Genomic DNA, 71,252 nt, shown 5'->3' with positions numbered 1-71,252 from the left:
ACTGTCAACAGAAGAAATAAAGACAGCTCAGTTAGGCATGATGTTATTGGCTTCTAATTACAGCTCTCAGGGGACTGAGGTAGGAGGATTGTGAGTTTGAGGACAACCTGAGGATATATAATCAGACTCTTTTTTAAAAAAAGGAAAAAGGGAGTGAAGAAAGGAAGGGAATATCATGGCTACTCACAGAACAAAATATTTGCAAATAATGTGTCTGAAAGAGGAATAATACCTAGAACACATTAAAAAAAATTCTAGCCAAACATAGTGGCACACACCTTTAATCCCAGCACTTGGTAGGCAGAGGCAGGTGGATCTCTGAATTCAAGGCTAGCCTTTTCTAAAGAATGAGTTTCAGGAGAGTCGGGGCTACAGGAAGAAATCCCATTTTGAAAAATAAAGCAAAATGGCTATGTGTCAGGACAACCTGATTTTAAAGCAAGCAAAAGATTGAAACAAGAATGTCCATCATGGATATGAGCAATGCGTTCAGCTTTGGAATACTATTAAGTCTGAAAAGGAAGTGAAATAAAAATATATGAACTCTGATGGGATTAGATTACAAAATGAACAAAAGAACAAATACGTTGTGATTTCTCTTATATGAGATCTCCATAGTCCTTAAGTTTACAGACACAAAAAGTAGAATTGAGGCAGCAAGTATAAGGCTAGTTTAGTAATCAGAGACTCCACTTAGCTTGAGCTATGTACACACCCTTCTTCTAACAATGCACCTAGAAAGGGCTGGAGAGATGTCTCAGAAGTTAAGAGCATTGACTGTTCTTCCAAATCCTGAGTTCAATTCCCAGCAACCACATAATAGCTCACAACTATCTGTAATGAGATCTGTTGCCCTCTTCTGGCCTGTAGGCATACATGCAAACAGAAAACTGTATCTATAGTAAACAGAGTCTTTTAAAAACAAAACAAAAAAAATACACCTATAATTTGTAGGTGATGTCCTCTTTTAGCTTCTGTAGGCATCATACCCATGTACACATACACATACACATACACATATACACATAAGAGTGCATTTCAGGACAGCTGGGGCTACAGAGAAATCCTTTCTCAAAACAAAACAAAACAAAACAAAACAAAAAAAACCTAGATAGGTAGGTAGACAGGCAGACTGACAGATCTTTTCAAAAGGAGTTGAGGTAATAGATTCATGTACCCATGAAAACAGAGGGCCAACCTAAGGGACCTGTTCTAGCTTGTTCCTGTTGCTATGATAAAATACCTTGACCAAAAGCAGCTTAGAGAAGGAAAGGGTTTATTTGACTCACACTTACAGATCAAAGTTCATCACTGAGGGAAGTTGGGGGCAGGAAATCAAGCAAGAATGTAAGCATGAATGGGAGGAATAAATACTGCTTTCCATTTCACCGGCAGCTTCCCGCACAGCTAGCTCTCTACACAGCCCAGGACCACTTGCCCAGGGAATGGTGTCGTCCACAGTAAACTGAGTCCTCCTATGTCAGTTAACAATCGAGACAATCCACCACAGATATACCCACAAGTCTGTTTGATTTTGGCAATGTCCCTCAATATCCCTTCTCAGGTGACTTTAGGCCATGTTAAGTTGATAGTTAAAGCTAACTGGACAGGACCTGAGTGTGCATGAATTTTGTGCATGGATCTACAATTAGGGATCACAGGACCATCTAAAGAAGCCTTCAACTTGAATAGGCAATCTTCAATGGATTTCATATCTTTCTAACCATACAACTTCATAACGAAAGAAGCACATAGGAGATGTGCATCTTAGTGGCTCTTCCCAAGTTTTCACTTCGTCACTTAATCTGTGTCTCTGTGTTCAATGATGTCTTCACAGGGCTCTTAAACTAACCATTTGATTTAAAATAGCCATTTCCCTGGTCACCCAGGAGCTCCACCTTTTCTTTGTTAGCACTCATGGCACTTGAATAATCTTGGGTTACTTCTTTGCTGCCAGACAGAGCCTCTGCACACAATCCACATACTTTCATTCTTTCAGCCACACCATTTGTGCACAGCCTAGAATGTCGTAGAAGCTCAGTAATATTTGCTCAATCAACGAATTTACTTAAGTGTGTATTTATTATCATTTATTATTATAGCATTTAACTTATAAATTAAGTATATATCTGGTGCATTCATTTAGAGTTTTATTTTGGGGTTTTGGTATTTTTCCAAATTTCTTTTATTTTTATAAGTGTTGACTGTACATATGGATGTATACCAGATGATGCCTGGTACCTAAGGTCAGAAGAGGACATCAGATCTCCTGGAACTGGAGATACAGAAAGTTGTGAATCACCATGAGGGAACCAAACCCGAATCCTGTGCAAGAGCAACAAGTGCTCTTAATCTCTGGCCTCTCTCCAGCTCCTGCAGGCATATTTTTGTACAGTGGTACAATTCATGTAGACAGAAAATCCTGGTTGAGGCATAGGAGCAAGACTTTAGGGTCAGATCATTTTCTTTGTTTTGTCTCCCAGACTACCAAGTTAGAATTTCTACTAGATGGTTGTAAATATAATTCTAGATGAACATAAAATGGAGGTAGCTCCTAGGGGCTGGAGAGATGGCTCAGTCGTTCAGAAAATATACCGTTTCTGCAGAAGATCCAAGTTTAGTCCTCAGCACATTGGGCAACTCACAGTTGCCTATAATGTCAGCTCCAGGAGAATCCAATGCCTTTGACCTCTGTGGGCACCCTCACTCATTTAGACAGAAATTAAAAATAAATAATTTTTTTTAAAAAAACTATCAGATTCTGGACCATCAGTAAGCTCAGAGGGTAAAGGTGCCTGCCACATGTGAAAGAACAGAAATGATTTCTGCAAGTTGTCCTCTGTTCTCTGAAGCATTAATCTAATTAATCAATTCTTTATCAATAAAAAATAAGGAATCAAATATTGGGGTAAGAACTTGAAAGATCAGAGAACAGGGAGTAGCACCAGTTGCTTCCTACCTCTTCTGTTCCTCTGTCCAAAAGTGCTAAAATCCTCTGAGACCACCTTACTACTTCCCACCTCTTCTCTGTCTACAATCCTCCAAACCTCTATGGAGTGGCTGGCTCTGTCTCCTGACTCCAAGCAAGCTTTATTTGTCAGAACACAATCAAATATCACACACCACTTTCTCCTTTTGTCTAAACAAAAAGAGAAGGTTTTAACTAACATAGTAAAATTATATACAGTAAGTACAATAACTAGATACAAATATATACAGGCAAGAATTACATTAACAATGTCTAATTAATTTGCATTTAACAAATCAGAGAAAATACTCTATTATCTATCCTATCTTGGAGAGTCCAAAGTGTTGTACCTAATTCTCTTTCTATTCTAACTTGTATTACCAACCAAACTATCTTTTTATGTCTCTCAACCCTACACACTTTACACCTCTTTTGTGAGTTTCTTTTCTGAATTGGTAACAAGGAAAACTAGAACTAGAACTACCCAATTTCCAACTCCATCAGAGACCCAAGAAGGATAAAATACTACCTGAGTAAACAGAAAGTGCAGAGCCAAGAACTTTCAAAACTAAGAAAAGACAGAAGGAGCTGGCTATCTGAACCGTCACCCAAGGTTCTTCTGTAAGGTTGGGGCATCCATCTTTGGCCTACAGAGCTAGAATATCTGACAGACTTTTTTGTGAAGCAGGATTTTTGAAGGACTGTCTGCCTTGTCATGGCAAAAGTTGGCAGTCACTTTCTTTTGTGTCCTGCCTGTCCAGCTTGGACAGCATGCTGTCAGCAGTCAAAGCAAGGGCAGTTTCTTGCCCAGTGCTTAACTTTTGTTAATAAGAAAGTAAACCCCATATGAAGTTTCTTTGATGCCCATCATCTTCTCTGAAGTAGATTGGTGATGCCAGAAGACATGTCTCATTGTCATGAAAAAAGAACCTTATGCTATTAAAACATAATATTGCAAATGCCACATTCTGTAGATTCCATAAGTGTTTGAATAACACCTGTCTATCTAAAATAGATCTCTACTTGACCTTAAAAACATACCTAACATGACTACAAGTTTGATTGTAATCAGTGACTAACTACTAATCTTCATTTCTTCATTATTCTAAGTAGTTTGTAATAATAACTTTCAAGGACTAGAAATTTACATTACATTGTTAAATGAGCCATAAAGGCACAATACTTTGAACAAGAGTAGAAATGTGTGTAAAATATGTTCTAACAAAAATAACCTCAAATTTGTATCAATATACAAAAATATCTTAAACAAGAGTAGAAACATATATACAATATAACAGAAATAACCTCAAATTTGTATCACTATACATAAATCCACACCAATGTAAACTACTTGAGACTAACAGTTGCTTTTCTGGCTTAAAATCAAATTTAATAATCTACCTTTTTATCCTATCATTGCTATATTCCTCCTATTTCTTTTCAGAACAAGATCCCTGAATGTAGTCTCCTTTGTTCAGCTTTTTTTCCTGACCATTACCAATGACAACTCGTAACCAACCTCCCTAAATGATGACAAATATTCATAACCCACTGAACTACCAAAAAAGTACCCACTCCACCTCTTGGGAATGTGGATGTCATGTTCTTAAAATTATGTCTTGCTGTCTGGGGGTGATGGCATCTTTAAAAAGATCCTGAAAAAAATTGAGATAATTGTCAAGTCCTGGGAGAGCTAGCTATATTATTTGTTGTCCAGTCTCTGTGTAATGGGAAACTGCAGGACTAATCTCAAGTCCTGGCTAGAGTAGGCTGTGATGCTGGACCATCTCAGCTAGCCACATTGAAAATTTCTGAGCAGCTTGCAGTCCAAAGCTGATCTTTCTGTGGTATTTGTTGACTTAGTGGCATTACCATAGTTCTGGTGGAATTGTTGTTGTGGGGCCCCATCCTCCTTATGGAGACGTCAAAGTTGCTATTAGGCATGGTCATAGTTCACTGCAGAAAACTTAAAACATTTTAAATGTCATATGCAGCAGATCTCAAAGAAGTTAAAGGCCCACAGCTTTCCTTAGTTATGATAAAAGGTAAATTAGTTATAAAACTTTGGACTCACAAAGATAAGATAGAAGATAGAATATTTTCTTTAATTTTTCCAGATACAAATAAACTAGGTATTATAACTGCAATTCTTACTTAATAACTGATTTGTTACATATAGTTTTATTATCTTAAAGTTAAAACCTTCAGCCAAGAACCCCTACCCTCCCCTCTCCCTTTTTCGGAGCTTAAATTCCTCCATCTCAGCCGGGGTGGGTAACGCAGGCCGGGACAGGCGGTGAGTGCAAAGGGACAGGAGTCCCTTTGTTCTAATAGCCGGCCTGCAGCAAGCTAAGACTGCAGGCAGGGAGACTTCTGACCAGCGAGGGGCTCTGATCCTGTACCAGAAGATACAATGGAGGGGTAAGTGTGTTGTTCCTGACCGCCACACAAGTCCGGTTAGGGAACACACAATATTCCCACCATCCTTATCTCCCTGGCTACTCCAAAGGGGCAGCTTCCCCCAGCTAAACCCTCTCTCCTGCTACGCCATCCCAGCTTTCTGCCTGGAACCTCTACCCTTCCCCTCTCCCTTTTTCGGGGCTTAAATTCCTCCATCTCAGACGGGGTGGGCAGCGCGGGCCGGACAGGCGGTGAGTGCAAAGGGACTGAAGTCCCTTTGTTCTAATAGCCTGCCTGCAGCAAGCTAAGGCTGCAGGCAAAGTGATTCCTGGATAGCAAGGGGCACTAATCCAGTAGAAGAAGACCCAGCAGAGGGAAGAGCCATTGGAGAGCATCTGAAGGAAGAGATGGGCAGGCGCCAAGGCAAGAATTCCTCCAATAATCTGAAAAACAACATGAAAATACCAGATCCCAGCGATCTTACGACAGAAGGACTTGAGCACCCTATACTGGAAGAAGTGGAAAACAGTGTCATTATGAAAGCAATAGAGTCTCTTAAACAGGATATGAATAACTCACTTAAAGAAATAGAAGAGAAATATAACAAAAAATTGGAAGAAATGAGTAAAGAAATGGAAGACAAATATAACAAAAAGTTTGAAGAAATGAGTAAATTCGTAAATGATACCCTGGGAAACCAAGAAAAAACAATCAAACAGGTAATGGAATCAGTTCAAGAATTGAAAACTGAAATGGAGGCAGTGAAGAAAACACAAACCGAGGGCCGGCTGGATATGGAAAATCTAGGTAAACAAACAGAGACTTCAGGAACAAGCATAACCAATAGAATACAAGAGATAGAAGAACGAATCTCAGATTATGAAGACACCATAGAGAAAATAAACGCCCTGACCAAAGAAAACAGCAAATCCAACAAATTCTCATCACAAAACATTCAGGAAATATGGGACATAATAAAAAAAACCAAATTTAAGAATAGTAGGAGTAGAAGAAGGAGAAGAATTGCAGATCAAAGGTCCAGAAAATATATTCAACAAAATTATAGAAGAAAACTTTCCCATCCTAAAGAGTGATATTCCTATGAAGGTACAAGAAGCATACAGAACACCGAATAGACTGGATCAGAAAAAACATCCGCTCGCCATATAATAATCAAAACACAAAGCATTCAGATTAAAGAAAGGCTATTAAGAGCTGCAAAGGAAAAAGGTCAAGTAACCTATAAAGGTAAACCTATCAGACTTACACCAGACTTCTCTATGGAAACCATGAAAGCCAGAAGGTCCTGGATAGAGGTACTGCAGAAACTAAGGGACCATGGATGCAAGCCCAGACTACTATACCCAGCCAAGCTTTCATTCACTATCAATGGAGAAAACAAAATATTCCAGGATAAAAACAAATTTAAACAATACGTAACTACTAATCCAGCCTTACAGAGAATATTAGAAGGAAAATTACATCCCAAGGAATCCAACATTGCCAACACTGCCTACAATAACTCAGACATCTAGTGACCCTTCACTAGCACAACCCAAAGAAGGAAAACACATACACTCTACTACCCCCCCCCCCCAAAAAAAATGACCGGAGTCAACAACCACTGGTCATTAATATCTCTTAATATCAATGGACTCAATTCACCTATAAAGAGGCACAGTCTTAGAGATTGGATACGAAAACAGGATCCAACATTCTTCTGTTTACAAGAAACACACCTCAACCACAAAGACAGACACCTACTCAGAGTAAAGGGTTGGGAAAAGGTTTTCCAAGCAAACGGACCTAAGAAACAAGCGGGTGTGGCCATTCTAATATCTAACAAAATCGACTTCAAACTAAAATCAATCAGAAGAGATGGAGATGGACATTTCATACTCATGACAGGAACAACTCATCAGGAAGAAGTCTCAATCCTGAATATCTATGCCCCTAATATAAAGGCACCCACATATGTAAAAGAAACTCTTCTAGAACTCAAGGCAGTCATCAAACCACACACGCTAATAGTAGGAGACTTCAACACTCCTCTCTCACCAATGGACAGGTCAATCAGACAGAAACCAAACAGAGAATTAAGAGATTTATTGGAGGTATTGAATCAAATGGACTTAACAGACATCTATAGAACACTCCACCCAAATAGGAAAGAATATACCTTCTTCTCTGCAGTTCATGGAACCTTCTCGAAGATTGACCACATACTTGGTAACAAAGCAAACTTCCACAGATACAAAAAAATATTAGTTACCACTTGTGTCTTGTCAGATCATCATGGATTAAAATTAGAATTCAACAACAATGCTACCCCCAGGAAGTCAACAAACTCATGGAAGTTGAACAGTCAACTACTAAATCACCCCTGGGTCAAGGAAGAAATTAAGAAAGAAATTAAAGTCTTCCTTGAATTTAATGAAAACAAAGACACAACATACTCAAACCTATGGGACACTATGAAAGCAGTGCTAAGAGGAAAGTTCATAGCAATAGGTGCCCAAATAAAGAAAACGGAGAAAGCACACATGGGAGACTTAACAGCATACTTGAAAGCTCTAGAAAAAAAAGAAGCTGATTCACCCAGGAGGAGTAGAAGACTGGAAATAATCAAACTGAGAGCTGAAATCAACAAAATAGAAACACAGAAAACAATCCAAAGAATCAATGAATCAAAAAGCTGGTTCTTGGAGAAAATCAATAAGATTGACAAACCCCTGTCCAAACTAATCAAATGGCAGAGAGAGAACATCCAAATTAATAAGATCAGAAATGAAAAGGGGGACATAACCACAGACACAGAGGAAATTCAGAGAATCATTAGATCTTACTAGGAAAGTTTATATGCCACAAAGTTGGAAAATGTAAAAGAAATGGACATTTTTTTAGATAAGTACCATATACCAAAGTTGAACCAAGAACAGGTGAACAATCTAAATAGACCTGTTAGTCGTGAAGAATTAGAAGCTGTTATCAGAAATCTCCCTACCAAAAAAAGTCCAGGACCAGATGGTTTCAATGCAGAATTCTACCAGAACTTCCAGGAAGAACTAATACCTATACTCCTTAATGTATTCCACAATATAGAAACAGAAGAGTCATTGCCAAACTCCTTTTATGAAGCTACAGTTACCCTAATACCAAAACCACACAAAGACACAACCAAGAAAGAGAATTACAGGCCAATCTCACTCATGAACATCGACGCGAAAATTCTCAATAAAATCCTGGCAAACCGAATCCAGGAACACATTAGAAAAATTATCCATTATGATCAAGTAGGCTTCATCCCAGAGATGCAGGACTGGTTCAACATACGCAAATCTATCAATGTAATCCATCATATAAATAAGCTGAAAGAAAAAAACCATATGATCATTTCATTGGATGCTGAAAAAGCATTTGACAAAATTCAACACCCAATTTTGATAAAGGTGTTGGAGAGACTGGGGATACAAGGATCATACCTAAATATAATAAAAGCAATATACAGCAAGCCGACAGCTAACATCAAATTGAATGGAGAGAAACTCAAAGCCTTTCCACTAAAATCAGGAACACGACAAGGCTGTCCACTCTCTCCATACCTCTTCAATATAGTGCTTGAAGTTCTAGCAATAGCAATAAGACAACATAAGGAGATCAAGGGGATTCAAATTGGAAAGGATGAAGTTAAACTTTCGTTATTTGCTGACGATATGATAGTTTACATAAGTGACCCCAAAAACTCTACCAAAGAACTCCTACAGCTGATAAACACCTTTAGTAACGTGGCAGGATACAAGGTCAACTCCAAAAAATCAGTTGCCCTCCCATACACAAAGGATAAAGAAGCAGAGAGGGAAATCAGAGAAACATCACCTTTCACGATAGCCACAAATAGCATAAAATATCTTGGGGTTACTCTAACCAAGGAAGTGAAAGACCTATTTGACAAGAACTTTAAGTCTTTGAAGAAAGAAACTGAGGAGGATACCAGAAAATGGAAAGACCTCCCCTGCTCTTGGATTGGGAGAATCAACATAGTAAAAATGGCAATTCTACCAAAAGCAATCTATAGATTCAAAGCAATCCCCATCAAAATCCCATCAAACTTCTTCACAGACCTTGAGAGAACAATAATCAAGTTTATATGGCAAAACAAAAAACCCAGGATAGCCAAAACAATCTTATACAATAAAGAAACTTCAGGAGGCATTACCATCCCTGACTTCAAACTCTATTGCAAAGCTACAGTATTGAAAACAGCTTGGTATTGGCATAAGAACAGAGAAATCGACCTTTGGAATCGAATAGAAGACCCGGATATTAACCCACAAACCTGTGAGCACCTAATTTTTGACAAGGGAGCTAAAGGTATACAATGGAAGAAGGAAAGCATCTTTAACAAATGGTGCTGGCATAACTGGATGTCAACCTGTAGAAGAATGAAAGTAGATCCATATCTATCACCATGCACAAAACTCAGGTCCAAATGGATTAAAGACATCGACATTAATCCATCGACTTTGAACCTGATAGAAGAGAAAGTGGGAAGTAATCTACAAGATATAGGCACAGGAGGCCTCTTCCTAAGTAGGACCCCAGTAGCACAGACAATAAGAGAAACAATGAATAAATGGGATCTACTGAAACTGAGAAGCTTCTGTAAAGCAAAGGACACTGTCAGTAAGACAAAAAGGCTGCCTTCGGACTGGGAGAAGATCTTCACCAACCCCTCATCAGACAAAGGTCTGATCTCCAAAATATACAAAGAACTCAAGAAACTAGACACTAAAACTCTAATTAACCCAATTAAAAAATGGGGTACTGAACTGAACAGAGAATTCACAACAGATGAACTTCGAATGGCCAGAAGACACTTAAGGTCATGCTCAACCTCCTTAGCGATCAGGGAAATGCAAATCAAAACCACTTTGAGATACCATCTTTCACCTGTCAGAATAGCTAAAGTCAAAAACACCAACGATAGCCTATGCTGGAGAGGATGTGGAGAGAGGGGGACTCTCATCCATTGTTGGTGGGAATGCAAACTTGTGCAGCCACTGTGGAAATCAGTGTGGCGGTTTCTCAGGAAACTGGGAGTCAACCTCCCTCAGGACCCAGCAATTCCACTCTTGGGAATATACCCTAGAGATTCCCTAACATACTACAAAAGCATTTGTTCAACTATGTTCATAGCAGCACTATTTGTAATAGCCAGAACCTGGAAACAGCCTAGGTGCCCCTCAATAGAAGAATAGTTAAAAAAGGTGTGGAACACATTAGAGTTTTACTCAGCGGTAAAAAACAATGACATCTTGAATTTTGCATGCAAATGGATGGAAGTAGAAAACACTTTACTGAGTGAGGTAAGCCAGACCCAAAAAGAGGAACACGGTATGTATTCACTCATAAGTGGATTCTAACCATAATTAAAGGTCTTTGAGCCTATTATTCGTGATCCTAGAGAAGCTAAATAAGAAGATGAACCTGATGAAGACTATTTAGCTATCCGTCAGGAGGTAGGAAATTGTCAAGAGTCCCAGGTAACCTCGGGTGCATGGGGGGTGGGGGTGGGAGGGTTGTTGGAAGGGGAGAGGGTTAGAGAGAAGGGAGTAGGGGAGGAATGGGGAAAGCTCTGTTGACCAGGATGGGGGGGATGGAGGAAGGATGAATATGGGATCAGGGAAGAATATATTTCAACTAAGGGAGTCATTTTAGGGTTTACAGGAGACTTGATTATAAATGGGATCCCAGGTCCAAGGAGAGATCCCCAGATTGTTCTCTGGACAGAGGAGAGGGTGCCTGAACCGGCCTTGGCCCATAACCATACTGATGAATATTTTGCTTATCACCATAGATCCTTCATCTGGCGATGGATGGCGATACAGACGAAGACCCACATTGGAGCACCGGACTGAGCCCCCCAAGGTCCAAATGAGGAGCAGAAGGACGAAGAAAATGAAAAAGGAAATAAGGACTGTGAGGGATGCTATCACCAACTGATACAAGGGGACGGATCTAATGAGAGTTTACCAAGGCCAGTTGGACTGCGACTGACCGAGGAAGTGATCCAACCAGATTCTCTGAATGTGGCTGGATTCTCTGAATGTGGCTGGCCCGGAGTCTTTCTGAAAAGCCATTGACAATGACACTGGGACTTGTTTCCTCTGCATATACTGGATTTTGGGGATCCAGTCTGTTTGGATACTCACCTTCCTGGACCTGGAGGGAGGGGAACTTCCCACAGGGCAGGAAACCCTGACTGCCCTTAGGGATGAAGAGGGAGGAGGAGAGGGAGTGGGGGAGTGGGAGGGTGTTGGGAAGAGGGGAGTAAATGGAAACTTTTATAATTTAATAAGATTACTTTCAAAAAAAAACCAAAAAAAACCCTTCAGCCAGGCAGTGGTGGTGCATGCCTTAAATCCAGCACTCAGGAGGGAAACACAGACAGATCTCTGTGAGTTCCAGGACAGCCTGGTATACAGAGCAAGTTCCAGGACAGGCTACAAAGATACAAAGAAACACTGTCTCGAATAAAGAAACAAAAAATTAAAACCTTTTTAAAAATTAGACAAAAGGGGGAAATGCTGTGGAATAATCCTGTATGCTGTGAAAAGGTATTACTCTCATTGGTTAATAAAAAGCTGCCAGGTCGGCAGCCAAGTAGGAAGTATAGGTGGAACAGAAACCAAAAATGCTGGAATGAAGAAGGGCAAAGTGAAAAGTCACCAGCCAGATCCAGAGGGAGCAGGAGATGAACGTGCCATGCTAATAAAGGTACTTCCACACGGCAGAGAATACATAAGGAATATGGGTTAACTTAATATGTAAGAGCAAGTTAGTAATAAGTCTGAGCTAATGGCCGAGCATTTGCAATTAATATAAACTTCTGTGCAGTAATTTGATAGCAGCTTTCAGAATGGGAAAACTTCACTAATAGACCTCCACACATACCCACACTCATTAATAAATACATAAATAACCAAATAAATGAGTACAGTTTTTTTTTTATTTCCCTGTCTTAGAAGTTGATTAGGTTCTCCAAAGGTGAGAAAAAGGATAGGTGATAGACCTGGAGTTTCTAGAGGGACAAATCAGGGGAGGAGGGATGAGGGAAAATTAATGTTAGATGAGGAATTTATCTAATTATCTTCATTATCTTTACCCCTTTACTAAGCCTATACTGTGTTGTGGTTTTAATTATCATGTAGTAGGTAGGAGAATGTATGAAGAGTTCCACTTTTAAAAAATTATGAAGGTTTAAAAATGTATGAAAAAGTTGTATAAAGAGTTCCATTTTTTAAAAATCCCACTTTAATAAAAGTTTATGTGCATGTGTATTTTACCTGCATGTGTACCATGTGCATGCAAATCTATGGAGGCCAGAAGAGGGCGTAAAATCCCTGGATTTGGAATTAAAGGCCACCATGTGGATGCAGGAAACTGAGTCCATTCCTTTTGCAAGAACAAATGCTCTTAACTGCCGATCCACCACTCTAGCCACCAATATTCTATTTTCTTTTTATGAATGTAACTCCAGGTTTTCTTTGTAGATGAATTGCCTTGTTTTTCTGAGACTTAGTCGCACAATATATCTCTTATATCTCAGGCTGGCCCGTTAATTTTTGATCCTCCTGCCTCAGTCTCCAGGGACTGAAGAAGTTGTTTGTTTCTACAAACGCGGACGCCACATTCTCCGTTCTTCCGAGTAGTTTCACCTGTTAACCTCGGGACCTAACACCGAGTCAAATCCCTGCTCTACCGCTTAAAATTCAGCTGCAGCTAGCCGACAGCAGAAGAAACCTGAGATACCCGCCTCCCTCTTCCTGAGTTACCAAGACAGGCAAGAATGCCTGCCACCTTAGCCAATGGATGAAGCTGGAGCCAAAGTCATTGTAAACAAACCGGGAGTCGCTGCGTTCGGGCTCCTCCCCGGTGTGTGTGTGTGGGGGGGGGGGGGGGGGGGGGGATTTATCCTAGGGCTGAAATCTAGGCGTGACCAGCGCTCTCCCCAACCAATCACAGCTGGGGATCTCCAGCGAGGGCGGAGCGAATGGACAGATATTAAAACCAATCACCAGCTGGAACCTCTGAAAGAGGTGGGCGGGCATTGTTTCACATTTAGACCAATCAAAACCAGGTAAGTGAGCGGCATTCTCTGCTGTCCAATAGGTGAACGAGGCGGTGTCCGGCAGCCAATGACTGGCGCCAGAGGGCGGGGCGAGACGCGTGTGTGCGGCCGAGGGACCCCGAGCGTTTGTGCGCCGCGACTCGCGCTCTGAGGAGGCGGCGCTGTGCTGTGGTACGGACCTCGGGGTGGCGTTGTCTGCGCGGCCAGGTGGGTTCGGGCGTCGGGACTGGACCTCGGGCCGCCCGGGGACACTCACAGCCCCGCTGTGTTTGGGCCTCTCGGGAGCGCGCGAGGCCCCTCTCCCTCTCCTCGCGGGCTGTCCGAGAACGCGCAAAACCCCTTTCCCGGCGCGGCCCGGGCCCAGGCCGTCCGACGCTCTGGTGCTCGCCGGCCAGCGTCTCCCACCTCATCCTCTTTCACCATCTTTGCTGTGGCCCGCAGACTCTGGCCGCTCCTTCGCTCCGTTGCCTTCCGCGACTGTCCCCCTCGACCTCGGGATTTCAGCCTCTTTTTCCCCGGGAACTAGCATCTCTCACTTTGCATCTTGTAGGCACCTGAAAGGGTGAAGGCGAGAGAGACAGATGACGACGCTGAACACAGGCTCTGCAAGGTTCGGAACCGGAATGGTCTTGCTTAAACTCTTTCTGCCTCCTTCCCTTTACCGTTTGATCACTCTCCTCTTCTACACTCTTTGTCCCCCAAAGTGCTTTTGCTCAGCACAGCTGAAAATGCAGGGGAAAAGGCTTCCCAACCGCAACCAATTTGAAATCTGTTACGTGGATGGAACGGGATTGTCTTTGACAGAGCTAGCCAAAGCATGAGTTTCCTCTGTAAGGAAGGGCCTGGTCATGCCGGACGACCAGAAGATGAAGGACATGTGTGATGATCACACACAACCTCTGAGTGAATTACAGAAGCTCAGAGACAGCTTTCATTCAGCATGGTCGCTTTACAGAGAATCTGTTTTCACCTTCATAGTATGGCAGTGTTTGGCGTCCGGTAGCAGCAGTAGCAGTTCCAGCCATATGTTTCTAGATGATTTTTTACATGGTCTCATACCCAAATAAAATGATGCCAGACATTTACTGGGAAGAAATTAGCTCATCACTCGTAATTTTAACTGAGTTTTAGAAGTCGAAAAATAATGGTCGGTGGGGATTTTATTTTGGGAACTGGAGAAAATTGAGTATTGGAATAAGAGTCTAGTACCTTGGGTAGAGAGGAAGGGAAAATAAGAATACGTACATACAAATCTGCACTGTTCTCATGGCATTTTCGTGACAATATCTGGAGGGGTTTTTTTTTCTTTTTTGGTTCTCAAAAGAACAGTAAGCTGGGAGTTTAGCATTGGATGCACTGTGTTTTGGAGTTTGAAAAGCTTTTACTGTTTTTCTTAACCTTCCTCGTAGCACATAACAATATAGTTCCCTGTATTTCACTGTGGTAAGATTTTAGTCTTAACAGAGAAAGAAGTAAGTGTTCAAGTGAATTAAAAGCAGTCTACTCAGAGGTGACAACGTTGTCTCATGGGCCATATGTTAGAGCCTTATTAATGAATCACTCCGAAAAGACAGAATCTTAAAACTGTTGTAATTCATGTCAGTTATAGCGGTTGTCAAAGCCATGGGCAAACTGCAGGTCTCAGAGTTGGTCACTGGTATACAATATTGTGTCTGCAGTGGAAAACCAAATGTAGGTATCATGTCTTTGGATAAATCTGTCCTTAGTGCTGACTTTTTTCGACATTGAAATGGTAGCTTTTGCTTCCAGTTCCCAGAGATCTAACCTTGGTCATAAACTTTAGTAGAGTAGAGACCTATAAGCAAGGATTAAATGCACAGAGGGTTCTGCAGTTCAGGGTGCGGGACAAGGGAGAAGCCCTGTTCCTCTGTGTTCCAACCTCATCTTCCATTGCTCTAGACTCCTGAAGTGCATTTCCTTAACCTACCTGGCCCATGTAGATTATAATTGTAAATCCTGAAAACCATTTATGCCGATAGATTTTTGTTCCCTGTATTTTGCACAACAGGAAATGATTTTCAGAGGTGTGATTTGCCCACTAACAGGTGCTGGAGTTAAAACTCAAACTCTGTCCGTTTAACCCCAAAGCCAAAGTTGACAGCACAAAACTACCCTCTCCTGCCTCTGTTCTTTGGCCATTTCTGTGTGAGTGTCAAACCAAGAAGGTCCAGTCTTGCCTTACTTACCTTAGTTTGGGGCAAGCACAAAGAACAGTAGACATGTGCTGCTATCTACATATCCATGTGTATGGTGTCATTTTCTTTTTGTGACAAAAACTGAAGAAAAATACCTTAAAGAAAAAAGAATTTGTTCCAGCTTACAGATTGAGGGGTACAGTCTATCATAGCCACTTGGAGCTGGAAGGAGCTGGTCCCATTGCATCCACAGTCAGTAAGCAGAGGTGAATGCTCAGCTCACTTGTTTTTTCTTACCTAGTTTGGAATGCTGCAGCTCACATTCAGGCTGTTCATATTTCCATGGTGAGTCTAAATCTAGTAAAGATAACAGTGGTAATTAATCATCACACTGTGAATGACTTCAAAGGCACCACTAGTATTAGTTTAGGGGTTACATGCAAATTTTAGCAAATAAAAAGATTTTCACATAGAATTGTACTTGAATGAACCCTAGTTCTCATTTCGTGGTATTCCCTCCCTCCAAATCTATTTAGAGTGATCCTTTGGCATATTGGGAAATCTGCACACTTACTCATTTATTCAACAAATATTTATTAAACACTTACTATAAGCTGTACTCTACTTGATAGCAAATGAGCTATAGATTAAGGGCCTGCCCTCTGGGTCTTGTATTTGAGTTAGAAAGATAAACAGCTAAGGCTTGTGTAGGTTGAAATTAGAAACTGTTCTCATCTGAGTTGACACTAGTGTCAACTCTAGTCCCAAGAGGACTTCCAGACCACTTCTACTCTTTCATATTTTTGAGCCTTTCTCCAGTAACTTGCGGGGGGAGGGGGGTATGTATGTGAGCCTGTGAGTATGAAGACCAGAGGTCGACCTCAGGCGTTTCTTAGGACCTGGCCACCTTTTTTGTGTGGAGAGAAAGTGTAGAATCTCTCTCTGACTTGAAACTCACCAGCTAGACTAGGTAGACTGGCCAGCATGGTTCAGGGATCTGCCCAACTACCCGGGCAAACTCACACCACCATGCTTGCCTTTTTTAGGTGGGTTCTGGGGATCAGTATCAGGTCCCTATGTTTCTAAGACAAGTACTTCACTAAGTCATTGTCTTACTTATGAGATACAGTGCTGACCTGTTCTTTGAAATCTGCATCTGCCCTCTACTAAGTGTCCAGCTGTGGTACAACTTGGACTTTTGAACCTGTGTCCTAATTTCAAGATTGATGATGTGTAGACACTTTTACATTTCAAGGGAGAGCATGCACACGTTACCTTTGGTGATGGAGGACGAGTGTAAAAGAGAATGGGAGATCATTTCAGCATCCATATTGTCTAGACCATAGTGCTTTCAAAACTATATATAGGTGGTTCTCAACTTTCCTAACACTGTGACCCTAAACACAGTTTTTTGTGTTGTTGTGACTCCTAACCATAAAATTATTTTTGTTGTTACCTCAAAATTGAAACATTGCTACTGTTATGAATTGTAATGAAATATCTGATATGCAGGATATCCAATATGTGACCTCTATGAAAGAGTCGTTTGACCTCCAAAGAGGCTGTGACCCACAGGTTGAGAATCACTGATATAGAGCAGCAACTTGGCAATATTTAAGATACAATTTTAGTCCTGGATACCCACTTTCTCATGCTTTGTCCCCTAACATTTTTGTTTTCCAAAGACTACTTGATCTTTCACTTTCTAAAACAGAAGAGCCCTATTGGGCAGAATTTTGAGTTAAGCCAGGTTCTTGGTTCCTGATCTCCTAGTTTTACCTGTATATCATCTTTAGCTGAGGTGCTAAGTCCTGGTCTGGTCCCTCGTAGAAGAAAAGGGGTTGGTTTCATGTATTCTCTGTCTCACAAACAAGTATATTTGAATAGGTTCTGGATACAGTTACTTTTCTTCAGAGGATAACTGAGGGTCCTAGGACTTTGTGGGCTTCTCTTTTAAACACTGTTTTACATATTAGATACTGTTAGATAAAGCATCTAGCAAAATGGTTGACATGTGTCAAATATTCACTATATCTTCCTCCTGGTGCTGCATCTAGTTGTATTGTGGTAGAACTACTTGTTCATATGACTTTCTTTTTTAATACATTGTGAGCTCTGTGATAGCAGGTTCCACAGTTCCATCCTACTGCCTTTGATGCTTGGTTGAGAACCTGATACATGGCAACTGTTACACAGGTATCTGATCTGGGGACTTCTCAACTCCTCCTGAAAGGGAGGTGGGGGCAGTGGGATTACAGGCTTCCCCCAAAAGGGTGTTAATTCCCCCCTCACACTTAGCCACTTCTCCCAATCTTTTCTTCAGCACATCGACCATCTTTCTTCTCTGCTACTTCACAGAATACCACAGTTTACATAGCCATTTCCTTTTGGTGGGGAACATTGTACTATTACAAACAGCTGCACGCCCAGTTCATGCTCATACACCCTTGATTGAAGTCTCTGAAGTAGTTCAGATTAGATCCCCAACTGGTTACATGTTTACTCGGCTAAAAGTTAGCCACATTCCTAATTCTTATTATATACAGAAACATGAAGCAAGACTTCTTTGGACAAAGCTTGTTTGCACTTAAGGGATGTTTATATATCTCATCAAAATGACTGAACAACACCAAAGATTAACTATTTCTATTTTTAAAGTGCATACAACTGTATGTATACACATAGCAAGTATAAAATAATTACTATCTGAGGAAGGTGGCTCTATGTAGTGCTCTGTAAGCTCCCATTATTTTGTCTATCCTAATTTTTCGTGCTTTCCAATTTTTACAACAGTATGTACTGTTTCTGTACTTTAAAATTTTAACTGAAAATACCAATTCAAGTAAAATAGAACCTATTCTTAACTGCTTGTCCATATTGTGCCTCTGTGTGCTCAAAGAGCACTTCTCAGCAATCTGCATATTACTAATTGTGCCTTTAATTTAATTTAGATTGCATTTTATTTTTGTTTTACTTCACTTTACATGGTAAATCAGTTGTTCATCTGTCTGCCTCTTTGCTGGTCTGTGAGCGCTATGAGGGTGTGTTTCATTATATTTTCAGCACTTAGATAGTGTGTGATGTGTAGGAGAGTCCTAGGTAGTGACTAAACAATGTTACTGTTACAGACTGCAGAATTTAATACCTGTGTTAGTAAATTGTCATAGATACGTGAGCCCCAGCCAGACAGTTTTCTCCCCCTAAAACTTGTATCTGTTGTAAGTTCCAGCAGTTATGGTTAATTCATTTGTGCCATGCCCTCTGGCCGAGCCATTTGCAGGGGTTTTTTTTCTTGAGTAATTTTTTATTGTTTACTTTTTATTTTTATTGCGATTTTTTTTTCAATCTACCAGGCATACTCAGGAAACATAATCATCTTTTCATATCTGTTCCTCCTGTATCTTCTAGTCTCCTTGAAATGCTGATTCAAGGTTTTGTCTATCTAGAAAACATTCCAGAAATAAGATCGAGGTCTGAGTGCAGTTCAGTGGTAGAGCCCACTTTCTGTATTTTTTTAAGTGGTTTGTTATTGCACTGAGTGGTAACAGTAAATCCTGAAATCCCTTTGAAACTAAAAATGGAACTGAAGAGATGGCTCAGTGGTTAAGAACACTGGGTGTGTTTCAGAGGACCTGGGTTCAATTCCTAGCCCCCACACTGTGTCTCACAAATATCAGTAACTCCAGTTTCAGGGTATCCAATGCCATCTTCTATTCTCTATTAGCAACAGCCTTACACATTGTACACAGACATACATAAAGACATAACATGAACATATAAAAATAAATAAATGAATATTTTTGAAAAGAAAAAGTGAAAAATGAAGCCAAAGTCATAGGCCTGACAAGGAACCTGAAAACTGGAGACATTGATTCAGGAACGTGTGTGAGTGCACACGCATGCACACTACTGAAGTGTGTTATATTTAGATACATAACTGTATACATGTTTAAGTTTTTGTTTGTGGCTTATTTGTTTTGAGATGGTCTTTTGTAGCCCAGGCTCCCTGGGAACTCTGTGTAAACAATCTGTGCTAGGGTATTGCAGGTATGTGCCAGCACACCCAGCAACAGATAATTTTTAGATTTTTATTGTTTGCCAGAGAAGATGGTGCTTTCTGAACTGAGGCATCACACGCAGGATGTTTGGGTGAGAAGGGACCTCTGTATAGAGGAGTTTTGCTTCAGTGAGTTTTTCTGGCTTGTCAGTCTCTAATGTCTACTTTTCTTCCGTCAGTCTCCCTTTTCAGATTGAACAGCTAGGTCAGCACGGAGGTCAGCACGGACTGTTTGGAGAAGTAACTGCTGTGCACAATGACCTGGTGCTTCCCTGAGAGAGCACACGCTCATTCTGTTCTCTCACCCAGAGAGAAGTTTGGGTGAGGAAAGGGAAGGGAGAATTAGATTCTAGGCTAGCCACTATTCTGAAGTCTAGCAGCACATCAGGAAAAAAAAAAAAAAAACAAACAAAAAAAACAAAACAACAACAAAAAAAAAACCCAGGCATTTTCTAAAAATCAGTATAGATTTCCGGGGCTGTCTGCAAAGTATCTGAGTTGTAATCCCGTAAGGTGGAGCCTCAGAGACTACATTTTTAGAAACTTCAATAATTGTGTTAAGTGTGCCTGTATGTGTTTGTAGACCAGAGGTCAGTGTTGAATGTCTTCCTCACTCTCACTTTATTTACTTGTTTGCTTATTGTTTACATGGTCTCTCTATGGAGATCATGCTAGCCTGAATTTCAGTCATGCACTTTACATTTTGAGAAAAGTCACACTCACTATATATGGACTCACTGATTCCATTAGACTAGCTGGTGGTGAGTCCCCAGGGATCTTTGCTGACAGAGCCATCTCTTCAACCTAGTGACCTAAAGAAATTTTATATTAACATCTTGATGCTAAATCTTGGGTCAGATGGTGCTAGTCTCTTGTGAATTTTCACCAACCTGTAGAATAAGAAAAATGAGGACCTATTGTGTTTTTCATAAAACTAAATTCAAATGGTTTATCAAATTGTCTTTTGCATTAAATTAAGCCTTCCCTACATTTTTCAGCGCTATTATAAAATGACATCAATAAGATTTTTATATTTTGCAATTTAAAAAAATTGTAATCCTGTTTTGCTAAAAATATTTCAAAATGTTTCTGGTTTATGAGTTCCTGAAGACTGTAGAGTACCTCAGAAATGTAACAACTCTCAGAAATGAGATCCTTTGGAAGGTGAATCTGTAGAGGCTCTAAAGTCTGTAAGGCCAGATGAGACTCAGTCTAGAAAGATGTGCTCTTTGTGGTATATAATACTCTGAAGCTCTAGGGCATCACTGTTAGACATGTTCATACTTCTAAGCAAACAAGAGTGTTTGTGCCAGGTGAGTAAATGAAGACCTCATACCAGGTGAGGTCAAGTTTTACTACCAGCTAAGTTCTGACATGAAATACATGGGGGGTGGCTTAAATTTTTTAAAGCTTTTGGGATGTTAAAGTTGCCTATAAGAGATTATAGGTGGGGGCTGGGAAGGTGACTCACAGTTAGGAGCACTGGCTGCTCTTCCAGAGAACCTGGGTTTAATTCTCAGCACCCACATGGCGCTCACAACTGTCTGTAATTTCAGTTCTAGGGGATATAATATCTTCATACAGACATACTTGCAAACAAAACACCAATGTACATAAAATAAGAATAAACAAATTATTAAAAATGTTTTAAAAAAGAGATTATAGGTAGTCTGAAAGTATTAGCAATCACCAGATTGACTACAGCTTTGAATGTTAAGGGGTATTGGGTATTGTAGTTTAAACATACTGATAGGTAATGGTGTTCCTTCTGACTACCTCAATTCTCATACCAAATAGCATTTTTTTTCTTCAGCTCCTATTCACTGGCCATTTGCACTATTTGAAAAAAATTAGTTGGTTTTCATAGCTTTTCTGAAATTAAATGTGTAGTAATTAAGAGCATGGGTTTATCAGGTGAGGTGATAACATGCAATTAATTCCAGATGCCCAGGAGGCTGAGGCAGGAGCATGACAAGTTTTCGGCCAACCTGGACAACTTAACAAGATCCTGTCCAAAAAACAAAACAAGCCAGGTATGGTGTCTCAAAAAACAAAACAAGCCAGGTATGGTGGTGCATGCTTTTAATTCTTGTACTTGGGAGGCAAAGGCAGGTCTTGTTCAAGGCCAGCCTGGTCTGCATTGTATGGTCCAGGCCAGTCAATGTTGACATAGTGAGACTCTATTTTAGAATTTAAAAAGAAAAGTAAAACAAACATCAGTATAGCTTCATAGTAGGACACTAAGAAAAATCTAAGCTTAAGTCAGGTTCTGGCACTTCCATGGTGAACTAATACCTCAGGCCAGATTGAAGAGCCTATGAAAGAATAGCCATCAAGTACTTGGAAGAGCTGTAACTTCATTATTGTTCTATCCCCTGGGACTTTTCTTATTCTAAAAGGTCTAGTGCAGTGGTCTCAACTTTCCTAATGTTTACAGCGACCCTTTATTACACAGTTCTTCATGTTGTGGTGACCCCCCCAACCATAAAATTATTTCATTGCTACTTCATAACTTTAATTTTGTTACTGTTATGAAATGTAATGTAAATATTAAAAAAAATATGTTTTTGACACAGGGTTTTTCTGTGTAACAGTCCTGACTGTCCTGGAACTCACTTTGTAGACCAGGCTGGCCTCGAACTCACAGAAATTCTCTTGCCTCTGCCTCCCGAGTGCTGCGATTAAAGGCATGTGCCGCCGCCACCACCCAGCTATAATGTAAATATTTGATATGTGACCCAAAGAGATCAAGACCCGCAGGTTGAGAACTGCCGGTCTAGGGGAACTTGGCTTAAATGCTTTCTTCATGACTTTAGTTCTATTCTTACAGCTTACATACTTAGTCCAAGGCTCCTGAGCAGTTTTTCCTAAGGTCTTGAGGTGTACAGTTCATTCCACTACTAAAGCTTTTCCCTCTATAAAACTTCCCTATTCCTGACTGATTTGTCTTCACTATGCTACCGTACAGGGAAGCACTCTCCTCCTTCCCAGAGAGCAATTCTGTCCTGACCTTGGCCTCCTGAACAAAATTCCACCGAATAGTTAACTTTGAAAGTTTGTCCCACTTGAAATATGGCTCTTCCCAGGAAGCTTTGGTGTGTGTGTATCTCCTTTGTTTCTGTCTCATTAAAACATGGTTAGGTTCTCTTCTTCCCTCTTAGTTATGACAATTCTTTGTATTTTTCTTCTCAAAATTGTATCAAACACAATGGTCATTTGGTTGGTCTTGGTAGTATAGAATTCTTTGACTTCAGATGATTCCACTGTGGTAGCTTTTTTGTCTGGCCTTCAGCTTATGAGGAGAAGACCATGACACTAATCATTGAGTGCTAAATAGCAAACAAAAACACATAAACCTTTTTGTAAAAGTCAGCTTTAAGTAACTGAAACTGTCAGAAACAGATTGGAGCAGGGAGTCATCAGTGTTCCAAAATGCTAAGTGATCAGATTCTTACCCTGAAAGGCACAGACATCCTTGAGAAGAGAGACTTGGAATACCAGTACATTCTAGAAATGACAGATAGCAGCAAAAACCATTTCTTGAGGGCCAGGAGGTGGGTGCACAAATGCATGCTAGAAGCTCATCTCAGAAAATCTTCAAGGTTACAAGTAGACTATTCCTAATACAAATAATTTGAGTCCAGTTTTCTTGGAGAGGTGATTACAGGGGAAATCCTGTAATCCTGTGCAGAACTGTATTCAGACTTCTAGAGTGGGGAAGAAAGACCCTTAGCAGAGATATATAAAGACTTCTGTCACTTCATTTCTGACAGTTCTGCTTTTGTTGTCAGTTGACGTTAGAGACTTGGTAAGAAAAGTAACATTTTTTATGTGTAATAATTGCCTCAATTTTTTATTAGTCTTTGTTAAAAAAGACATTGTTTTAACAATGGTATATTTCTTTTTGGAGCTAAGCTGGAGAAATCAGAGTCCCTCTGCTGACCCCTATTTGATATTTTTTTGAAAAGATGATTTACTGCCTTCAACTAGGGAAAATCTGAAGATGGATCTGGGTACAATCTTGTCATTAAATATTGGTAAATCTGTTCTGCCTTCGGAAATGCTTTTAAGTGTTATGGAGCCTATTGTGATTTTTGTACATATTCAGTAGGATAATGTCATAGAACATCTATCTTTAGGGCATTGTTTATGAAAGTCTATGGTCTGTTAATAGGCATTAGGTTAAAAATGAAATAAATAGCTAGCTGTTGTGGTACACACCTTTAATTATCAGCCCTCTGTAGGCAGAGACAGGTAGATCTCTATGAGTTCCAAGCTAGCCTGTTCTTAGTTCCAGAATAGCCAAGGCTATATAGAGAGAGAGACCTTATCTTAAACATACAAACAGGTATATGAGTCTGGTTGTGCAGTTATAATAAAATAATAAAAAAGTTTGACTGACTATTCATAAAGAACATGAGTTTTATTGCTTATAGCTCTGGATGTTAGGATCAAAGCAGTGTGACAGGTTTGCATTTCTGGTGAGGCTGTCCTGCTTGCAGGATGGCACCTTTTATCCTCTCTGCTGTTCTCACAAGGTAGAAGACAGAAGGGTGAGAGAGCCAGATGCTATGTGGAACCCCTTTGAAAGCCCTTAATCCCACTTGAAAGAAGAACTCCCAGGCCTCATCACCTCCTCAAGGTGATGCTCTTACTATTGTCATGGTAAGTCAGCACCTGAATTTTGGATGAGTTACATTCACATAACAATAATAAACTAATAGATAAAAATAAAGGAAATGACTAAATTAATAAAATTAGGAAGTATTTGGTAAATTGAACAAGACTTCTTAGCTATGTATTCCATGACTGTGTGTGTGTACATGTACGCATATATAATCACATATGTGCACATGCAGAGGCCAGAGGTCAACATTAAGTATCTTTCTCAATTGCTCTTCATCTTTTTTTTCTTTTTCTTTTTTGAGGCAGCATCTTTCACTGAACCTGGAGCTCTTTGATTTCACAAGGCTGACTTGCCAGCAAATCCCAGAGATCCTCTTGTTTCCAGTGCCCTAGCCCTGGCATTATAGGTGCACGCCAGTGCATCTGGCTTTTTTACGTAGGTGGTAGGGATTGAATTCAGGTTCTTGCTTACACAACAAATACTGTACCCACTGAACCATCTCTCCAGCACTTCATTATGAGATTTGTTTGTTTCAAATTTCCTTAGACTAGTGTTTAAGGAACACTAGAGAATGTCAACTTGAGAATTGTTGTAGAAATTAGACTAATTAGAATTTCTGTTCCACATAGAATTTTGCCATTGTGTTAAAGGAATGGCCTATAATCCTCTTTAGACTTCATTTTCTTTCTTTCTTTCTTTCTTTCTTTCTTTCTTTCTTTTGTTGTTGTTGTTTTTTTTTTTTGTTTTTGTTTTTGTTTTTCAAGACGGTTTTTCTGTGGCTTTGGAGCCTGTTCTGGAACTAGCTCTTGTAGACCAGGCTGGCCTCGAACTCACAGAGATCCACCTGCCTCTGCCTCCCAAGTGCTGGGATTAAAGGCTTCCCACCACCGCCCGGCTTCTCTTTAGTCTTTCTATCAGAATGATCTGTTGCAAATTAACAAGCAAAAATGAAAGTCTTAGACTTGACAAAGCAGAATTGGGAGGGGCTGTGGGGGCATGTAAATGATTTCAGGTGATCCATTCCTAACTGAAAACCCTGAATTAGAATGTGCTTTCATGATGCTTTTCAAATCCTTTTTAAATTCTTTGTTTTGTGTTCTTGGCTCTGGTCCACCAACAATGCAAGAGTGTTCTCTTTAGCCCACAACCTCTCCAACATAAGTTGTCGTCAGTGTTTTTGATCTTGGCCATTCTTACAGGTGTAAGATGGAATCTCAGAGTTGTTTTGATTTGTAGTGTCTTTCAGCCATTTTAGATTCCTCTGTTGAGAGTTCTCTGTTTAGGTCTGTACTCCATTATTTTTAATTGGATTATTTGTTCTTTTGATGACCAGTTTCTTGAGTTCTTTGTATGTTTTGGAGATCAGACCTCTGTTTGATGTGGGGTTGGTGAAGATCTTTTCCCATTCTGTAGGCTGTCGTTTTGTCTTGTTGACCATGTTCTTTGCTTTATAGAAGCCTTTCAGTTTCAGGAGGTCCCATTTATTGTTTCTCTCAACGTCTGTGCTATTGGGGTTATATTTAGGAAGTGGTCTCCTGTGCCAATGCGTTCAAATGTACGTCCTACTTTCTCTTCTGTGAGGTTCAGTGTGGCTGGCTTTATGTTGAGGTCTTTGATCCATTTGGACTTGAGTTTTGTGCATGGTGATAGATACAGGTCTATTTTCATTCTTCTACATGTTGATATTCAGTTATACCAGCACCACTTGTTAAATATGCTTTCTTTTTTCCATTTCATATTTTTTTGTTTCTTTGTCAAAAATCAGGTGTTTGAAAGGGTGTGGATTAATATCTGGGTCTTCAGTTTGGTTCCATTGGTCCTCCTGTCTATTTTTATGCCAATACCAAGCTGTTTTCGGTACTGTAGCTCTGTATTAGAGTTTGAAGTCAGGGATTGTGATGCCTCCAGAGGTTCTTTTATTGTACAGGATTGTTTTGGCTATCCAGGGTTTGTTTTTTTGTTTTGTTTTGTTTTGTTTTTTGTTTTTTGTTTTTTTTTTTGCTTTTCCATATGAAGCTGAGTATGGCTCTTTTGAGGTCTGTGAAGAATTTTGCTGGGATTTTGCTGGGCATTGTTGAAACTGTAGGTTGCTTTTGGTAAGACTGCCATTTTTACTATGTTAATTCTACTGCCCAAGATCATGGGAGATCTTTCACTTTCTAGTGTCTTCTTCGATTTCTTTCTTCAAAGATATAAAGTATTTATCATACAAGTCTTCTCCACTTGTTTGGATAGAGTTACTGTGAGATATTATTATGCTATTTGTGGCTATTGTGAAGGGTGATGTTTCTCTGATTTCTTTCTCAGCCCATTTATCATCCATGTATAGGAGGGCTACTAATTTTTTTTTTGAGTTAATCTTGTATCCTGCTACATTACTGACAGTGTTTATGAGTTGTAGAAGTTCCTTGGTAGAATTTTTGGGGTCACTTATGTAAACTATCACATCATCAGCAGATAGTGAGAGTTTGACTTCTTTTCCAATCTGTATCCCCTTGATCTCCTTTTGTTATCTTATTGCTCTAGCTAGGATCTCAAGAACTATATTGATTAGACGTGGAGAGGGTAGACAGCCTTGTCTTGTTCCTAATTTCAGTGGGATTGCTGGGAGTTTCTCTCCATTTAGTTTGATGTTGGCTGTTGCCTTGCTTTATATTGTCTTTATTATGTTTAGGTATGTTCCTTGTATCCCTGCTCTTTCCCAGACCTTTATCATGAAGGGATGTTGTATTTTGTCGAAAGCTTTTTCAGCATCTAACAAGATGTGGTTTTATTTTTCAGTTTGTTTATATGGTAGATTACATTGACAGATTTTCATATGTTGAATCATCCCTGCATCTCTCAATGAAACAAACTTGATCATGGTGAATGATGGTTCTGATGTGTTCTTGGATTCGATTTGCCAGTATTTTATTTAGTATTTTTTCATCAGTATTCATGAGTGAGATTGGTCTGTAATTCTCTTTCTTAGTAATGTCTTTCTGTGGTTTAGGTATCAGGGTAATTGTAGTCTCATAGAAAGAGTTTGGCAATATTCCTTCTGTTTCTATTGTGTGGAACAATTTGAGGAGTATTGTTATTAGTTCTTCTTTGAAATCTTGTAGAATTCTGAGCTGAAATCATCTGATTCTGGGCTTTTTTTGGTTGGGAGACTTTTGATGACTGTTTCTATTTCTTTAGCAGTTATAGGTCTGTTTAATTTGCTTATCTGGTCTTGATTTAATTTTGGTATGTGATATTTATCCAGAAATTTCCTTTAAGGTTTCCAGTTTTGTGGAGTACAGGTTTTGGAAATATGACTTGATGATTCTCTGAATTTCCTCCATGTCTGTTGTTATTTCTCCCTTTTAATTTCTGATTTTGTTAATTTGGATATTCTCTCTCTGCCTTTTGGTTAGTTTGGATAAAGGTTTGTCTTTTGTTGATTTTCTCAAAGAACCAACTTTTTGTCTCATTGATTCTTTGTATTCTTTTCTTTGTTTCTATTTTGTTGATTTTAGCTGTCAATTTATTTTCTGCTGTCTAGTTTTCTTGGGTGAGTTGCCTCTAAAGTTTTCAAATGTTCTGTTAACTCATTAGTATTGGATTGTCCCAGCTTCTTTATGTAGGCATTTATTGCTGTGAACTTTCTTCTTAACACTGCTTTCATTGTGTTCCATAAATTTGGGTATGTTGTATGGTCATTTTTATTGAATTTTAGGAAGTCTTTATTTCTTCCTTGACCCATTGATGATTCAGGTGAACATTGTTTAATTTCCATGTGTTTGAATTCTAGTTTTAAGCCATGATGATCTGATAAGATACATGAGTTCATTCCAATTTTTTTTTTTGTATCTGTTGAGGTTTGTTTTGTTACCAAGTATGTGGTCAGTTTTTGAGAAGGTTCCATGAGGTTCTGAGAAGAAGGTACAGTCTTTTATGATTGGATAGAATGTTCTATAGATGTCTGTTAAGTCCATTTGGGTCATAACATCTGTTAGTTCCCTTATTTCTCTGTTAATTTTTTATCTGACTGATCTATCCAGTGATGAGAGTGGAGTGTTGAAGTCTCCCACTATTAGTGTGTGGGGTTTAACGTGTAATTTAAGCTTTAGAAATGTTTTGTTTTGTTTTGTTTTACATATGAGGGTGCCCTTGTATTTGGGGCATAGATGTTCGGTATTTTTTTAAAATATTTATTTATTTATTATGTATACAATATTCTGTGTGAATGTCTGCAGGCCAAAAGGGGACACCAGACCTCATTACAGATGGTTGTGAGCCACCATGTGGTTGCCGGGAATTGAACTCAGGACCTTTGGAAGAGCAGGCAGTGCTCTTAACCACTGAGCCATCTCTCCAGCCCCAGATGTTCGATATTGAGATTTCCTCTTGATAGATTTTTTTCCTGTGACTAATACGAATCTCCTTCTTTGTCTCTTTTGATTGATTTTAGTTTGAAGTCTATTTTGTTAGATATTGGGATAGCTACACAAGCTTGTTTCTTAGGTCCATTTGATTGGAAATTTTTTTCCCAATCCTTTACTCTGAAAGCGAGTACTCTTTGGAGTTGAGGTCTGTTTCTTGTATGCAGCAGAAGGATGGATTCTGTTTTTGTATTCCATCTGTTAGCCCGTGTCTTTTTATAGGTGAGTTGAGTCCATGTATATTAAGGTATATTGATGACCAGTGATTGCTATCTCCTGTTAATTAAGTTTCGTTGTTGGTGATTTTAATTTGTGTGTTTTTTCCTTTGGGATTTGCTGCTGTGAGATCATCAATTGTCTGTGTTTTTGTTGATGTAGCCAACTTCCTTTGGTTGGAGTTTTCCTTCTAGTACTTTGTGTAGACCTGGGTTTTTGGCTAGGAATTGGTTAAATCTGGTTTTGGCATGGAATATCTTGTTTTTTTCCTTCTATGGTGATTGAGAGTTTTGCTGGATATAGTAGTCTGGGCTGGCATCCATGGTCTCTTAATGTCTGTATAACACTTGACCATGGCCTTCTGGCTTTCATTGTCTTCAATGAGAAGTCAGGTGTAATTCTGATTGGTGTGCCTTTATATGTTACTTGGCCTTTTTCCTTTGCAGCTCTTAATATTCTTTCTTTATTCTGTATGTTTAGTGTTTTGATTATTATGTGGCAAGGGGATTTTTTTTTTTTTGGATCCAGTCTATTTGGTGTTCTGTAAGCTTCATGTATCTTCATAGGCATATTTTTCTTTAGGTTGGGAAAGTTTTCTTCTATGATTTTGTTAAATATATTTTCTGTGCTTTTGAGTTGAACTTGTCCTTTTTCTATAACTATTATTCTTAGGTTTGATCTTTTCATGGTGTTCCATATTTCCTGGATATTTTGGGTTAAGCTTTTGTTAGATTTAATGTTTTCTTTGACTTATGAGTCTATTTCCTCTATTGTATCTTTAGCTCTTGATATTCTCTCTTCTTTCTCTTGTATTCTGCTGTTTATGTTTGCATTTGTGGTTCCTGATTGTTTTCTCATGATTTTTGTTTCTATAATTCCCTCAGTTGTGTTTTCTTTATTGTCCCTATTTCAGTTTTCAAGTCTTGAATAGTTTCTTTCATATGTTTGATTGCTTTTTCTTGGTTTTATTTAAGGAATTTACTGATGTCTTCCTATTTTTTGTTTGTTTTTTCTTCCATTTCTTTGAGGGAATTTCTTATTTCCTTTTTAAGAGTTTCAAACATTCTCTTGAAGTTATTTTTAGATCATTTTCTTCTGCTTCGTCTATATTTGGCTGTTCAAGTCTTGCTGTTGTAGGGTCTCTAGATTTTACTGGTGTTGTGTTACTCTTTGTGGTGTTGTGTGTGTTCTTATTTTGTCCACTCTTCTTTTTCTCTAATTGGTTTGGTTGGGGCTGTCTGTGATTCTGATGATTAATCTTCTAGGTGCCAGACTCATTCTCAGACCTGCAGGGGTCCTGGCTCAGGTCTATTCCCTCGAAGGTCCCCATTCACATCCTGACCACAGTGATCTCTGGCTCTGACCCACTTGTTCAGCAGTTGTTCCCCTGTACTTGCTCCTGTGACGTTCTTTGTCTCAGGTCTGCTCTTGTCCAGTTCACTGCTTCAGGCCTGTTCTGGTCTAGGTAGCTGGCTTAGTCCTATCCTACTCCTGTGGAATTCATTGCCTCAGGCCCACTCTGGCCCTGGTCTCTGGCTCAGTTTGGTTCCTGTGGAGTTTGGTTGTCCCAAGCCTGCTCCGGCCCAGGTCCCTGGTTCCAAGCACTAATTCTTTACGAAACAAATCTTCGGTCTTTGCTACAGCTGGCAGACCCGGCCCACCACAGCACTGCACGCCGCCTGGAACCACTCCTTCATCTTGGGACTCACTGGGACATCCCTTTTTTTATGTATTTTTTTAATTTTGAGATAATACCTCACTATGTTATTCAGTAAGATCTTGATATCACTATAGTCCCTTCAGGCCTTGACTTTCCAATTCTCCTGCCTCAGCTTCCTTAATAACTAGGATTACCGGCCAGTGCCACAGCCCTGACTTTGTCAACTTGTAATTATAAGTAGGACAATTGAGTTTTCTGTCTTTTTAAGAGTGTGTTTGTAAGTGCTGTTTTGCACTAAGTGGAGAGTATTGGAGTATTTATGTCTTGCAGTCAGAATAGGAAGGGCTAACAGGATAATTCCATAGTTTTCTACTAAAATCTAAACCAAACCACCTCTCATAAAAATGGAAATATGGAAGATAAAATCATTCTAATTAAGAGGGTGTCTGGGACTTAGTTGTTCCATCTCTGAATATATATTCTTCTGATACCCCTCCCCATCCTACAGAAAACAAGCCACTACTCCTGTTCTTATTTTTCCAGAGACTCCATCAAATTTATACTTAATGAAGGACGGCTTTATTGAATATGAGAGGAAAAACACATAGTATGAAGAAAATATGACACATAAAACAAGTTCTACATAAAAGGCTTATGAAGTTGTGTGTTACTGTTTATTTGAGACAGTGTCTCATTTTGTAACATTGGCTTGCTTCAAACAAGGTTATAAATCTGTTGTTTTCTTTTGGTACTACAGATTGAACCCTAAATAGTATGTGGCTGATTCTATCACCTGAGAAGATGAAGCAGGTGAATTTCAAGTTCAAGGCCAGCTTGGGCTTCATAGTAAGACCCTGTCTCAAAATAATGTGTGTGTGTCCATGCAAGGATGTGTATGGGTATGACCCTGCAAATAATTAGGAGAAGCAAAAAGGGTAACCAGGGAGCTGGAGTTTGATAGGATACTTTGGCAGCTGTGTCGCAGCACTACTGCCACAAGTTGGAGTGTCTTATGTGACTTGGCAGTAGATGGTCTCCCTCTACATGCTCTTTCTCTCTCTTCCTTTTGTTCTGATTCATTGCTCACCCTGCCACCACTTATTACTAGTATGAATTCCACCTGTTTGGACTTTAGATCATGGGAGTATCTCAGCTATTCAAAAGTAACAGTTGGGCCAAGCATGGTGCTATGCACCTTTAATCCTAGCGTAGAGGCCAGCCTGATCTATATGGTGAGTTTCTGCCCAGTCAGAACCACAGTAATAATAATAATGATGATGATGTGATAGGGGAGTTCAGCCAATCATATTCTGTTTTCGGGGCGTGCCGCCCTCAGGCAAAAGCCTGCCTATAAACCTAGCAAATGCGCTCCGCTAGCTCTCTTTTTTCGCCTGGCTCCTGTGTCCGGGCGAATTGGTTGGATTCTGTTGTAAGCTGTTGTAAGTCTTACTTCTGTTTATTAAAGCTGTATATTTTGTATCAAGATAGTCTGGGGACTTTTCTTTACCAATCGCCCTGCAGCTTCAATGATGACGATATAGCAGCAACATATCCTCCTGCTTTCCCAGGACCTAGAAGGTCCCTTATTTCTTCTTTCTTTACTAGAGCCTCTTACTGTCACTTAACATGTACTGACCATATCAGTGTGAAGATAAAAGTTTCTGTCAACCTCTTGACCCTCTAGATTCCACAAAGTCCTGCTACTTCCTTTGGCAGCTATCTCTCAATGTCACCTGCAGGTTGTTCACTACCTTTTTGCCTTGCCCCTTCTTTCTCTTCATGGAGACTGCTCTCATTCAGTTATTAAGCATCCTCCAATCTCTTGCCTTCTAAAGATTCCTCAGCCACTTCTTGTTCAACCTTTCAGCAGTCTTCAGTATCCATAGGCACTTGTCTGGGGATGCATTAGTGTGTCTTATAGTTGCTGTAACAAAATTACTATAAACTGATAGCTTAAAACTGATTCTCATAGTTCTGGAGACCTGAAATCTGAAACCAATATAGCTGAGCCCTACAATCCCTCAGTGGTTCCAGGGAAGGTTCTATTCTTGCATCTTCTAGCTTCTGCTGGGTATCAGCCCTCTTTGAAGAGGATATCACTCTGGTCTCTGCCTCCCTGGTCACATTACCTCCTTCCTCCTGTCTGTCTACAATCACCCCTCCTTGTGTTTCTTCTACAGGAACACTTATTAGAATTCACTTGGATAATTCTAAATGATCTCTTTGTCTCAGCGGCCTTCATTTAGTTACATCTACAAAGTCTCTTTTTCAAAATAAGAAAGTATTTACTGCTTCCAGATTAGGATGTGGACTTACCTTTTAGGGGGCTTTTCACTTACTCTAGTGCACAGTTATTATCTGGTCTTAGCTCTCAGCTGTTTTTCAATTTCATTTTAATGTTGTCTTCTTCTGCCTCAGATACTAGCACTCTTCAGGGCTGAGTTCTTTTTTCCATCTTCTTTGCTCTTTCTCTTACAATAGTGTGTTTAATTACCGTTTATATAAATGACTACTCCACCTGTCTATGTTTAGCCAGACTTCTATTCTTGCTACATATAGCCAGGCTACATAACATCAACACTCGAGTGATTTGGAGGCACTGCAGATTCAACATGTCCACAGTAGAGTTCATCACATTTCTTAGCTGAACCTTCCTCTCCCCTTCACCACCAAAAAAGGTTTGCTTTTTTTTCAGAGTTCTATAGCCAGTGAATGACTCCTATCCACTTGGGTCCTTGGCAATTCTTTCATCCTGACTTTCCACACCCAGTTCAACTCAGAAAACCGTCAGATAGTTTGAGATCTGCTATTTCTCCTTTTGCTGCCACCATTGTAACCCAAACTGCACCAGAGTTAGAGTGTTAGCAGTCTTTCGGGGCTCATCCTGTACTCTCAGCTCTAATCTAGTTTCCACACAGCAAACAGAATTTAAGCCATTTTACTTTGTGACTGAGAATTCCTTATAATGACTTCTTTTGATTGTAATCTAAAGCCCTAGATATTTCTTACGGTCTCAGATCCTTTTAAAAACTGGGCATGTTTGCCTTTCCATATCATCTTTTTCTTCTCATCTTCCTTCTGTGTGCTCAGCTATCTTCTTTGAGTTTCCAAAAGTATTCTCCTGGATGAATCTCTGAACATGCTTTTCCCTGCTCCTCCTCATTGGTAGCTTAGATCCTTAGGTTTGGATAAAATTGCCCACTCCTAAATTGAATAACCCCCACCTGTTCAATTAGTCCTTTTTACTTCTCCATTTATGACACAAACTACAATAATTCTTTTTTAAGACAGAATTTTGCTACAGGCTGGCTTGGAAATCATGACCTTCTTCCCTCAGCTTCCTGGGTGCTGGAATTACAGGCATATGCCACCATACTTGACTCATAATTATTTTTAATTATTTACTCATTTCCCTTTTGAGAGACTGTAAGTACCACTAGGGAAGGAACTGTGTACATTGCCAAAACAATGAGTATTCTAAATAGACTTAGATTTTAATGAGCAAATGAATTTAGCTAAAAACCTGAGTTGCTAAAATGTAATTTAAAAGGGTCTATTTGGAGCCGTGTAGTGTGGCCCACACCTTTAATTCCTGCATTCAGGAGGCAGAGGCAGGCAAATCTCTGTAAGTTTGAGACCAGCCTGGTCTATAGAGTTCCAGGATAGCCAGGGCTACACAGAGAAGCCCTGTCTTTTTTTTTTAAATACGGTGTGTGTGTGTGTGTGTGTGTGTGTGTGTGTGTGTGTGTTTGGAATGAGAGAGAGAGTCAGACAGATAGACAGTCTGACTCACTGTATATCTCTGACTGGCCTGAAATTTGCTATGTAGAACAGGCTGGACTTGAACTTGCAGGGGTCTGCCTTCTCTGCCTCCCTTCCCTGGTCCTGTGCTGGGATTAAAATCATGCACCACTATGCCAACTCAAAATAAAATCCAATTAGCCAGCCTGATTGGAGTAATGAAACTAGAAACTAGAATAACATGTGTGCAAGTGTTGGCATGTGCACATGCATACATTTTAACATAGGCTCACATGCAACCCAGGCTGGCCTCAAATTTCCCATGTAGCCGAAGATTATCTTGAATTCCTAATTCTATCTATTGAATTTTCAGATGTATAATACTGCACTTAGTTTTGTTTAATGTGGTGCCAGGTATTAAGTCCAGGACTATGTTAGAAAGTATAAATCACTTTCATTACTCTTTAGTATACTTTGTTAATAGTAACCCTTTCAAAAGTCCTAAATATTCTTCACAGAGAAATTGTGACCATGGACATGATTCAGGCTATAGCTCCTGAAAGCCAGGGACATTGCTCAGTTAGTAGAGCATTTGCCTGGCACGTAAAAAGCCCTGGGTTTGATTCTATAGTCTATTATAGATATATGCTTGTGTATATGTGTATATGCATACAATAAATTTGGTTCAGAGAACAGCAGGTTTGGGTGTAACTATATTGATCTGGGAGTTAGTTATACAAGTTCAGGTTATTCAATTGACAAAGCATATATTTTTAAACTGCCCTAGATACATTAACAGTCATGAAACACATTGTGGCTGGGAACTGAGACCCCTATTTTAAACTCTTGACTGTGGTCATTCAGGTCTTGTGCAACCTTCATGCCCCTGCCTCCTGTAGACAGGGTTGCACACCCTGCATTTACTGTACTTTCCCAGTTTTGTCTGTAATGGCAGTTGCCATTGTCAGTATGTTTCATGTAGATGGTTTGAATGTAAAGTGTCTTCCAAAAGGCTTGGTTGGACTCCAGCTGGTGTCACTATTGAGGTAATTAGATCACCAGGATACTAACTTCATCTGTGAATTGATCTATTGTTGAGTTTATTGATCATTGGGCAGTTGGGTCTTAGAGGAAGTCAGTCATTAGAAGTATGCCTCCAAAGCTTTTTGGTGTTAATCCCTATAGTCCCCAACTTGCTTCTCTCTGTTTCTTGGATGCCATGAGGTAAGCAGCTTTCTTCAACCATCCCTTCTGCATTGATGTTTCTACTGTGGTGCAGGACTAAAACAGTGGAGTCAATTGTGAGTGGTTGAAACTGTGAGCCTTTTCTAAGATGTTGGTCAAATATATTGTGACTACATCAAAAACTAGCATATTTCTTGTGCATATTTCAGATGCAGAGGAAGAATAACTTTATCGTTCCTGGATTTTCATAGTCCAGTACAGACTCAGACAAGACCTGAAATCTATCTTAAGTAGGGTCTAATCTTGAAGCACTCCTCAAGCTGTCCTGCTTCACACTTTCTTGTTACTGCATAGCTACTTAGGAATCAAAGCAGCAGATATTTACTGTGTGGGTGAGGAATCTGGGAGCAGCCTAGCCCCGTGCCTCTGCCTGAGAGTCTGTTGTGAAGTTGCAGGAAGGCTGTTAGCTGGGTCTGTGCTTAGCAAAGTTTGATTGTGGAAAGATGTTCTTCCAACCTCACACAGAAGTGGCTCACTTCTCTGTCACACAGGTATCTCTATGGCATGACTGACACAGATATTCTGATTTCTGATTTTTTGGGGGGGGGGGCGGTTTCGAGATAGGATTTCTCTGTAGCTTTGGAGCTTGTCCTGAAAACTAGCTCTTGTAGACCAGGCTGGCCTCAAACTCACAGAGATCTGCCTGCCTCTTCATCCCAAGTACTAAGATTAAAGGCATGCACCACTACCACCCAGCGATATTGTGATTCTTAATCCTCGTTATGAAACTGAACTTTTTTTTTAATCTCTGACAACTCTGGACATATTTTGTTCTTCTCCACTACATTAGACTTTCACAAGAATTTGCCTTGGTGTGTGGAAAAGGGTTGTGTTAAACAATGCAAATGTTTTGCATTCTGGTCAGTGGAATGACCAGAAGCAGGTCAGTGTTGAAGTGTTTGGGTGGTAAACTGGGGAAGAGCTGTGAATAGAATGTTGCATAAAACTGAGTTAGAAGTCAGTGATATTAGGGGTAGTGGCCCCACATCACCACATATCTTCCCCATATTGAAACATCTATGTGCCTTCCAAGGAGCTGCCATCTCCAGCAGAATCTTCTGTTCCTATCCAGCTACTAAACAAAGTTAGGGACACATTAAGGTACCAGTTCACACTTTCCCAATAGTGTGATTCTTATACTAACTTATAACACAGAAAAGTGGCTTAACTCCTCATTTAGGTGCCCTCTCTGGCCATTTCGCTGTGTGAAACTTCTTAAATTGCAGTTGAGGGCTGGAGTGATAGCTCTGTGGTAGGATATATCCACCATACACTGACCCTGGGTTCAGTCTCCAGCTCCGGAAAAAAATTAAATATTGTTGGTTAGATTATGTCTAGTTAATCAGAATATAACGGTGATAGTACTTTGATTTTAAGCACTCTACAGTTATATGGTTGTGTTATACATTTATATAGATTGCTGCTGTTTGAAAAAAATAACTTTGCACTTATTGGAAGCTGCAGGTTGATTGTAAAGTGTAGATCAGTACTGTGAGCACTGAGAACTGCAAGAATTGTTTCTGTGTTTTTCTTTTCTTGAAGTATTTATGTTTAGTTCTACTACTGTGTGTTTACATTACAGATGACGTTTATGATCTCAAAATGTGTGTGCGTGTCTCCCCCTAGAAAGTAGTCTGCTCTGCAGCAGAAACCAGCTGGGCTGTTTAACTCTGGAACTGTCTACCTAGAAGTAATGTCAGATCCCACAGATTGAGAGCTCAGTCCCAACACACAGCTTCCTCGCTTCAGACACCAGTTGAAATTTCTATGACCAACTGACTGTCGGTTGGGGTTTGTAATCCCTTATCCTTAGGTTTAGTTTACTGGTCTGCTCACAACCCAGGAAAATACTGATGTTGACTAGTTTAGTCTAAACGATTTTTTTAAAGATTTATTTATTTATTATGTACACAGTTTTCAGCCTCCATGCCTGCAGGCTAGAAGAAGGCACCAGATCTCATTACAGATGGTTGTGAGCCACCATGTGGTTGCTGGAAATTGAACTCAGAACCTCTGGAAGAGCAGTCAGTACTCTTAACCTCTGAGCCATCTCTCCAGCCCCCTAAAAGATATTTTGTAGAAGACAAATACCACAATGTTTGGTGTTAAATGCCTGTATTCCTAGAACTGGGGAGGCGGAGTCTAACAATCCAATGAGTTAGAGATCAGCCTGGTCTACCTAGCCAGTTTCAGACCAACCAGAGATGCATAATGAGACACCGATTGCAAAACTAAAGACAACAATAAAGGACTAGATAGCCAAATGAAGATAGGTAGGATGAGGCTTGGAACTATCCTGGGCCCAGGAATTCCCATCCCTGTGGAGCTGGGGTCACCTGCTCCCAGCTCATGAATGATTTCTTAATTACTTTTTTTCTTCCGGTTTCTCGAGACAGGGTTTCTCTGTAGCTTTGGTGCCTGTCCTGGAATTAGCTCTTGTAGACCAGACTGACCTCAAACTCACAGTGCCTCTGCCTCCCGAGTGCTGTGATTAAAGGCGTGCACCACCGCCGGGCTCCCTATTCACTTTTCTGCAAGCTTCCATGTGTTCAGCTGTGCAGAATGCTCCGAACCAATCCTCTTTGGGTTTGTTATAAAGACTTCATTATAAAAGCATGATTGAAACAGGATGACCCTCTAGCAGTGTGACCAGACAGAAAGGGTGTGGTCTAATGCTAGGCTGTTTAGGGAAACCCAGCAGGGCCTGTCTATCCAGATTCTTCTTGGCCTCTGTGCAAGTTTGTCCTCCCAGCTATGGGCAGGACCTCTACTGAAATGGGGTTTTATGATCAATCTACAAGATCAGAGTATTTGTTTATGGCCAGCCTGAGACAGAAAGAGAGGCAAAACTCAGAATATATCTTTGTGTTCTGTTCTTGCCTAGGGGAAGAGAAGTGTTAGTTTCTATGACCTTCTAGGAGAAAAGGGCAGATGATGACTGGTTTCTGAGGCCTAAAGCACCTCTGCATTACAAAAGACTGTCCAGGGCTGGAGTGCAGCTCTGTGGAAGAATGCTTGCCTGTCTGTGCAAGGACCTGGGTTCTGTCCCCAACATTGTAGAAAGAAGAGATGAATAAAGGACTGTCTTCCACCCTTACTGATTAATATGTTTTCTGGTGCTGCCAACCCTCCCACCCCCGCCCAATAGGTGTCTCCACAGATGCAACTCCCTGGTGGATTCTCCAGAGATGGAGGCTGCAGCAGCCGTACACCCGAACTAAAGCAGGGAAATTATATAGGTTGTAGACGAGGGGTGATGACGTGTCAGCCACAAGCTGGGTTTGTGCCCAGATATGGTCAAAAGTGACCACTTTAGGTAACTGGCAACTTTAGGGGAGGAAGCTGCAGTAACCACCAAGAATGTGAAACTGGACTTCTTGGTACCTTTCCTTTGTTTGGAGAGTCTCTGAGTGGGCAGAGTTTGGGGAGAGAGGAATGGGACTTCTCAGACACCATGACTGTGGTAACTCTTATAAAATAAAACGTTTAGTTGGGTAGCTTACATTTTCAGAAGTGTAGTCCATTATCATCATGGTGGGGCATGGAGTCATGCAGACAGACACAGTGCTGGAGCTAGAGCTTCGAGTTCAGGCACCCTGACTTGGAGCCAACAGGAAGTAGCTTGAGCATGTATGAGACCTCAAAGCCCACATCCACAATAACACACATCTTCCAGCAAGACCATACCTCCTAATAGTGCCACTCCTTTTGGAAAACATTTTCTTCCAGACCACCACACCATTGTGCCCCACTACTCAGTTATTAAAGAAGTATGTATCTGTATAATTGGTAACTATGTGATTGATGTCATAACATTTACAAATTAACAATAGTATTCATTTTCATTTCAAATCATTGGCCTACAACTTAAGAAGCTTCTGGAAAGATCTGGATTTTTAGATTCAAATTTTCTTGTCCTTATCTTCACTTTTTGCCTTCTTTTATCTGTTTAGAATCCCCATAATGAATGGATCCAGTGTAGCAGGTACATCACCCAGTGTGAAATGCAAAGAGGACCAAGGGTTAAATGGACACGAGGAAAAGGAAAACCCATTTGCAGAATACATGTGGATGGAAAATGAAGAGGATTTCAATAGACAGGTAAGCAAAGGTAGAAAGCAGTCACTATCTCTGAACTACTGCAATCTTTTACTGTACTTGTAGGAACAGGGTGGTTCTTCTAATGTTGATAAAGGCCTAACACACTCAGAGAACCAAGGGTTCCAGATCTTAGCAGCCAGAGGCATATAGCTCAAGTTAGAATCTATAGCTCTGGGTTCTAAGTCAAGGGTCTGACCCTCAGGACTTAGTGCCATCCTCTGCTCTTAAGCAGCAACAATCAGCTAGCCAGGATTATTGCTCCTAAATCCTCCTAAGTCCTCAAGGACCTGTAGTCTCTCCTTCCCTCTTCCCTTCCACCCTGTGTGGGTCTCTGTATTTTCTCCCCACCGTCCTTCATTGCCTCTGCTGCTTGTGTGGAGTTGTTCCCTGCCCTCTTACCTCCACTGACATTGCTGCTACTGTTGTCAAGTAGGGGCTACTACTACACTTGCTGACACGCCCTTGTTGCTGTTTGTGTATCTCATCCTGGAAAGTCATACTAAAATTGATAAGACAAAAAAAATCAAGATTTAAGATGCAGTTAAAAAATTGATAAGACAAAAGGTCTATATCAAAGTTTCCAGGCAAGCCACAATTTCTGAATGGTATGAAAAACATCTTGCCTGTGAAATGGCTCTGTTGATAAAAGCAATTGCTACCTTGACTTACAGCCTGAGTTAAATCTCTAGGACCCACATGGTAGAAGAAGAAAACAAACTCCCATAAGTTGTCCTCTGACCTTCACATGTGTGCAGTAGCACATTGCACCTCCCTCCAACAATAAATAAATAAGCATAATAAAAAATTTTAAGGCTATAATCCCTAATCCTAGTATTGATTGTCATTGGTGGGTTGGAAGATGCACATTCACGTGCACCTGTGCATGTGGAGGTTAGATGCCAATGCTGTGTGTCTTCCTCTAGCAGTCTCCACTTTAGTTTTTGAAACAGAGTCTCTCAGTGAATCTGAAGCTGGTGATTGGCTAGACTGGCTGACTTGTGAGTCCTTAGAGTTCTGTCTCTGCCTCAGGACACTGGAATTACAGGTACATACCACCACACCTAGCTTTTTACGTGAATGCTGGGAATCCAAACTCAGGTTTGTGCCAAAGCATTTTACCTGCTGAGCCATTTCCCCAGCTCCCTTTTTGATCTCTTTTGAGTGAAAATGTTCACTGAAAGATGGTCATGGTGGTGTATGCCTATAATCCCAGCATTTCTAAGAAGAAGCAAGGGGATCAGGAGTTCAAAGCTCTATTCAAATAAATAGTTGAACAAGTATGAGGCTTTTAGAATCAGATTGAGATGTCATATTGGGGGGGGGGGAGACTAAGACCTAAATAAGGAAATATTGTTTGTTTCTTGTTTGAGGTTTCAGAAAGTAGTGGCACTTGGTGGTACATACTTGTAATCCCAGCACTGGGGACTTAGTGCCAACAAGAACAGTTCAAGGGCAGCCTCTGCTACCTATCCAGTTTGAGCCTATCCACAGATACCTGACACCTCGATCCAGACAGGTAACAACAACAGGAAGTATAACTCAAGGGGCTGAAGAGTCAATTCTACAGTTTTGAGTGCCTGCTGTTCTTGCAGAGGGCAGGAGTTTGGTTTCCAGCACCTACATGGTAGCCCACAGCCATCTGTAACTCCAGCTCTAGTAGACTCAGTGCCTTTCTTCTGGCCTCTTCATTCATCTGCACACATGTGCACTCACCCCCACCCCCACTAAAAATAATAAAATATTTTTTAAAGGAAGGATAACTCAGGAAACTTCTTCTTGTAAGAAGAAACACATTAGTTATATTTGTGAATGATTTATATTCATACACAGATAATTTCAATACTAAAGAGAAAAGAGACTTGGTTGTGCTAAGCTGGGGACAAACACCAATTTTATGTAACTTGTAGGATGTGTTGCCACTGGTGAGGCATAACATGGAATGTGGAAAGATGAAACCACTTAGTTGGGTGTTAGGGATCTTTTACATACATATTCTCTAACTGGAGGTTTGTTTTGTTTTTTGTTTTTCTTTTTCTGTAAGTTCCTATCATTTCCCCATGGGTATCTAATAGCTAAAGTCAGAACAGGCACAATACTCATTCATGCCTCAGAGTTGAAACTTGGGATCTTTTGTTTGTTTTTTTTCTTTTTTCTTTTTTTTTTTTTAAATATGTTCTTAGTGCTAATTTCCCAACTCTTACACAAAGAATACTGCTATAATAAGAGAAATAGATCACATGCAAAGTCCTAAAAGAAGCAGCTAGAGTAAAATTCTTGAACAAGGAAGTATGTAAGAGAATGGAGAGCAGGAGTATAGTGGCTTATACCTGTGATCCTAAGACTTGGTAGACTGAGGCAGGGGTTTAATGTGAGTTCACAACTAGCCTGAGCTGTATACATACTGAGTTAGTTCAGCCCTGTCACAGAGAGAGAAGTAGAGACTGGACAGAGAAAATAAATGCCAAACATTTCAAACACAAAACTATAAAATCTTAATGGCTTAGAAATACTTTATAGTTACTTAAGAGCTTCATAACTGTATAATTTATGAGATTTTAAAATGTTTAGGCAATTACAAATTTAAGACACTCTCTTAAGCTGGATAATAGAACATGACTGTGATTCCAGCACTTGGGAGGAACAGGTAGGAGGACCAGAAGTTCAAGACCAGCCTCAGCTACATGGAGAGTTCAAGGCCAGCCTGGGATATGTGAAACTGTCTAAAAACAACAGAAACAGTCAAAAACTTGCTATTAGTAACTTTTTCTGAACATATGAGGCACAGTTGAATGATTTTTGTTGTTGTTGTTTGATTTATCTTATGGAGGTAAAGAGCTGTGAACCTGTTACCCAGCAGGAGGTGAGAAAGAGATTTGGCAAGTGTGGAATGGCCAATGAATTCACTGAAATCTGCCAAGTAAACATTGTCTGCAAAGGACTAGAAAATCCTAGATCTTTTTACATTAGTTGGTGACAGTGTTGAAGAAGTATGGAGTAGTTTAAATATTTTGTTCTTGTTTTAAGAGACACTGTATTGTGATGTGTAGTATACCAGAAAGTGTTTTCTGTGTCTCTCTCAGGTTCTACAAGTATTTTTCTGCCTTGGTTCTTATTACTAGAAAAGTGGATCAGGAGCTAATACTAATTTTGATTTAGTTTTTCATATCCTAATCTCAGGCCAGTTACATACTTCCATAAAGATTTATGAAGACCTGCAGTTTCTGCCATTTTGAATAACTAAAATCCTATTTTTGTTTTTTTGTTTTTTTTTATGGTTATCAGATCAGTTACTTCTCTGTTGCTGTGGTAAGATTCCATGACCAAAAGCAGCTTCGTGGAGGAAAGGGTTTATTTCAACTCACAGTTCTAGGGAGATATAGTCAGTCCGTCATGGCTGGATTGAACAACGGACAAGCTTTGTCAGTAGAAACAAGAAGCTGGCTGAACACATGTTATCTGCAAATTGGAAGCAGAGAAAAATAAAATAAAATAAAATGGAGTACATTCATAAATCTCAAAGCCTGCCCCCATTGACATACTTGCTTCCTTAGGACTCTATCTCATAAAGGTTCTGTGATGTCCCTGAACAGCATCACCAACTAGGGACCAGGTATTTATAAACATGAACCAATTGGGAACATTTCTCATTAGCTTTCCTGCCCATGGTTCTGAGTGAGGGCCTCTGAAGAGAGAAGTACTGGGGACCCCAGAGGGATAATCCTCTGGAATATTTCTTCTTAGTCTTACCCCTTTGTTGGTAGGTGGAGGAAGAGCTGCAGGAGCAAGACTTCTTGGACCGCTGCTTCCAGGAGATGCTGGATGAAGAGGACCAGGACTGGTTCATTCCAGCACGAGACTTGCCTCAGGCTGTGGGACACTTACAGCAGCAGTTAAATGGACTATCAGTCAGCGACAGTCATGAATCTGAGGACATTTTGGTAAGAGCCTTCAGTAGTTCTACATGTAACATCCTGAAAGGAATATGGTGTTTGGAGTCATAGATGCCTGTGTGGCCCTATACCCTACATCACATCTCTGGAGCCTATCAGCTGACATGTCTTCACCCCTTAAATGGCTTCAGGCTCTGTGAAACTGTAGTCATCAGCCTCCATTTACCCTGATGCTCTGCTCTGGGATAAGATTAGAAGTCTGAGTTGGGCTTCAGTAGACCACTTGATAATTGTCTTTCTCTTTCACTATCTGTACCTAATGTACTATGGCTCTGCCAGGAAAACTATTGCTATTAGGAGGAAAACATTACTGAAAGGCCAGTTTGTACTTCAGTTAAGTCAGAGAAGTGAGTTCCTTGTCTTCTATTTTGATGTGGCTGGAATTCTGCCAGCACTGTGGTTCCCACATGGCTTGTGAGTAGCTGAGGCTTGCAATGAACCAAGACTCACAAGAACACCAAGGGGCACAGAAAAATGAGAAAAATAGAGGTTCTAGTATCTAAACTGGCTTCATGGAATATTGTTTTTCACCGTGTTAATCTGTTCAGTGGCTTGAAGTGCTATTTTGGAATGAATGTCATTCATACATTTAGGGGAATATCTTGAAATGGAGTGGAAACAGGAGGCAGGAGCCTCTGAGAACAATTCAGTGATAGCATGGGCTGTTAAAACTCTTCCTTCTTCTCTGAGGCTTACCAAGAAGGGTATTGTGTGGCTCAGTTGTGGAATACTTGCTTAGCATGTATTAGAAGTGCAAGAACAAGTTTTAATGATTTGTTATTTTTCTCCCAGTCCCTGACCCTCTTCTCTTTCTTTCCCTGTACTTTCATCTCTCTGCGGAGCCAGAGATTTGAACCTTGTACATGCTAGGCAAGTACTCTATCAATAAACTTTATCCCTAGCCTGAAAATAAGTTTTAAAGTGTAATAGGACGTGAAAGCAGAAAGATAACCATCAGTATGGGAAGGGATAAGAGGCAGGTATCAACAAAGTCAGTGGAATGCACATGTATAAAGTGTTATAGTGAAACTCATTATTTAGTGTGCTGAATTTTTTTAATCATGAAAAAAAGTAATAAAAGTACAGCTTTCTTTGAGTTATATTTTCTCTTGATTCTCATTTCAGAGCAAAAGTAACCTGAATCCAGATGCCAAGGAGTTTATTCCAGGAGTGAAGTATTGAGCTATTGGAAGCTTCCAGAAGGACTTGTTTTGTCCCCGTACCTGGGGCCAGCAATGCACAAAAAGGCAGAGCTGAAGGGGGGTGGCAAGGGTTTGCAGCCAGGGCGGGTTGGGTTGGGAAAGTGGTTTAACTGGATACTGTGACTGAGTAACTAATGTGCGAGGAACTACTCTCCAAGCCCTCTGAGCATGGCTCTTCTGTTCTGCTGACTTGTTCAGAGCAGTTTCCCATTTTATTTTATTTTTTGAAGAGCTCTTTGGAGTTAAGGAACTGCAGTTGTTTCTCCCTTGTTAGTAATGTTCTGGCTGCATTCAAGCAAAATAAGCTGACCAAGGAAAACAGTATTTAAGAAATAATCTTCCCTGCTGTGTATCTACCAGGAGCAGGACATCTAGAGAGCTTAAGGAATTTACAGCTGAGTGGTAAGAGGGAAAAATAGAACAGGAGATGTAAACCAGTTGCAACACTCAGTTTCCCCAACCCCTGACATTTCCATGGTGAAGTGGTGAACTAAGTGGCAGATAAAGCCCTTGTCTCCTGTCCTGAGCTCTGCTCTACTAATGAAAACACGGATTTGAAAGTTCTTAGGTGAATGTAACTTTGGATGGTTGCAAGTTGTACATCAGAAGAGCAGGGCTTGATGGTAGCTGTCATTTAGTTGCTGCTGGCCTGGTATTGAGCATAGGTGTGTAGCTGCTGTTGCTCATTGTTTACAGGTAAAAGTCACATAGAGTTGCTTTGCCGTCATGATTCTCATGCGGGCTACTCCTGGCCTCTTTCCCTCACAGCTCTAAAAGACACTGTTAGCCAAAGTCTGAGATGAACCTTTTGTTGGGCTGGTTGCATCTTGAATCTTCTTGGACAGTTTTGGATTTGTTTTCCTTAGTCCCATCAGTATCTGGCTCTTACAGTGTCTTAATTCACTCAAAGATTTCTGTATTTTTTTTTCAAGGAAATACATTTTTCTAAACACTAGCAAGCTGCTCAGCTCAGTTTAGGTGCTTCTCCTGCCTTACAGAGTGATTCCCAGAAATTAAGCTACTGAGGAGGCCTGCCTGAGAACACAACAGAACTCCTTGGAGCTGTTAATGGGTATTAATGTTCCCACAAACTAACTTTTTTAATTTCCTTATGGGCCTAGCTAGGTGCATTCTTAGTTCTACCTGTAACTCACTAGGGTTTGGTTGATCTTCTGTGGAACTGAATTCCACTGGGAGCTGCTGCTGCGAGTAGAGGCGAAGGTGGTAGTGTTGAGGTTGAAAGGACAAGCGTCCTGTCCTGTTCATCTCCCAGGACAAGGGATCTGGAGAGGCCTGAGAGTGCTGTGGCCTGTGTGTGACTGTCACTGTGCTGGGCGTTAGCTCTGGAAGGATCATGTAGCTTCCAGTCTCTCAGTTCAGCATGTGAATGTGGGCAGAGACTGGGAGGAAAGGACTGGGGTGTGAAAAGTTGAAACATTTCCCTTTTTCATGAGCTGGTTATCCAGCTTTCCATTTTGTTTTGGTACCAGGAATAGAACCCAGGGTCTCATTTGTGCTAGGTTAGTCCTACTCTTGAGCTGTTCTCAACCCTACCTTGTAGACAGCCCCAGCAGTTAAACACAAACTTCCCTGTTTTTCCTGTTAAAGTCTCATAGGATGACATCTTGTGACAGTGGCTTTCTCCCTAGGCCACATCATAGTGACTAGCTCAGGGAACTTGTATGGCCAGACACACATTGACTCCCAAAGCCTCTCCCGCAAGAGACTAGGAACTCCTAGTCCTCCAGGAGGACTTTTTTCCTGCTCCAGCTTTTAGCTTGGTTTTCCACTTCTAATAAGGAGAAGAAGGGTAGGAGTAGGGCATAAAAAAAGATTCTGCCGCAGTCACTTCGAGGCTTTTGGAGTTCAGAATGTATCAGGATTACAGGAAGGTTCTTGAGAATCTCTACCTGCATATAGTGCATCCTCCTCTGAGTACCTGGCTGGGAAGCCTGTGTAAGCCTGGGGAGGTTTTGTTCCATCCTAAAGTTTTTCTCTTTGGAAGCCAAGCTGCTAGTTGTGGTCTAAAAGGCCTACCTCCCTTCCTACTTTGCTGGTTCATTTTACTTGGATGTCAGTCTCTGTTCTTTTGTCAAGGGTGCATTTGGTTAATATTTCTAGAATGCTGTTGTGTATGCCTGGAAACAAGTGCTGGTATGTTGGCAGCATGCTGACTCCAGGCTTGGGATACAGCCAATGAGGTTGAGCTTAGTACATGTGGAATGACTTATTCCTATATGGCCCAACTCTTCTTTCATCCAGTGTTGTGAGGTAGCATAATTGTGCCCCAGACTACAGACTCATCCTTAGTTTGCCAACTTAGCAGAAGAATTTTGGTGTTTAGTAGGTTTTCCCCGCCTTGGGAATTTATAGAGCAATAGAAAATGTACGTAATAGTTGCTGGTCTGGCTGGCCCCAGTCTTCTTTTATTAGTGACTAAGTTCTAATTGTGATTATTTGACTCTATAACTTTTTTCTTTTGTTGGGAGAGGGATAAGGGGCTGCATAAGATATTGTGGAGGTAGTCAAAGCCTAGGTACTGTAGCTAAGGGTCTGGGGCCAGTTTCTTTCTATAGTGTACCTGACTTTTGGTTATCATATAAGCAACCCAGAAAATAGTCTAAAGATTGATCCTTTTTTTTTAATTGAACCCAGGATTTCACATGTGCTATGCAAGCACTACACCAACTTCATTCCCGACCTGTGAGAGGCTAGGTCTTGGTAGCATTTGTATTTCCAAAGTCACAAGAACTATGATTGCTTCATTAAGATTATAAGGCTAACCATAGCTTTAAAATAAATGTTTTTAGTGAACTATTAGGCATTTTCCATATTATTGTTATGTCAAGGGTTTGTTTTGACTTTAGAGAGACTAAGATGCAGGTAAAGAGCTCTGCCAGCCGACACCTTCAATGAGCCAGGAAGGGGGGGCAGCCAGAGTGAACCTCTTGATTGGGACTATGGTAGATGAGCATGTGACTGCCTGGCTTCCTGAGTTTGTCTCCTGTTGCTAGAGGGGACAGGCCTCTGCTGTAAGAGTATTGGTATTGCATGCTATTAGTCTAGGTTTATAGAATGTCAAGGATAGGAACTTACAGGTCTGACAAATTTGACTATAAGTTGGAGGTACCCACCTTTTGGAAAAGCTTACCCCAGCCACTCTCCTCTGGGAGAAAAAGCATGGGAGGCAATAGTTTTGTCAAGTAGGAAGAGTAGAAAGGATGATGGTGTGTGAAACAGAGACCCTGAGTGACCTGTTCATCCACAGTTGCCATGAGACTCGTTGCCCCCTAGGATGACTCAGTGCAGTGGATGTGAGCGCCTCTGAAGTCCATTCTGTTACCTGGAGGATGTCACCAGACTTAGACTTTCTAGACTTCACAATCTAGAAGGAGGTGGGACTCTTTTTCCTATGTTTAATCTCCCACAAGAAGCTGCTGGTGGTGATGGAAACAGAGAAGGAATCTGCGCAGCAAACATTAGACTGTATACTACCCTGCCGTCATCATCCAACACACTGCTGGACCCCAGAAATTTCCATTTCCTGGGAGTTGGGACTAGAACATAAGACAACTACTCTCTTCAAGATGTCAAGCTTAGGAGCCACACTTTTCCTGTTCTTGGGGAACAGGAGAAAATTGAAAGGACCAAAGGACAGATATGCTTTTTCTTTTTTTTTTTTAATGTAAAAACCTTCCTACATTTTTGTTGCTAAAAGTATAATTTAAATGGACGATTTGATGAGCTTTCCTCCCAAATTTACCTTATACCTTTTCTTTAAAATGAATAAACAATAAAATTCCAGGTTACTTAATACTATAAAGATTTTTTTTTTTTTTTTTTTTGGTTCTTAAGATCAAACTCAGGACCTTACAGCTAGGCAGCATCCTGTTACTGAGGCTCTCTGTACCCCTGCATAAGGTTACAAAAAGCATTTTGAGTTATAATCTTGCTCTGTGGTCCAGACTAGACTTGAACCTCTGGTCCTCCTGCCTGAGCCTTTCCAGTGCTCAGATTATAGGCGTGGACCACCTGGCTGTCCGAAATATCTAAATATTGTACTGTTACTAAGTTGTTTTTCAGTGCAGGAGTTAAATGGAAGATTTCGTGCATGGCTGGGGAAGTGTTCCAACACCAAACTACATCCCTTGACTATAAAATGTCTTTCCTGTAAAGTGGTACCATGTTTCACTCTATCAACATATAAAGAGAATTTTATCCTGCCAGTTGTGAACCTTCAAAAATATTTAACAACAGGTTGTGAGTGGTACTCATCTTTAATCCCAGATTTGGGAAGAGGCAGAGGCAGGTAAATCTCTAGTTTGAGGCAAGTTCAGACTAGCCAGGTCTACATGAGACTGTCTATAAAGTTACTAAACTAGTGCTTAAAAAGTGGAAACAAGACCCCTAAAACAGCTTTGAGCTGGGGTAGTTCACTAGTGATGCATATCATACAAATCATGAACTCACTGAGTTGTGTCCAAATCACTGAGTTTAGGAACTTTTAGTACTGAGCAACCACCATATTCACTTCTCCCAGTAAGCTTTTATACACTGGTCCCCAGGCCCTGGTGTGGCCAATGCACCCCATCTGGACATTTCATGTCAATGGACACAAGCACTATATGGTCTCTTAATTTGGCCCCTTTTTTTTAAACATGTTTTTTTCAGTGTTGAGCAGTTTCCTGTTGAGTACACTGCACTTTGTCAGAGAACGCCTTAAGGTTGGGTTTTAGCCTCCTCAGCTCCATTGGCTCTCCACCTCCACTTTGGCAAGTCCTCTGTCAGAGGCCCTGAGAGCTGTGTGTCATAGGAGCCTTGGCCACTGAAGATTCCTATGATCCTCAACCTTCCGCGAAACATTGTGCTGTCTACTGCAGCTTAGAACCTTTGAAACATCTCAGCCCGAGCCCATTTAATAACGGGCACAAGTGGACAGGGAATGAAACTACATAGTGTCTCACTCAGAATCAATGCTGAAGACTGCAGCTTTCTAGTCATGTCTAGTACTAACTCTGCTGGACTCCTGAGGTGATGGTGATGTACACAGGAGGGAGGGCCAGAGTGATGGAGGAGCCAGGGGAGCAAAGCAGCCTGATGATGCCCAGGCTGCCTAGCACCTCCAGTAAACCTAGGCCCAGACTCTGGACCCTTGTTCCTGTTGCAAATGTTTAAAAGCTTGTTGCTCACAGGGCTTTTAAAACTAAAAACAATCTGGAGAGGTGGCTTAGCAGTTAAGAGAGAGCATGACTTCTCCTGATTCAGTTTCCAGTGCCCACATTGAAGCTTACAACCATCTGAAACTCCAGTCAGAGACAGGATCGTTTTTTTTTTTTTTCTGCTTCCTGCAGGCACACACACAGTGTACATAAATGTAGGTAGAACACCCAAACATAAAATTAACAACAAAACCCTAAAAAGTTTTCCTAAAACTTTTTTTTCTCCCAAAAATGGGGAGAAATTACTTAAAATTTTTGCTTTATAAATCAAATGACATCTGTAGAAAAACTCAACAGATGAGAATAAATGCACTTGCTGAGGTAGCACCTTCCTGGCTAAACCTGGTTCCCTCCTTTCATGTGTATTGACAGTTGTACTGTGCGGGAGTTAGAGAGAGGGAAAATAGAACCCAGAGGTTAAAACACTAGCACTGTTGTACATCCAGATCTGGTTAATCTTAGGTGCCAACAGGTCCTGGGAATGATGACAGTGTCTCTGAGCAAGAGTATTTTCCTGGAATTAGCTTCAGGAGAAAGACCTTCCTCACAGGGCTGGCAACAGCAGCCTACCTATAAATGTCTGAGAGAGAAGTGCCCCACTGTAACCATAGCCAGGTGAGCAGCAGTGAGGACCAGGCAGGCCACTGAGTTAAGCAGTATCTTCTTGGTCTATAGGAGCCTATAGGGATTTATTCAGACTAAAAAACAATAAAATGCCCTGTGTGCCTACAGCTACCAAATCCAAGGTTAAATAAAAATTGAGACTAGAATTGTACTGTTCCTCTAAATCCTGAGAACCTTGGAAGAGGGGTGTGATAGATCTTGGGTCATTCCCCAGGAAATGGGCATGGATACAGTTTAGTTCCATCATAAGGCATTGTAATTCCGCCCAGAGGAAACTTGGATCCCAGCTCCTGGCAGTCAAAAGCATGTGGTGTGGAAATGGGAGGTGCAGGGCCATTATATGCTTAAAAGCCTGGTGGGTGCATGAAAACCACAGCAAGTACCCGAATCTGCTGGAAGTGCTGAGTACATACAGCAATGTGCTGAACCTGATACAGGGCATTCTACTGGGGAGGGGGTAAAGTGCATTTATTTGCTTCCATGTGTTTTTAACAAAGAAAATATCTCCCTTCTAACATTCAGTGTCCGCTGGATGGGGGAGGGGGTACAGCCCCTAGAAGGTATGGGAATAGAAGGCAAAGGCATTGATACTGTAGTCCATGGGAAGGTGGTATCCAATGTGCCTGGCTCCCAGGCTGGCACCCCCCAGTGCAGAAGAGTATCGTAGCTTCATCAGGGTGAAGCTGGAGAAGGAGTTCTGAGCCTGCAGCTCTCGGCCCTGGGTCAGTGCCAGGAGAAAGCCTGGAAGAAAACACAGAAGAGATCAAAAGCTGGATCTTCAGTGGAGATGCTAGAGATCACATTCCAAGCATCCAGCACAGAGGCACCATGATACTATGGGTCCTGGAACTAGCAGCCCAAGGAACCCATACTCCTCAACTACAGAGTATGCACCAATATTCACAACTTCTTGGTGCCAGAATCTAGTAGGGATCCTTGAGCTGTTTCAGAATCTGATGAAACCCTGAAACTGGCTGAACTGAGGCTGCCATGCTAAAGTCCTTGTGGCCAGAATGGTAACTAAGGGTACTACTACATGTTATCATACACTGGTCTAAGCCCTAAGGGGATGGAGAGATGGCTCAGTGGTTAAGGGTATTTGCTGCTTTTCAGAGGACCTAGCACCCACATGGTGGCTCACAATACCTGTAACTCCAGTTCTTCTACCCTCCTTGGGCACTTCACACCCATGGTGCACAGGCATACATACTAGCAAAAATACCCACAAAACATAAAAGTAAATCTTTAAAAGTGATTAAATATATCATTGGGAATAAAACCTTTTTGCCACCTCAAGAGCTTGAGCTATACAGTAGAGAACAGGTTTAGCAAGCACACACCCCAGGAGGAAGTCACGGGGGCTAGATGAGAATAAAGGGCCCAACTTCACCCTCCTTTCTAGCTGTACCCTTTGTCTTCATCCACACCTGCCCACCCAGACTCACCTTCCTTCAGCAGCTCCCAGCTCTTCCACACTGAGCCCACACACACAATGGGGAGGCCAAGCTCCCCTTGGAACAAGACCTGAGAAGGCAGAAAATGGAACATTGCAGGCAGACCCTAACCTTAAACCTTGCCCAGGCCTCAGGGATATTTCCTCAGACCAGCTTCTGTCCAAGACACTCTCCCTCTGGTAGGGAAACTGAACGTGGACTCAAGCAAAAAAGGGGGACGGGGGAGGGAAACAGAAGTCATGAAAGTGAGACAGAGAAGAGGAATGGTCAAATAGAGGACAGCACCACATGAAGCCAGTCTACATATTCAGAGGCATCAAAGCAAAAAGAGTTTGATGAAAACAAAACAAAAAAAAGAGAGTACAGAAAATTATAGATTAAAAGGAGTAAAGAAAAATAAACCATGTAAAGATGGATTGTAAAAAAAAAAAGGCTATTGTGACAGGTTGGTTTCTTTGTTTCTTTCTAGGTATGTTTCTTATTGGCATATATAAAAGCTATTGTAATTGGAAAAAAATTTAAATGGAATGCTTTTTCAAAGTACTTTATCTCAAAGTGATTAATTAATATTTTAATTATATTATGTATAATAAAATATATTAAAATAAGTATTCGTTTGAGGAAAAATTAAATAAAATTAATTTGTTGCTAAGTATTATGTAACAGATTACTATTCAGGAATATAAAATGAAGCATGGATAATTATGATTCCACTCAAATGAGTTGATGCTGTCTTTGAATTGTATATGGAATGTAAGCATTAAAATAATGTTAGCTAATTTGTCTATGTGCTCTAAAAAACAATTGCATATTTCTTAAGAAAAAATTAGCTATTTATTGCAAACTTATAATTCACAAGAAATATTACATATGAAATAAACTTGACAAAGTTGAGTTAAAAAAGAAAAAGAGTTTGATGGAGCAGTCTTACCACCCCCAGGCCAAGGGGCAGACTCTGTCTAGCTGCCACCCACCTTTGTGTCTTGCCTCAACTCACCGGGTCAATCTCTGGCAAAACTGCCACGATGTGTCTGCCCAGCATCTCCCCAGCCTTCCTGAAGATGTACCGGGAAAGGGGATCCCCCTGCTGTGCACCTGAGGCAGGGAGAAAGAGGCTGTACGATACAGGAAGCAGCCTACTCTACTCTATCCACTCCTTTAGGTAAGGCAGCAAGCTCAGGCCAAGACAATGTTAGGATGGATGCCTACATTGGTAAAGCAAGCTTCTTCCCATCATTCCAGATACCTCCCAATGCCCTACTGGAAGTAGCTTACTAAGCTTTGAAAAGAGCCTCCTCCACCCCACCAGTGCAGAAGGACTAGACTCCAATGAACTATTAAACTACATTACTGTGTCTGTTCCTGTGAGTCTATAAGCCCTGTGGACAAGGGACCCTATCTGTTGGTAACTAGCACTTTCAGCAGTGTGCTGATGGTTAGCCCCATCCTGGCTGATGTTTTGAGCCTTAGTCCTGAGATAAACACAAGTAGGGTATCCTGGGACTAAGGAAGCACCTTAGAGAAGCAGACCTCATAATGAAAAAGGTAATGTGTGACATGCAGAGTCCTCCCAAAGCCAACAAAAGCTGCCTGAACTTTCCAATCCCTGCCAACAGACACTACTGCAAGTTCTCAAACCAAGGTCTTCAGATTGCACCAGTCACATGGCCAGCAGGGAGAGAAACACAGGCAATCCAGTGCTGTCTGGTCCCACCTTCACCATATTCACCACACCAAGTTGAACTACAGACTCCAAGTTACTTGTTGAGACAGCCACCAGCACATAGACCAGCCTTAACCATGCATGACCCACCATTAGACATGCTTTTGGATAACCAAGCTACAAACAAGCTGGAACTTGCAGTACCTTCTGCAATTTTCTGGCAAAACCCAGCAAACCTGGATTTATCAAAATCCCTATACAAATGGGTGAGGATTCCTAGCCGATCTGGTACCTGAGGAATACAAGAGGAGACACAATCATAAGACGCAAAACCCCTAGTCTGTCACCCAGAGTGGCCTTCCCAATGTCTCTATTGGAATGACCAAAATATTTGGGAACTTTTTTTTAAGCTTTAAAAATTAGAGGAATTTGAGATTTATCATTTGAATAATTTTGTTTTTCTCAAGATCAAATTCACTGAAAAACTCTTGAAAAGACTGTTTTAGTTAAAGAGCAGTCCTACATATAGTAGCAGACCAAAGATTCTGAGAAGTACTGCAATCAAGGAATTCATTGCCCAAACTGTCTTCCACTACCAACAACCTAACAGGTCACTCTTTTGAGTCCCCAAGTATGCAGAGATTCTCCAGTGGGAGTGGGGTAAATGAGCATCCACAGAAACATTACTAAGTGTTTTATACACTTGTCTCATTTGGCTTTGCTTAAATGTTTGCAAAAATGCTAAAATTCCTAAGAGGAAGTGATGTGGGATGTCCTGTATATGTGTTGCTTTTATTGGTTGATAACTAAAGCTATTTTGGCCAATGGCTTAGTAAAGTCAGGTGGAAAATCTGAACAGAGTAGGCAGAGTCAAGGAGACATCAATGTAGTCGCAGAAGAAAGATGCCAGAACATGACCGGTAAGCCACAGCCTTATGGTGATATATAGATTAATAGAAATTGGTTAATTTAAGATGTAAGAGCTAGATAGTAATATGCCTAAGCCATTGGCCAAACAGTGTTATAGTTAATATAGTTTCTGTGAGATTATTCGGGTCTGAGCAGCCGGGAAACAAAAGTGCAGTCTCTGTTTGCAAGGAACTGCAGCTACACTGGTCTGAACACATGTCACACTACTCTGAATCCTGTCCTTATCCACCACTTTCCCACCTTGCTGTCCTGGTCCACCTGGAAACCCCATGTCCTTCTGCAGCTTCTCCCGTGGGTTCCCCAGTGTCCTACACTAGGTGCACATGAGTGTGGGGTAGGCAATACCTGGAAATACTTGAACATGGCCTGCTTGACATAGCCAATATCATGAGGAGCTGCCTCCAGGTTGTCAATGGAGTCAAACACGATTTTCACAGCTTGGTGTGCAATCCAGTAGGCTGCCGGGAGCAGAGGGCAAAGAAGACAGAAGCCGGTCACTGGCCATCTCCTCACCAAGAAGGACTCTCAAGCCCAAGACCATCTAGAAGTCAGTGATCAGTCAGTGGTTCCCAGTAGGGAGGGAGACTTAATCAAACTACCTGACAGACCCAGGCCAGGGAAAGCTGGTGGAAAGACTGAGTAGGTACACTTCTCACACTGGCACCCATTCAAAGACAACAGTGGTAAGCTGTCGCACACAGCTGCAGTCACAGCACCAGCTGGACCCAAAAGCCGCCCAAGAAATATATACACTCTGCCCCAAAAGTAGTGCCAATGGGAAGTATGTCCTATCCAGATCCCTTTCGCACTGACAGAGAGTCTCTGGACAGCTATGTTCAGTTTGAATCTTTCCCTTAGTCTCCAAAAGTCAACAGAAGTAGGCTGCACCACCATGCCATAAACTGAACCTTGGGTATGAGAGACTACTAAGGAGAAAGATGGTAATTCTGGAATTTTCTCAACACTACCCTGTACTCAGAAACAGGTTTAGGAGCTATTTAGGGATACCTGTTTAGGTTTGGAGACCAAGAGGGCAGGAATAGGGAGAGGAGTCATAGGAAGGGGTATGTCTAGGCCCTATGTGTGCTCACCTGAGCCCTCGTCTCCCATCATATGACCCCAGCCACCGCAGCCACTCTCAGAGCCATCGGGATTGATAAGCCTACAGTTGGAGCCTGTTCCCGCGATGAGCACGATTCCACCTGGGGAGAAGGCATGGGTGCTCAGTGTGGCCAAGGGCCCGCACAGAGCAGCAGCTTCCCACTGCAAAAGATAGGACAGAAACAAACCCTACAGTGAAGGATCACCACCCAACCTCCCAGAGCAAGCAGTCCACTTGCTTCCTGTCCAGGGGATGGAGGAAGAATACAAGTCTACATCGCTTCAAGGAAATATGGCTCCCTGCCAGCCAGACTTCAAATATCTTGGCTTTATTGAGTACCTAACGCCAGAGACTACAGCAGACCTTGAGTACCTAACGCCAGAGACTACAGCAGACCTGTTCTTACAGTGACGATCATCACCCTAAATCATACAGGCAACCACTCCCACTTCTACAAAAGTGAAACCCTTCTACAACTTCTCAAAGATGGGAGAGCTATCAAATCAGAGCCTAGGCCTGTTTCATTTTTGATATGGTCTCAAAGGTGGCCCTGGCTGATCTAGGATTTTTTTTATGTTGAACAGGCTGGCCTTGAACTTGCAGTGATCTGCCTGCCTCTGTCTCCTGAGAGCTGGTGTAAAGCGTGGTCACTGACATGCCTTGTGAGACTCAGTTATATATCAGCACACTACCATACCCAGAATCCCACACTTTTTCCTCAGTACCACCAGCTCCTGCCCCACCACCCCACCCAGAGATTCCACTTCCCACCCAGACACTTAACCTGCCCTCCTTCCTCCTCTGTCCCCAGTTCCTGGTCTAGCAAGGGTATAATATGCCCAGGAAAGGAGAGTAGGGAGACAGTAACAGAGGCTGTCTTGCAGATATCTGTAAGAGAAGTTTTGCCAGTTAAAAGTAAAGGGCTTCCCCTATAAGAAAGCTCATTCTCAGCCCCCACATCTCCCTAGCATTCTCACCATCCCGTGTAGCTGTGGCGATGGAACCCGCTGCGTCAGTGGTGATTACGTAACTTTCACTCAGGTAGGGAAACCGGTCCCTCAACTCCTCTATCAGGAGCCTCACTGCATCCTCCTGCTCCCCACCACTCAGGGACAGGCCCTAGGCCACAAGAGAGAGGAACACGCTGAGCAGATCTTTTCTTAACCCCTCTCCTTCTGACACCCAGCTAGCCATACCCTGCTCATCCAATCTAGCCCCTCCACCCACAGCAAGCCTTTAGAAGGCCATGCCTGCAGGAACAGCCTGGCCTAGGAAAGGGAGGAGGAAAGGAAGACACAGGCAAAGGAGCAAGGTAAGGGGATATGGAGAAAGCAGCTTGGCTTGACATACATGGGGTCTGGCTGTGCCTGCACATCTCCCTTGCATATCTGGGAAGTAGCCAGAGTCACAGCAACCTGGGAGGAAGAAGAGCTAACATTTAAAGAGCCCTCTAGACTACAGGGAGCTGACCATTTTGGAATAAATCACACTATCTCACTTTCCCAAAAAGGCCTAGTAAATGTATTTGCAAAATGATGAAACGAGGCTGAGAGAAAGTAACTGACTTAAGGGACACTATACTGAGTGGCAGAGCTGAGATTCAAATCAAGGTACCAATGGCTATCTGGAGCCCCATGCTCTTAAAAAAGCATTCTCAGCTTACAGATGATCACTGAAGCCACAAGAACAGGCAGGATTGAGGGCCCTGGCCCTGGAGACCTATCCCTCTCATCAGGCTGTGTAATCCCACTGGCCACATGCGTCAGCACTGCTAATAGCCCCTGCTCCAGCCAACTCACCAGGCTTCGAAGGGGTACCAGAGGATCCACTCCAGCCTTCTGTTTGGCCAAGTTCACCATCTCGTTGATCCTCTCCACACACTTGTCTGTGCCAATCAGCTGGCCCCAACAGGGAAGGAGGAGTTAAAAAGGCTTGCAGGACCTGTACTGCCCCTACCAGCTGCTATGAGGCCCAGCCACCACCTCAACAGGAGTTACAGCACATTAAATAAGAGCCAAGCCCTCTGGTCCCCTCAAGACGGCGTTTTACCCAGTGGTTTGTGCTCAGTCCATCTGCTTCTGACAGGATCTGCCCATTCTCAGAAAGTAAAAGGACTTTGGACCGTGTGCCTCCCCTATAAAACACAAGAGGGGGGACTCAGTCCTGCTAAAACTGCAGACAGGGAGAGTCAAGCTTGCACAGTAGCCCCTTATTAGAGTCTAGAGTAGAGACATCCTCAGCAAACCCAACCTCTATCCCCAAACTTACTTGTTCAGTGTCTACTGCACGCTGGAAAGGGAAATGTGGCCCTTCTCACGTTTCTCTGGCAGGTCTTACTTCCCCTGCAAGATCCCACTTACTCATCACTCTGACCTTACAACTTGTCCAATGTGGGCTTCTCCAAGACACACTGATAAGGCCTAGCTAGCAAGGACTGCTCTGAATTAAGAGTGTATTAAGTTGTTTCACGTCTGCCTCTCATAGTGAGCACCACTAGGTGAAGCTCCAGAGTGATTCCCTATCTTCCTAACCAGCCCAGAGCCTGGCCAAGGCAACATATGGTAAATGCATCAGAGGAGAAAAGCAGGCCTCTGCTCCTCTCACCACGGCCACTTTTGAAACCCATCTCCTGCCACCAGGGTCTTCAAGACACTTAGAAGAAACGGTCACCAGGCAGGGAGAAATTCATACAGATTTCAGCAACTAAACCCTTGGAGTTAAATTCTTGGGGTAAGTGGTATAGAGGAAGAGTGACATTCGGAAGGGCGATGTCCTACTGATCAACACTTCTAATAGAAAGACAGTCAAGACTCGATGATTCAACTAAACAGGACATCAAGTTCTGAAGGGATATTAATGCACAAGACAGCAGACTAAGAATCCAAAATCACCCCTTGACAAATTAGGGAAAATTAAGCTCTATCTTCCAGATGACTATATGCAAACTCCTACAATGTGCTGAGGGTTTTTCCTTGTTTGTTTTTAATGTATCACAAAAAAAAATGCCAGAGGATATCTACCTTAGTAATTCACAGAGAGAGACTTCAGGGTAAGTCAGCAGTGAGCTGCTAGGACACCAGACCCTCCTCCTGGCACGTCCTGGTTTGACACACCCAGATCCACAAAATGCTTGTCACGCGCAGGGGACAAACCACCATCTTGCTCACCCATGTCTTTGCTTTACACATGTGGCAACTGAGGCCCAAAGCGGGCACACTTCTCACCCAAGCCATGCCCGGCAGAGCTACTTCCCAAAGTCCAACAGACCAGCTTCTGAACAGGAGAATAAGGTAACCAAGGGTCTTTGGGGCTGAGAGCAGTGGAGGGTCCCGGTCACTAGGACAAGACAGTGTTCTGGTGGCAGCTGCTCAACTCCCGAGTTCCCTTGGGTATAAATTTCAGTCCGGGCTTCCGCCTCTTCCCCACGTCCACCCGCGACCGACAACTTCCCACCTGACCCCAGCTCTGCACAAGTCTCCCAGGTTTAGATGAGAGCCCTGAGACGGCGCGAAGGTGGCAGCCGGGAGGGGCGTGGTCGCGCAGGGGAAAACAAAGGCACCGGACGTGGAGCAGGCCGCCGCCCCCTGACCCGCTCCCTGACAGACGGCCTCGGCCCGTCCAGCGCTCACCCTTCCACGCCGCCATAGAGCGCGGCCATGCTAGCGCTGATACCACAGATCTCTCTGTTGCAACCCCGCTCTCAGTCGGTGGATTCTCTCCTACCGCCGAAAAGCCGCCCCCCACCCCGTCATGTGACCACGGCGCGCATGCGCGGGTGCGGACGGTGCAGCCCCTCTCGCCGTGGCTGGGCCCCTCCCGTCTCTTATCTCCGGTTCTTTTCAGCCCAGTCTTTTCCTGCCCAGTGCTTCCACTCGGAGAGCCGCAACCGAGGAACGTGGGAAAGTGTGCGAAGGAAGGCTGGAATCAACTCACAACCGCGCAGTTAATTATGGGGCGCGCACGCGCAGACGCATGCCGAGCCCTTCTCAGAGTCTGGCGGAAATGCTTGAGGGCCAGGCCGGGAGCCGAGGTTTAGTCCCCGCTGCTCAAACGCAGCCTTGGAACACAATGCTGGCTCAGGCCTGCTAAAAGCTGGCATTCATAGACCTTATGTCACCTTCTGGCCACCACTTGCTCCCCTATTCTAAAATGTGCAATGGAAGGGAAGGAGAAAGATGCCATCAGGTCTGACAGAAGAGTGGCTCCTGTGTGCTACCTCAGGCTCCTCCAGGTGGCTCTAGGCCTGCTAGGAGCAGCGTCGATAGCCAGGAGGGCTGCCTGCTATCCTTAACATTTCTTTGAGACAGGCTTAGGGCTAGCCTGCCTCCCTCCGTGCCTGCCTCCCGTGAGGGGAAAACAAAATTAACTAGGATCCACTTTCCCTTGTGAGACCCTCAACCCTTATTCTCAAAGGGACGAGAATTTCCTAGCAGAATGTTTTAAAATGAGAAACACAGATTAGCTTCACGTTCCCAGAAAGATAGTGCTTTCCTTCCCCCTCCCCACCGCTCCCCCCACCGGGGAAATTCCAAAGCACAAGGACACTCAGCTCCCTGGTGCTAAAGACAGCGGAGTAACCTTGCTCTGAAAACAAAGAACAAGCTGACATAGTAGGATGGGAAAGAGCAAAAGACCTTGCACCCATGCCAAAGCAGCTCTGAAAGGCTTGCTTATAATTTCACCTTTAAAATTATAAAAATAAAACCCGCTAAGGAACCTTTTAACTCCTCTCTACCTCGCTGCAACGGGGTGTTGGATCGTATTGCTGGCAATAAAACCTTGCTAATTGCAGTAGGGTCTCTCTGGTTTTTGGTGGTCTCCCTGGGGGTCACAATCTGGGCACAACCCCCTGACAGTTAATTGGCTCTGGTTGTGTTTTGAAGTTAATAGTTGGGAAAATGGGTGGGCACAAACCTCAAACTCTGGCTGAGGTGACTTTAAACATCTGCTGCTCTTGCTCTCCACCTCCCAAATGCTGAAATGTAAATTGTTGGTGTAGGTATTGTAGGAACCAGCCACGAGAAACAGACCACCCAAAGGAAGTTCTTCCAACCGTTGTCACCTGCCAGGGTTGGGCCTAGCCTGAGGAGCTTAATGAAGACGTGAGTCTCAGTAGTTTACCCTAAGGTAATACCTGGTTGCAGAAAGAACCAGAAACTGAGATTACCCAGGCACCACCCAGGAACAGACCACCCAAAGGAAATACCTCATGTTCATACTGTTGTAGATAGGATCAACTGCCCGAATACATTCACCAGAAAAAACCCTAGACAAATTTCAGCCAATCAGGGCTCCTGAACCTTAGAAATCCTTCACCCCCACCTTTACTACTATAAAAAAAAAACTCAACTCTAATTGAGCTCTGGGCTCTCTGTTTATTCCAATACGTTGGACACATGGAGGGACCGAGTGCAAACTTGTATATAATAAAGACTCTTTGCTTTTACATACCTGACTCAGTCCCCTTGTGGTTTTTCAGGGACTTCACAGATCTGGGCATAATAGGCATGCTTTTTAAGATTAATAAGTGGACTCTGTACTTTACTTCTTACCTATTTGAGTCAGTAAAGCACCAAATAACTCAAGAATAAAAACAATATTACTACCTGATAGAAAAACTAGAGGGAAAATCTTAATGCCCACTTGAGACATTCCATTCACAGAACATCAAAACTGGAAAATATTTCATCCAACGACAATTTTAGAATCACAGCTAGTTGATTTGGATTCAAACTGAACAGAGTCTTTGCAGAAATGTGAAGTAGGTGGACTTTTAAGGAAAATTTCCGTTTTTGTACTAGTGTAATAAATGTTGGGACCTATTCTGACAACTCTCAAGTGTGCTTTTGTATTATTGTTTGGGTTTTTGCTCGTTTTCAATTTCACTTTATTTAAATAACTTTTCACTTATTTTACATACTGACCACAGTTTTTCCTCCCTCCTCACCACCTTATCCACTTACCCCCCTTCCACCTCTCCTCCATCTCCATTCTAAAAGAGCAGGGCTTCTGTGAGTTTGAACAAAGCCTGGCACAGCAAGCTGAGGCAGGACCAAGCTCCTCCCTGTTGTGTCATATTTTGATTGTTTCTGACAAATAAAGCTAGCTCGGAGTCAGAGGGCAAAGCCAGCCACTATTTGAGTAAAATTAACCATAGAGGTTTGGAGGACTGTAGACGGAGAGGAGACAGGAAATAGTAAGGTGGGACTGAGAGAGAATCTTGGCCTTTTTGGATAGAGGAACAGTAGGGGTAGGACTGGTTGCTGCTTCCTGCTTCTCTGATATTTTCGTTTTTACTCCAGTATTTGAATCCAGATTTATTTATTTATTTATTCTTGGGTTTTTGGTTTGTTGAGACACTGTTTCTCTGTATAACAGTCCTAGCTGTCATGGAACTAGACCAGGCTGGCCTTGAACTCATAGACACAGAAATCCACTTGCCTCTGCCTCCCAAGTGCTGGGATTAGAGGCGTGTGCCACCACTGCCTGGCTGACTCCTGATTTTTTTATTGTTAAACATTAGTTAGATAAACGCTTCATCTGACATCCAAGCTTTGGGGCACGAATTCACAAGCTAGCCGCTTGCCCATGGCTTTGCAGCTGCCCACCCCACACAGGAGCGACACGCACATCCAACTGGCTTTTCATTTTCTTCCCCAAGCCTTCTGAGAGAGTCTGGGATTTTTCTGTTGCAACGTCTCTACAGCAATCTCTACAAGCCCCAAACTCCACAGATGCCTGGGCTCCAAATACTGCTGGAGTTAGCCCCACGCCAACAGTGAGCTCGGCCTTTGGGCCATTCTGTGCTTCCACTTCCATGCTGCTTTCCCGCATTCCCCTGCGTCTTTGAGATGGTTGTCTCGTGGGTTGTGGGCTCTTTCTGGACCCCCTCCTCAGGCTGCCAGCAAATGGTCAGTGGCAGCTGTCTTCAGCCAGGCTGTGCCCTGTCTGTGTTCTCCACCCAGACATGCTACATAGTAACAGCCAGCCTTACACTTCACCACCAGCAGCAGATTTGGGGAGACAACTTGTAATTCTTAAAAGGGGGAAATAGGTTATTCTTCTAAAGAGAGAGAGAGAGAGAGAGAGAGAGAGAGAGAGAGAGAGAGAGAGAGAGAGAGAGAGAAATTTTTTTTCTCATGTTAAAAATGGGAAACACTATTATGGTGGCAGGAGTTAGATCTCTCTATGATTTCACAATTGATAGCTTAAAAGTGGAACAATTAAATGAGGGAATAATTAACTTAGCTGGGATTCACATAAAGTTAATTATAATCATTATCAGTTTGGTAATTCTTGTTTTATCCCTAAAAAAACTTGATTGACATTAGTGCCAAGATACAGGCATTAGAAAAAGTTACTGAAGAAAATAATGCAATTTTGACTGATAAGTTATGAACCTTAGAAAAACTTATTAAAACAAATAATAGAAGTATTCAGACAAAGATAAAGGAATTTAAAGGAGAGCTAACTTCACCATTATAAAATCTGAGAGGGGCAGCCCAAGGTTGTTAGAAAACCAATCTTGTGGAGAAGTAAAATGTAATTGTATATAAATATTAAATTTGAGATTTAAGGAAGACGTTTCATATGGTATGCATTCACCCTTAGTGAAATGGGTATAAAACAAATTAGCAACTCAGAACAGAATTGCTCCTCAAGACTGGAAAGATTTGACATCAGTAACATTGGAAGCTGGTCCTCACTTACAATAATCTAAAGCTATAAAAGAACAAAATAAGGCTAGAGGTATTAATATTCCTTAAGATTAATTGCTAGGTGAAGACCAGTATGCTGGATTGTAAAGTCAATTTGAATTTGATGACCACACCTTGGTGCTATGTCAGTTAGCTACCTTAAATGCTTGGGACAAGGTTAAAGAGCCAGAAAAAGAGTTCTGAATCATATACTAAAATTATGTAAAGTCCAAAAGAAACCATCACTGATTATTCTTGCAAAAATTTACCCCAGCTATAAATAGAATAGCATTAGATCCAGAAGTCAGACAAATATTAATCGATTCTTTGACTTTTAAAAATGGTAATTCTGAATGCAAAAAGGTGATTGGACCTCTAAAGCAAGATCAGCAGCAATGGATGAATGGATTAGAAACACAGATAATATTGAATTTCATACTTGTGATCCAACTTTAATAAGAGAAGTAATCTCTAAAGTTTTTAAGAGAAGACAAACTGTCAGATGACTATGGCAAGCAAGGTCATCTCAATAGGAATAGTAGGCAAGGCATTCCTAGAAACAATGCTTTTTTTTTTTTTTTACTATAGATAATTGAAAAAGAAGGTCCCTTGATGTGGGAAGTCCTTCTGCATATGTGTTGTTTTTATTAGTTAATGAATAAAGAAGCCACTTTGACCTGTGATAGGGCAGAATAGAACTAGGTGGGAAAACTAAACTGAATGCTGGGAGAAAGTAAGTAGAGTCAGTGAGATGCGATGTAGCTGCCGGAGGAGATAGATGCTAGAACTTTGCCCAGTAAGCCACAGCCATGTGGAAATACACGGATTACTAGAAATGGGTTAATTTAAGATATAAGAGCTAGCTAGCAATATACTTAAGTGATTGGCCAAGCAGTGATTTAATTAATATAGTTTCTGAGTGTTTGTTTCTTGTCTGGGTGTCTAGGAATGACTAAGCGGTCTCCACCAACAGTCCCTGCTTCCTGGAGTATGCAGAAAGTATGGCAAAGACTGACATTGGACTAATAAGTGCAGATGAACAAGAGAAAATGAAACAGTTTTTTACATATTAGAAAATAAAGCATATTACAGGTAAACCACACAAACCTACAGAATAAACAGTTATATAAAGATATAATCGTACTTTAAAAATATGCTTATTAAACAGAAAGGGGTAACAGAGACCCTCAGAGATAGATTGTATGACGCTTTACTAACTTTAAATTTTCTAAATGCTAATGAGAAAGGAACAATAGCTGTGGAGGGACACTGGATAATAGAAAAAACTGCTGAGTTAAATCAGCCTGTATACTATAAAGATGTATTGACCTCAGAATGGAAACCAATACTTGTGTTACATTGGGAAATAGGTTTTGTTTTTGTTTCTACAGGGGAAGAAAAGCTATGGATACCATCAAAATTGATAAAGATTAGATTTTAACAAGAGGGACCTCTTGATTAAAAGAAGAAATAGTTTAGCAAACAGTGTGACCATTCAATCTAAATAAGCAAATGCTTTTCATTTGATCAGATATAATTTACCAAAAGGGAAACTCCCCAAAGTTAGGGTTGGGACAGGGTTTTCCTTTTGTCTTTCAAGGAGAATGAAAGCATTCTGATAAGAAATCTGAAGATCACTAGAAAAATGAGACATCTGTTTTCTACAGACACATAATATAAATGGTCTTTTTGTGGTCTCAGTTCAATTACAAATTAAAGCTGGCTTTGGAGTTGGAACATGGTTATCTCGTTGTCTAAAACCAAGCATGCTTGTTAAAGGAAAATCCAAAATCTCTGTCTCATGTCAGAAGAGCCACCTGATATAGAACAGAAGAAAAACCAAAATTAAGACACTATTCTATTGCCACTAATCTAATAATTCTTTGGTTTTATTTTGACTCTTTAAAACTTTTCTTAAGGTATAAATGTTATCTCAAAATTTAAAAGATTATATAATATATATTAAATTTTTGTCATGATTCTAATGGTCATATAGAGTAATAACTAATTCTAGAAAAAGGCTTTATCTAGCTTCCTGTACATGATTTCAGGTTTGAGTCTTTATCAGGTAACTAGGAGCTAAGTACAAATAACAAATTAAAGCCCTTTAATCTTGTCAAGATCTTCTGCATGTAAAATTTAAATGTTTTTTTTTCTGCAGTGAACCATGACCATTCCTAACAGTGACCTTTGAAGTCTCCGAAAGGAGGGTGGGACCCCACTGCAATGATTCTACCTGGATTGTGGTAATGTCACTAAGCTGACAAACATCACCCAAAGTTGACTTTGGACTACAAACTGCTCAGGACAATTTCAAGGTGGCGAGCTGAGATGGTCCAGCCTTACCGACTACTCTAGCCAGGATTTGAGTTAAGTCTTGCACTTTCTATTACACAGAGACTGGGCAACAAATGATACAGCTAGCTCTTCCCAAAACTTGACAATTATTATTGTGGGCCAATAGCCTTGTAACCTATAAAGATTTGTCACTTGTATTGGTTTATTACAACACTGATTGGCCAGTAGCCAGGCAGGAAGTATAGGCAGGGCAACCAGAATATGGAAATTCTGGGAAGAGGAAAGGCTCAGTCTGCAGTTGTCAACTGAATACAGAGGAAGCAAGATGAGAATGCCTTACTGATAAAAAGGTACCAAGTCATGTGGCTAACACAGACAAGAATTAGGGGTTAATTTAAGATGTAATGATGTGAGAAATTCTTCTGTCTCTGTGTTGCTTTTATTGGTTAATGAAGAAAGAAGCTGCATTCTGCCAATGGCTTAACAGAGTAAAGCTTAACAGAGAAAGAGATATGTAGAGTAGAGCTAGGCAAGGGGGCGGGGACTAAACTGAGTGCTGGGAGAAAGAAGGCTGAGTCAGAAGAAGCCATGGAGCCGCCAGAGGAGAAAGACACAAGATGCGAACTTGAACCTTGCCAGTAGGCCATGAGCCTCATGGTAAAATTAAAATAATAGAAATGGGTTGATTTAATATGTAAGAGCTCCTTCTCATGTTATGCCATATTATGATTTAGTTCTGCAGTTGCTTTGGACAGCTAGAAAGATGAGTATATAAATCTTTGGCAAATTTCCAGACAAAATTGTACTTCCCTATGATAAAGATCAATTGTTACATTTATAGCAATATAATGATGATTGGACTCTATATTTATTATCAACTGATGCAATGGTTGATAGCCATTATCCCCAACATTCATTGTTAAGTTTCTTTAAAAATCACCCTGTTACTTTTCCACAGATAGTAAAACCTAGGCCCCTGGTGGGAGCTCAACAGTTTTTACAGATGGTTCCCCAAGAGGAAATGCTGTGGTAGTTTCTCAAGGTCTGGTATCCCAAACACCTGTTGACAATGTCACTGCTCAAGCAGCTAAATAACAGCCTGTATTCTAGCATTTTTACAAATGTTTTTTGTGAGTCATATTAGAGGTCATACTCAATTACCTGGACCCCTGGCTAAGGGTAATCAGCTCGCAGATGCATATACCCGAATATTATTTGCCAGTCCCAAAGAAAAGGCTTCTAAACTTCATAAAAAAATCACTTAAATGCTCATTCTTTGCAGCACCATACTGGTTGCTCTAAAGCCACTGCCTTACAAATTACCACCCAATGTTCTGCTTGTACCCTTTTCATAATACACATTGCAGGAGTTAATCCTCGTGGACTTAAACTGAATGACATTTGGCAGATGGATATTACCCACCTATCCTCAGCTGGAAAGCTGAAATACATGCATGTTTTGGTAAATACTTGCTCTGAGGTAGTTTTTGCTTTGCTGCATAGTGGAGAGAAAATGAAGAATATGATAGCTCATTGCCTGCTGGCTTTTGCTTATATGGGCTTACCTAATGTTATTAAAACAGATAATGGTCCTGCATATACTAGTGGAAATTTTCAAACCTTTTGTGTAAATAATGATATTAAACATATTACAGGTATTCCATATAACCCCACTGGACAAGCTATAGTAGAAAGAATGCATATGGTTATAAAACAGTATTTCACAAAAATAAATGGGGGGAATATATGCTCTCTCCCAATACATAATTGGCTTCTATTTTATTTATTCTAAATTTTTTTAACTGTGGAATGTGAGGGCCACTCAGCCATGGAAAGACATTGGAATATGTAGAAGGAGTGATGGGCTGTGTTCCTGTCTGGATCCCAGCTAGCTTACCCCCGAAATAATTACACAGAAACTGTATTCATTTAAATACTATCTGGCCCATTATCTGTAGCATCTTATTGGCTAACTCTCTCATATTGATTCAACCCGTTTCTAATAATCTGTATCTTGCCACGAGGTCGTGGCTTACAGGGAAGATTCTAACCCACATCCATCTCAGAGAGGAGAGCCATGGCGTCTGCCTTATTGACTTCTTTCTGCCAGCATCCTGTTCTGTCTACTCCGCCTATCTAAGCTGCTGTCCTATCAAAAGCCAAGGCAGTTTCTTTATTAACCAATGAAAGTAACACATAGACAGATGACCCTCCTCCATCAGGAATAAAAGTTCTCAGTCCTTGGGATGGGTACAATGGAAAGACCTTATTACAGGACAGTGGAAGGAGCCCACGCCCCCGTTGCCTAGGGTGAGAGGAGCTGTTTGTGTTTTTCCTCCAGGAACAGACAAGCCCATTTGGGTACTAGAGCAATATGTTCAAGCTGTGGAGAATGATGGGAAAGGATCCTGTGATGAGCCTGAGAATGATGTGTCATTCTCTTGATGAGCCTCCTGGTGAGTCCCAATTAAGTGGAAAGCACTGTGTGAAGCCTGGTAAGAAATCCCCCTGTATTGATGCCAGTGAGTCGAGCCAGCCCCTTATATCCATCTTCTTATTCCACAAACTATACTATTGGAACTGCTTTAAGCAATATGGCAATAAAGCAGGCTTCTATTAATCAAACATTTTCCCTTGTGAACATTTTATGCTTTGTTACATCTTTGGACTATGAATATTACTTTAAGGAATCCTACACAAACGAGTGTAGTCCCCACATTTTTTTTGTAGTGAGTGGCTGTGGGCAGGCCTGCTTTTCACCTCACCCGGCTCCTGCACGGCTAGCTTAGCCCCGGAAATAACAACACACAAATTGTATTCATTTAAACACTGCCTGGCCCATTATCTGTAGAGAGTCAGTTACTGGCTAACTCTCACATCTTGATTAACCCATTTCTAATAATCTGTGTAGCACCATGAGGTGGTGGCTTACCGGGAAAGATTCAGCATGTTTGACCTGGTGGCTGGCTCCATGGCGTCTGCCTCGTAGCCCTCTTCCCAGCATTCTGTTCTGTTTACTCCGCCTACCTAATTTTCTGTCCTATCAAGGGGCCAAGGCAGTCTCTTTATTGACCAATGAAAATAACACAATAGACAGATAACCCTCCTCCATCATTTTTTGAAATGTTTCTCTGCAGGCCCAGGCACTATTAAATCCCATGTTTATGTTTTAGTTCTTTCTTTCTTTTTCTTTTCTTTTTGTAGTATGGAATAGCACCTTTGAGGGAAAAGATATTCCTGGTTGTTCTTTCAGAAACTGTGGCCTGAGAGACTGCTGGGATGAGCATTCCAGTGCTGCCTTGTTGGTTCGGGTACCAGCCATCATACCACTTCCAATTACCAAAAAGGCCAAGCAGACTGAGATGACCCTGCTTTGAGAGAAACGAGAGTTTGGAGCGACAGCTGCAGTGGTTGCTGTCATTGTGGTGCCTGCTGCCATGGTCGCAGGACTGGCAACGGCACAAACATCGTTGGTGTCGGACACCATGGCTAAACTGGCAAGACAAGTCAGTGCTGCTCTCCAGACTCAGAATGCCCTGAGTATCCACATTAAATTTGGACTTTTGAATTTAAATCAAAAAACTGCCCTATTGTAGAAGCAGGTGACTTCTTATGGCTTGTACAACAAATATCTTGTTTACACTTTTATCATTCCATTTGTGTGACACATGTTAATATTGCTAATGCCTCTTATGTGGTAAAACAGATCAGTGGTTACTTGAATAGCCCTTAGAATGTTACAACACCAGATTGTCGCTACCTGTGTGTCCCCTGTTTTAGACAAAGGGTTGGTGGAATACCATAGCCCAACTGGGAGGCTGGGTTCAGCAGTGATTGGGGACCCTCTTTCTGGCAATCTTAAGGCCTGTTGCCATGGGCATTTGTCTCTGAATTGTGTGTAAGATCAGACAATCCATGAGAATGCAGCATATGGTCAATTAGCAAGTCCTTCTGAGCCTGTTGGACAATAACTTGGATGTTCCCCAGGTTTGGTTGCAAATACTGCACCAACAATGAAGACTCCTCCATAGATGGGCAACTTCTACAGAAGGGGGCCCACCTAAGACAGGGAAGGGGCCTCCCAAAGACGGGTAAGGGTTTACTCTTCTGAGATGACCTAAGACAGAAGGGTCTTCTGTCTTATAAAAAATTTAGGGGGGAGATGTTGGAACCGTTTGGAGTCCTGGCCTCCAGCTGTGGTGCGGGAGAATTGTCTGTAATCTGTCAATCATGTTTTAAATAAATGTTAGTTGGCCAGGCAGGAAGTATAGGCGGGAAAACCAGACAGGAAGTAGAGGTGATGCAATGAGAACAGGAGAATTCTGGGAAGCAGGAAGCTCCCTCCACCACTCCTGTCCAGATCACCGAAGAAGCAACATGTGAGCTGACAGCTGGAAAAGGTACTGAGCCACATGGCTAACACAGACAAGAATTATGGGTTACCGGAAGATGTAAGAATTTATTAATAAGAAGACTGAGCTAATGGGCCAATCAGTTTATAATCTTATGGAGTCCTGTGTGTGATTTACTTTGGGGCTTGCCGACTGTGGGGTACTGGGTGGGACAGATACCCCAACAAGCCAGCCCTCATGTTACACAGCTGCTCTCCCCTGCTAGTGACCTTTACTTGGCCTTCTGATTTGAGCTACTGAAAGCTGTGTTCAGCTATGTTTCCTGAGCACGTGTTGCCTTGTCCTTGATTGAGGATCAGGAGATGAGGTTTTCACCTGTTGGCCCACCTGGCTATGTTGGGTATATAAGCCTCTGTGGTATTATTTGTTAAAGGGCTTCTTTTCTAGTGACTAGAGGTGTGTGTCTCTGTCTGTGCTGTCTCTGAGTGTCTTTGTGTGTTTCAATCTCCAGCCCCTTGCGCAAGGCTCACGAATGGTCCTGTAGTGCAGGTACTATAATACAGGAGTAGTGCCGTACTGCCACGTAGTACAGGTGGGCGCTACAACACACGTAGCTAATGTTCGTGATTTACATTATGTTCCAATAGCTGCTCGGGGTCTTGTCTTCTGTCCATCCTGACTGGGTTATTTCAAGGTCACTGAGTTACCTAATTTTATGAAACATGGACTAGCCATATTAACTTAAAACAGTACACTGAATAAAAGTTTGATAAGAACGCTGTCCATTGCACATACTTTTTATAGTTTTGCTTTGTTTTTGTTGGTGGTACTGGGGTTTGAACCTAGAGTTTTACCTATGCTAGGCAACAGCTGTGCTGCTAAGCTACATCCCTAGCCTATGTTCACAGTTCTTTAAGACTTTGTGTGTACCTTTGTTTATCATGCCAAAAAAAAAAAAAAAAAAACTATGAGAAATCACACGACATTCTAATCAATTTTAATCACGTATTACAAGGGGGGAAATTGAGGTTGTGGAATCAAAGCAATTAGCCT

General features: G+C 41.5%; 2 protein-coding genes and 1 long non-coding RNA gene across 16 annotated transcripts; 2 read left to right on the top strand and 1 right to left on the bottom strand.

The window, feature by feature from the left end:
* The first annotated feature begins 13,589 nt into the window (after window positions 1-13,589).
* Paip2b (poly(A) binding protein interacting protein 2B) lies at window positions 13,590-48,671 on the top strand. Of its 9 annotated transcripts, XM_085690539.2 has the most exons (6): window positions 13,623-13,706; window positions 14,050-14,109; window positions 21,656-21,745; window positions 24,251-24,377; window positions 39,561-39,708; window positions 43,470-43,724. In XM_085690539.2, exons 5-6 carry the CDS (start codon window positions 39,571-39,573, stop codon window positions 43,707-43,709), a joined length of 378 nt encoding a protein of 125 aa, XP_085546665.1. In that variant the 5' UTR covers window positions 13,623-13,706; window positions 14,050-14,109; window positions 21,656-21,745; window positions 24,251-24,377; window positions 39,561-39,570; the 3' UTR covers window positions 43,710-43,724. The 9 variants fall into 9 exon arrangements, with proteins under 9 accessions (XP_085546659.1, XP_085546662.1, XP_048272621.1 ...); XM_048416664.3 differs by lacking the exons at window positions 21,656-21,745; window positions 24,251-24,377 and adding an exon at window positions 44,784-48,671 and having other exon boundaries at window positions 13,605-13,706; window positions 43,470-43,646; XM_085690540.2 differs by lacking the exon at window positions 14,050-14,109 and having other exon boundaries at window positions 13,614-13,706.
* A 2,483-nt stretch (window positions 48,672-51,154) lies between these two features.
* Nagk (N-acetylglucosamine kinase) lies at window positions 51,155-59,634 on the bottom strand. 5 transcript variants are annotated; one of them, XM_048416661.3, is made up of 10 exons: window positions 59,482-59,634; window positions 57,902-57,986; window positions 57,652-57,750; window positions 56,830-56,971; window positions 55,842-55,952; window positions 55,096-55,208; window positions 54,025-54,112; window positions 53,155-53,252; window positions 52,149-52,227; window positions 51,155-51,444 (listed from the first exon to the last, which is right to left on the bottom strand). In XM_048416661.3, exons 1-10 carry the CDS (start codon window positions 59,508-59,510, stop codon window positions 51,257-51,259), a joined length of 1,032 nt encoding a protein of 343 aa, XP_048272618.3. In that variant the 5' UTR covers window positions 59,511-59,634; the 3' UTR covers window positions 51,155-51,256. The 5 variants fall into 5 exon arrangements, with proteins under 5 accessions (XP_048272618.3, XP_087763190.1, XP_048272620.3 ...); XM_087907064.1 differs by lacking the exon at window positions 59,482-59,634 and adding an exon at window positions 58,873-59,012; XM_048416663.3 differs by lacking the exon at window positions 59,482-59,634 and adding an exon at window positions 58,121-58,770.
* LOC125388542 (uncharacterized) lies at window positions 59,004-70,979 on the top strand. 2 transcript variants are annotated; one of them, XR_015002212.2, is made up of 5 exons: window positions 59,009-59,142; window positions 64,496-64,641; window positions 65,711-65,918; window positions 68,189-68,303; window positions 69,101-70,979. It is a non-coding gene; the product is annotated as an uncharacterized LOC125388542 (long non-coding RNA). The 2 variants fall into 2 exon arrangements; XR_015002213.2 differs by lacking the exon at window positions 64,496-64,641 and having other exon boundaries at window positions 59,004-59,142.
* The last annotated feature ends 273 nt before the right edge of the window (window positions 70,980-71,252 follow it).

Source organism: Myodes glareolus, chromosome 6, assembly GCF_982192425.1.
Source record: "Myodes glareolus chromosome 6, mMyoGla1.1, whole genome shotgun sequence".
NCBI lineage: Eukaryota > Metazoa > Chordata > Mammalia > Rodentia > Cricetidae > Myodes > Myodes glareolus.
The sequence above is the reverse complement of the archived record's forward strand: the minus strand, read 5'-3'. Positions and strand labels throughout refer to the sequence as shown.

Excerpts from the sequence above, each read along its gene's own strand:
- Paip2b (XM_085690533.1), top strand. The coding sequence starts at position 14,081 with ATGACGACGCTGAACACAGGCTCTGCAAG. Across the intron at positions 14,110-39,560 it reads CTGAACACAGGCTCTGCAAG|AATCCCCATAATGAATGGAT; the intron begins GTTCGGAACCGG and ends TTATCTGTTTAG. Across the intron at positions 39,709-43,469 it reads AAGAGGATTTCAATAGACAG|GTGGAGGAAGAGCTGCAGGA; the intron begins GTAAGCAAAGGT and ends CTTTGTTGGTAG.
- Nagk (XM_048416661.3), bottom strand. The coding sequence starts at position 59,510 with ATGGCCGCGCTCTATGGCGGCGTGGAAGG. Across the intron at positions 54,113-55,095 it reads CCATGTTCAAGTATTTCCAG|GTACCAGATCGGCTAGGAAT; the intron begins GTATTGCCTACC and ends TGTATTCCTCAG. Across the intron at positions 53,253-54,024 it reads TTGCCAGAAAATTGCAGAAG|GTGCACAGCAGGGGGATCCC; the intron begins GTACTGCAAGTT and ends TCCCTGCCTCAG.